At 56.6% G+C, this 52,758-nt stretch overlaps 1 protein-coding gene across 1 annotated transcript; it reads left to right on the forward strand.

Moving 5' to 3' along the window:
• Window positions 1-4,009: 4,009 nt before the first annotated feature.
• TAB1 (TGF-beta activated kinase 1 (MAP3K7) binding protein 1) lies at window positions 4,010-27,705 on the forward strand. Its single transcript, XM_008144606.3, has 11 exons — window positions 4,010-4,042; window positions 15,139-15,275; window positions 15,628-15,781; window positions 16,787-16,873; window positions 17,356-17,494; window positions 18,721-18,834; window positions 19,425-19,536; window positions 21,093-21,237; window positions 22,987-23,209; window positions 24,272-24,434; window positions 25,978-27,705. Exons 1-11 carry the CDS (start codon window positions 4,010-4,012, stop codon window positions 26,183-26,185), a joined length of 1,515 nt encoding a protein of 504 aa, XP_008142828.1. The 3' UTR covers window positions 26,186-27,705.
• The last annotated feature ends 25,053 nt before the right edge of the window (window positions 27,706-52,758 follow it).

A 52,758-nucleotide genomic window follows, 5' to 3' on the forward strand; every position in this document is an offset into this window, starting at 1 on the left:
AAGACTATGTTTAGCTCCTTAAGAAACTAGCAACAGTCTTCCAAACTGGCTGTACCATTTGGCATTCCCACCAGCAATGGACATACTACCACTGCTCCACATCCTCGCCAGCACTTGGTGGTGTCAGTACTTGGGATTTTAGCCATTCCTATAGGTATGTAGTGGTGTCTCATTTTTGTTAAATTTCAATTCCCTAATGACATAGGATGTGGAGCATCTTTTCATGTGCTTACGTACCATTTCTGCTCCAGGTTTAACTGTAAGCTTCTGTCGGCAGACCTCCCCCCTCATGGAATCAGACAGCCTCTGTGTGTAGCATCCTATTCCAAAACTCAGCAGCTTAGAACAATGGTCACGCACCTGTGGGTGACGTGGGGTTCAGCCGAGTGCGGCTGGGTGCTCCAGGCCATGGGGCTGCTCTGCTCTATGTACCTCACACCTTCTTAGGGCCACGGCAGCCCAACTTAGATATATGTTTTGACAAACGTGTTTCAATGTAATTGGTCTCCTTTGTAATCTTATGGATATTATTTTATGCATTTAACCCCATCCCAGCACCTGTCGCACTGCTCTGTGTCCCCACTGGACTGTGAGCTCCCTGAGGGCAGGGGCTGTGTTCACATTTCTATTTTAATTTTTTATTATGAAAAACTTCAAACATATACATAAAGAGAGAGAGCGGCATCATGAAACCCCATACACCTGCCACCTCCCTCCCCAACCTCCCATTACAGATTTTGTCTCATTGGTTCCATCTCTCCCCTTTTTATTTTTTTCTTTGCTAAAGCATTGGAAAGCAAGTCATTTCCCCCCTATGTATCTCATCGTGTTTCGCTAAGAAATTCAGTAAGTAGTTTTTAAACCCATGAATCACTGTGTGTTCAGAGCTATTTATAAAAGCCCCAGCTGGAAACAAGCTTGTTAGCTAACATGTGAGAATGAGGATGTACCCAGCCAAAGGACAATGACACACCCATTAAGAGAATCAACGCGAAGACCACACAGCCGCATGGCAAAATGCTTGTGGCCAAGAAAAAGCACAGAGAGGCAAAGAGCCGGTCCACGGTGTTCTCTGCGCTCTCATTGGTTACCACAGTCCTGCCTGGCTTTCTGGCCAGAGGGGAGAAAGCAAAAAAGGAAGGCGAGGGTAAGGATGGTGGGTGACGGGCGAATGTGTTCTTCTCCCTTCAGAATATTCTTCCGTCATCTTTCCAAGCTGTTAGTAGCTAACCAGAGTTGCTGCAGCGGCTGTGAGGCCGAACAAAGGCCTGAAGGAATGTGCTGGCTCCATGGGGGAGCTGGCTGGAGGCACAGAAAGCCTGGCTGCAGGCCTTCGCAGCTCCCGGAAGGTGGCTGTAGATTCTTCTGGGGCCTGGGGTTTGGAAAGGCCGCGGTGCAATGGCAGGGAGTTATCTGATGTTCCCAGCTTTGTGTGCACCTCACACATCTGGGCGCCTGTGATAGGCCCGGAGCTCACTCAGGCTCTACGTGGTTTTCAAGGTCAATGGTTGTGGTATCTTCGTCCCCCTGGCAGAAGCTGGTCTTGGATTGATTACAAACCCATGTGACCCAGGGGCTAGTCCTGGGAAAACAGGATCCACTTCCCAGCTTGTTTCCCAGGCACCTATTCCTAGAGGAGAAGGGGGCCTGTCCACAGCAGTTCCCTGTATGCGCCCCCATCTCCTGGGAGCTCAGTGCCCTGCAAACAGGAGGCGCCAACTTAGTGCTTGTTCTCCCAAGTGCCAGGCTGAGCCCAGTGTCTTCTTACTACCTTGAAAATGAGACCTGAGTCCTAGCCAGTTTGGCCTAGTGGATAGAGTGTCGGCCTGCAGACTGAGGGTCCCGGGTTCAATTCCAGTCAAGGGCACATACCTTGGTTGCAGGCTCCATCCCTGGCCCTGGTTGGGACGTGGGGAAAACAACCAATTGATGTGTCTCGTTGGTATTTCTCTCTGTCTCTCTCCCGCTCCCTTCCTCTCTCTAAAAATCAATGGAAAGATATCCTCAGATGAGGATTAACAAACAAAAAAAAAAAACAAAAAGAAGAAAGGAAACAAAAATGAGACCTGAGAAATTTTGGAAGGAGGACCGGCCATAGTGCACTGTTTAGGGAATCAGTTATGGGGAGAGGGGTGGGGGTGTCTGGAAGCCCCAAGGTGAAGTCCCAGCTCCCCTCTTAAGTCACTTGGGGACCTTGCAACTGACCTCATCTACCAACATGTCCATTCGCCTCCGCCTGACTCTCAACCAATCTGATGCCACACACATTCGCTGAGCAGCTTCGCTGGGCCTGTGAGGACCAGAGCTGACTGCCACAGTTCCTGCCCTTGGGGAGGACACTGCTCATAACTATGGCTTCACATGATCAAAAATGACTGAGGGAGTAATTCTTGGGGTGGGAATCAAGAGGAATTTCTGGGAAGGGTTTTCATCTGCTAAGAGCCTTGGAGATGGAGTAGAAATTCACCAGGTAGTCAAGTGTGGGAACAACAGGTACAACGACAGAGGCAGGAAACCGTGGCTGTCTGGGAAACCCGAGGCTGAGGGGTGAAGTGCCTGGAGGGTCGGCTTCCCTCCCAGGGTTGCCAGGAAAGGCCTGGGAGTTTTCAGCTAAGGGGCTGTTACCTACAAGGCAGAAAACCCTTCTGATACCAAGCGTGTGGGTTCTCACAGCAAGCAATCCTCCAGGTCTCTGCAGACACCTACTGGTGCCCTGTAATTTAAATCATTTTAACACTAACTCCCAAGAGTGAGTACAGACCCCACAGGTTAAGGGCGGATGCCCCTCTCTTCAGACACCAGTCACAAGTAGTGGATCCCCAGGTTACCCACACTGTTCAATTTGGCTACAAATCAGGGGTTCCCACAACCTCCTCCTCAGATTCCATAATCTATAATAATAAAAGGGTAATATGCTAATTAGACAGGACGTCATTCCTGATGAAGCCGGGGCCGGAGGAGGGAAGCCTGGGTTCCGGGTGCTGGAAGGAAGCTGGTGCCGGCAGCAGGGGGAAGGAAGGCCTACTCTTGCACGAATTTTCATGCATCGGGCCTCTAGTATGCTATAATAGTTCACAGAACTCAGTAAAGGACACAAACAGTCAGATGAAGAGGTAATAGGGTACAATCTGGTAGGGTCCATAGAGTACGAAAGCTTCTGTCCCTGAAGAGTTTGGGGTGTGCCACCCTCCAGGCATGTGGATGCATTCAAAACCCCTTCATTGGGTTTTCTTAGAGGTTCCATTACGTAGACAGGATTGATTAAATCACTGGCCACCAGTGATTAACTCCATTCCCAGCTCCTCTCTTCTCCCAGAAGTGGGAGTTGGGGGGTTGAAAGTTCCAACCCTCTAATCACAGGGTTGGTTCCTCTGACAAACAGCCCCTCCCCCCACCCTGAAGTCATCTGGGGGCTTCCAGCCACCAGTCATCTCATTAGCATACAGAGCAGGATGGTGGAAGATGCTTCTGGAACGCGCACGTCCCTACTCGCTGTCCCTTCCACTGGGCCTGGCCTTTCCTTACCTGTCACACCGCACTCCCATGCCACGTCCATGAACTCCTCTTCCTAGCATTTAGCACCACCTGAAAGACTTACGTATGCAAATACTGTCCTCCCCAGTTAAAATGTCAGTTTTTTGAGGCCCCGTCTTGCTTGCTGCTTCACCCCTAAAGGGCCAGGCATGGTCACCCAATGACTTCTTACTGAGTGAATGAATAGTTCACCCTCTGCCACCCCCATCGCGTTCATAAAGAACCTTAATCCGGCGCTTTGGGGCCCCACCTGAAAAACATACTGGGGAAAGGGCGCAAAGCGGTCCCAGAACAAAGTCTGTACCTTCCAGGTGGAAGAGCGCGCCTGCGCACACGCCCCGTATGGCCTGTCCCGCTTCGGCCAGCGGGTGGCACTGTGCGCATGCTCCCTGGCAGCGCGGTCCTCCGGGCCGCTCTAGCCACCCTTCTCGCCTGCTCTGGCGGGAGGCGGGCGCGCCCGCGGGGTCCCTCCAAGATGGCGGCGCAGAGGAGGAGCCTGTTGCAGAGTGTGAGGAACCGACCCGCTCTCCGGGCCGGGGGTTGGGAATCGGGGGGAGATTGGGGGAGCTGTCTGGTGCAGGCGCGGCTCTCTCCTCGCTTCAGGCCGCCTACCTCTCCCTGGCGGAGGGCGACCGCCGCCTTCCCCTGTCCCGGGCCGGCCCGCCCCATTTCCCGGACGGGGGCGCGTGCGCACTGCGGGCCTGGCCGTCCGGGGCTTGGATTCCCGGTCTTGGACTGTCCGAGCGTGGAGGGCACGTTGACGGGGGCAGTTCTAGAGCAGGAAGGGAATGTGGCGCCCGGCAGCGGAGAGAGCAGGGGTGCCGAGCCTGGCACTGAGCTGTCGTGGGATGACAACAACCATAGCAGCCGTAGCCACTTGTGTACCACTTACTACATCCCAGGCGCTGTGCCAGTTGCTTCACGTTTGTAAGTTTAATTTTCATGACAGCCCCATGAGATAGGTTCTGTGATTATTCATGTTTTACAGATGAGGAAACAGGCACAGAGAGGCATCGTTTGCTCAAGGCCACACAGCTGGGGAGTGGCAGAGGCAGAGTTAAAATCAGGCAGCCGTTGCTCTTCACCTCTCACCTGTGCTAAAGGAATGACTGCAGTTGGGAGCCGGGGTTCTGCTCCTGGTTGTAACTCCCTCTGCCTCAGTCGGCCTCGGTTTCCCTATCTGTAACGTGAGAGCAGGCAGTGGGAGGATTTTCTTGAGACTCATCTCTACCTGCAGTCCGGACCCTCATGGGTTTGTCGCTGGTGTCTTCCAGCCCCTGCATCCTCCTGACACATGTGCATGTAGGTGCACACACATGTTGGCACCTTGGGCTTATTCTTAACCTGCCAGCAGGTTGCCTTTCCCTTGGGTCCTCCCCAGACGTAGCAGCCTGTTGTAATTGCCTGTGGACTTGTCTGCCTCCTGTGTGGGAAAGGGAACTCATGGAAGACGCACTTGTGCTTTGCAATGAATAGTGTCACTAGTACCTACCACCACTAGGTGCCAGGCATTTAATAAATATTTGTAAAATAATGAGTAGAGCATTTGTAGCCAGATCCAGTGCTCAACATTGGCCCTCCTACCCTTGAGGGTCTTGAAGCATCAGAATTGGAGTGTGTGTGTATGTGTGAGTGAGAGAGAGAGAGAGAGAGAGAGAGAGAGAGAGACCGAGACCTTTACTGCTGCATTTTTTAAAAAATATATTTTATTGATTTTTTACAGAGAGGAAGGGAGAGGGATAGAGAGTCAGAAACATTGATGGGAGAGAAACATCGGTCAGCTGCCTCTTGCACACCCCCTACTGGGGATGTGCCCGCAACCAAGGTACATGCCTTTGACTGGAATCGAACCTGGGACCCTTCAGTCCGCAGGCTGACGCTCTATCCACTGAGCCAAACCGGTCAGGGCTACTGCTGCATATTAATGACAGGCTTTGTGTAGACTCTGAAATTCCTCTTCCAGGACAGCAACTCCCAATGGGGGAAAGGAGGAGTGTAGACCTCTTCCTCTCCACACCTTTGGCTCCACCCCCTCCCCCTTTTTTTTCACTACTAGGCAGTGTTGTGGGGTCGAACCCTGGAGTCAAAAATAAGACCACCGGAGGCTGCTGATTGATTAAAAAAAAGCAGGCAAGGATTTATCGAAACTGGCCAGGACGGCCGCGAGGGCACCACACGCAGGTGGCCACCCTGCCGTCCCAGGTGCAGGCAGTCCTTTTAAAGGTCTAAACCACAAGAATTTTCCTTTGTTCTAAATTCTAGACATTGGAATGCGGACTTATCTCGCGAAAGCAGATTGTACAAAAAGCAGAACTGAGCAGGGTTAATAATCTCTAAAGGTAGTCAACTCCTGGAGCCACTGAGTCAGTGGGAATCCATCTCCTGTGGTTCTGGTCCACGGGCACAGGAAAATGACCTTTGTGATGGGGTGTGGATTAATGTGAGTTTCCAGGTCTCAATCTGGGGGCTGAGGTAACTACCCTATTGTTTAAGCAAGGAAGTGCGTGCAGACGCCAAAAGAGCAGGGTTAAAATTTAAACAGCAGTTTTTACCTGAGATGAATGTATGAATGTCCTTAGAGCCTTATTTCATTCCCTACTGGTCTTTTGGGAATGAATCTAAACCTTAGATTCATTACTCAGTTTTTACCTAAGTATGGTTGCTGCCATACTTCAGGCAGGTCAGCCTTGTCGTTGAGTTAGGCAGACCTGGCTGGCCCTCTGCTTTGTAAGCTCCCAGAGGGTGGTGTAAATGTCCCCGTTGTGATACACGTTTCAGAAACACTGGCTGGAGAGGGGCAAACGCTGGAAGTGGTCATCGCTGTAGGCTGACGTGGCTGGCAGAGGAGACTGGCTGCCCGCTCCCTTCCCTCTGGGTGTGCTGGAGCCCACGGGACTCAGGTTAGAGGGAAGGTGAGCTTTACTAGCTCCAGAATGTGTTCCTGGGTGGTGGCAGAATCTTTGCAAGATTGGCTAGTTAGCTTTAAGCACATCGCATCTCAATGAAAGGCAAAGGGATGCCTGATATGTTTACACACGTCCCCTCCCACCCTAATAACGATCAAGACACTTCTGCTCACAAGGTGTCTTGAGTGTGCGGGTGGTGTGCAGGGCTTGCTGTCCTGCCCTCCGCTGTCCTGAGTCTGGTGAGAGGAGCTCAAACACCATCATTCGGCAGATGGCTGGGAGGTCTGCTAGGCTGGGCCTGGGGATACAAAGATAAAGACATCTGCGCACCCTCACTGCATTTTTGAGTGAGGAGGAGGAGCTGTATACCACTAATCAGTGTGCCCGTTACTCCCGTGTCAGTGTGTGGAGAGGCTGTGGATGGCCTCATCTGGCCGGGCCAGCGGAGGCCTGCGGGAGGGCTGGGGACTGCGGACGCGGAGGGTGTGCTGGGCCAGGTGGCACAGTGCTTGGTGGAATGACTTCCCAAGGAGTCTCCCTTGCTTCCCCAGGCAGTCTGGGGCCTTCAGAGGTCTTCTGAAGAAAAGAAGAGCTTTTGAAGACAGCTTGATGTGTTCAAAAGAACCTAGCCTCCTGATAAAACAGTCTGAGTCTTGTATGGCCTTGGGCAAGTCACTTAACATTCCTGAACCTTGGTTTCCCCAACGAAGAGGACTTTCTTCCAGAAGTTGTGTTAGTAGTAAAGGAATTGCCATGTTTACACTCCTAGCCTGGCATGGTCACTGCGACGGGAAGTTCCACCTTCAGTTCTGCCACGAGTGAGTGCCCACGGTTCATTCCCTCGGATGTCACCGTGTGGCAGGCACCGTGTAGGTGCGGGGGACACTGCCTTCATGAAACTTACGTTCTCTTCTAGAAGGGAGACATTAAACAGTGGACAAGTACAGGTTACGTATGATACAGTAATATCTGTAACAGGACATCAGGGGGTGCTGTGAGGAAGAATAGTCTGGATTCACACACAGAATGGTGGAGGGGCCATTTCCCACCAAGTGGCAGGGGAGGACCTCTCAGTATTTGATGAGGTGAAGTGGGGACATGGGAAGGAGTGTTCCCGCCCGAGGGAACAAAGATGCTCCTTGGGGAGCAGCAAGGAGGCCGGTGTGGCTGGAGTGGAGCGTGCTGGGGAAGGGAGTAGCCGACGTTCCAGGGAGCCTTGTGGACCCTCAGGTGGACTGTGGACTCTTTTCTAAGTGTGATGTGAAACTCTCGTGTGGTTTCAGGGCATGATGTGACCTGATTTGTGATTTGAGAAGCCCTTGAGTGGCAAAAGTAGAAGCCTGGGACCTGCTAAGTGGTACTCAGTTGTCCAGATGTGAGATGACAGAGGCTTGGCCAGAGCGATGGCAGAGGAGTGGTGAGAAGTATTGGGTTCTGGCTGTATTTTGGAGGAAGGGCTGATATAATTTGCTGGCAGATCGGATGTGGGGTGCATGGCAAAGGAAGACGAGTTAAGAAGGGCTACAGGGTTTCAGTTGGAACAACAGCGGTGCCCTTTACTGAGGTGGGGAATGCAGGAGTCCATTGGGGTCAGGGAGAAGCAGGTGTGTGATTTTGCCTATACTATTAGGTATTTATTATTTTAAAAATCAACTTGAAACCAAATTTTTTAACGTAGATATGTCTTGAGCTATCTATACAATCACAGGGGCTAGCTATATATTTTTCTAATGTACATGGAAATAAATATGTATCCATTAAAATAAAAACATCTGTTAGGCCTTCACCTACCGCCATCTCAGATGCTGGCAGAATTCGGTGCAGCTGCTCTAGCACAGTAAGTGCTCCACCATTATTAGTGGCCCCTTTAAGAGTGTATTAGGACTATATTTGTGATGAAAACATAGAGAACCTTTGATGAAAACCCTGGTGAGAGAGGTGGAGGCGCTAGAATGGAGTTGGTCCCAGAGGAGCAGGGAAGCAAAAGGGGGTCATTCAGAAAGATGGAGATGGCATCGGGTGTTTTAAGCTTTCTGGAGAGAAAGCACTGCTGCCCCCACCCTGAGCCATCTTCCTGGGGGCATTATTCTCCCTTTCTGAGCTTCCTTTTTGCCTCTAAGGAATTCGGGTGCTTTCACCACAAAAACACTCGGCCTTTTCATACTATAATTTGATATTCAAGCTGTGGCCTGAACTTGGAACTGTGCTTTATCCACTAATGCTGCCTAGGAGTTTGAGATGTCTCTATGAGGATTGAAATGGATTTTTTAAATTTAATTTTTTATTTATTGATTTGAGAGAGAGAGAGAAAATTTGATTTGTTGTTCCACCAATTTTTGCATCCATTTGGTTGGTTGATTATTGCCTGTGTCCTGACCAGGGATCGAACCCACAACCTTGGCATATCAGGATGACACTAACCAACTGAGCTACCTGGCCAGGGCTGTAATGGACTATTTTTATGTCTATTACATATGTTATGAGGAACTAATTTATACATATATTTATACAAGGCCTTTATAATGCCCTTAATACGTTATCTACAATTGGATCACTGTAGAGCCTTTTCATACCAAAATATGGATATTGGAAACTCCTGTTTACACAATCAAATTAGAATTAGGATGTTTGAAACAGCATTCTTTCTTACTATACTCTCTGTTACATTTCTTGTGGGAAACTAATTTGTAAACCATCGAAGAGTTAAAGTGGTCCATGCTCGCTGTTGCATTTGCTTGGCACTGTGACGAGGCTGTGTGAGCGTGAGATGCCCCCTTCTCAGCTTCCCAGCGACTCACGACTCCCATGCCGGGTGTAGAAGCGCCACTTGCTGTGGGTGCTGGCAGGCCTGGCATTTGGGCGTGGGAGAAAGTATGCATCAGTGTGTGTTGGGGTGGAGAGGTGGGTGGTTTGTGTGAATAGAAAATCATGACCTTTCCGAAAATTGTTCAGAAATATGGAGAAGGGAAGCAAGAGACTTGGGAGTCTGGTGTGTGGTGGCAGAATCAGCCATGGCTGCTCGGTGTGGAAAATCCCCGTGGAGGCGGACAGACGTGGGAGAACGTGATCACAGCCCCCACGGCCACAGCAGCGATGTCCGGGCCACCGCTGAACTCAGGGAGGACACATGCTCTCCCACCCCTACATGGGTAGAACCTGTGATTCTCTGGCCAGTTGTTACGGAATATTTGGGGTGCTGGGGAGACTGCATTCTATGAAAGGAGTGCTTGTAAGTATCTGAGAAGTTGCCCATATGTCATTGGATCTAAGATGTCATTAATTGTGAGGACACATCATTATTTTACATACTACCTAGAAAGAAAACACAGTGCTGAATAACTAACACACCAACTTCAGAGATTAATATTAAATGTTGAAAATATATGTATTTGACCCAGCCAGTGTGACTGAGTGGTTGAGCATCCACCTATGAACCACCAGGACACGGTTCGATTCCCAGTCAGGGCACATGCCTGGGTTGCGGGCTCAATCCCCAGTGTGGGGCATGCAGGAGGCAGCCAATCAATGATTCTCTCTTATCATTGATGTTTCTATCTCTCCCCCTCTCCCTTCCTCTCTGAAATCAATAAAAAAATATTTTTAAAAAACTTTATATATAAAAAAAAAGAAAACATATGTATTTGCATTAGTGAAATAAAGTAGCTAATCAGCAGTACCAGGCTAGAGCATGAGAGTTGCCACAACGCCAAATGGTTACGTGGGGTGCCCGAAATGCATGATGAGGCCACAGGGATGGATTTCTCAGGAAAGGGGCCCCGTGGCCTTAGTATTTTCCCAGAGTCTGGGACACATACATTGAGGTGGTTTGGTGTTTGCCAGTGTAAAACTCATCGTTGCATATTGAGGAGTTATTTGCTTTTCAGTTCTCTTTAAACTCTCTGATGATACCAAGAGAAAGACTTGATTTGCTCTTAGTATGTCCTTACACCTTTCTGATTCTTGGTAACCTCTCTTCTTTGTTAACACAGAGAACAGGGTCCGGCTAGAAGCTGCAGCAGGCAATAGGTTCAACTAGAGTTTAATAACCTTGTTTTGTTTTCATTTTTTATTATTTTCAAGATACGGCAAGTAATACTGGTTTGCCACTTAAAATACTGAAAAAGTTTACATTCTAAATGAAGTCTTAGAGTAAAAGAAAAAATATGAAGTGGATAATTTGTTGAAGATGGTTGAAGTTTGGGAAATGGGCCTCTGGATTCGAGCGGGGCCTTTGTGGGTGGATAGGGCTTGGGAAGACAGAAAAGCGGAGGGAGGCCTTGCCTCACCATGGATACTTCTTAGTGTGCTCTTTGGGTAATTTTTTCTTATTTCTTTTCTTTAATATGTTTTTTATTGACTTCAGAGAGGAAGGGAGAGGGATAGCGCGATAGAAACATCAATTGGCTGCCTTCTGCATGCCTCCGCACCGGGGATCGGGCCTGCACCCCAGCCATGTGCCCTGACCTAGGTCAGTGGTTGCTAGAGGTCTGGGGAGGGCATGGCTGGCTGCAAACGGGCAGGACCAGGGAGTGTTTGGGGTCATGGGGCTGTTCTGTATCTCACTGTGGTGGCGGTTACAGAAATCTCTGCGCATGTTAAATTCACAGACCTGTGCACCCAAAAAGGTCCATCTTATTGTATGTCAGTTTAAAAATAAAAACAAACTCCCACACTCTATAGAAGTAGCTCCAGGGGGCAAAGCACAGAATTGAAGCGCTAGAATAAATGCAGCATTAGAGCAATTAAAATGGAATAGAAAGCGTGAAAGCCATAAAGTCACTTCCTGTCAATATGTAAATAGACAGAAGATGAAACTTGCCACAAAAGCTAACCACAGGCTTTTTATACGTTTGATTGCCAAAGCCTGTTGAAGTGGCTTTCACATCCTTTTTTGAAGATTTACTGTTCGTTTGTAAGAAGTTGTGCACACCTAGGCCCGGGTGAGCCCAAGTGGCCCTGGGTCGGGGAGAGGCCAAACGTCCCTGGGTCCGGGTGAGACCATGTGTCCCAGGATCTGGGTGAGGCCTCATGCACCTAGGCCCGGGTGAGCCCAAGTGGCCCTGGGTCGGGGAGAGGCCAAGCATCCCTGGGTCCGGGTGAGACCATGTGTCCCAGGATCCGGGTGAGCCCTCGTGCACCTAGGCCCGGGTGAGCCCAAGTGGCCCTGGGTCTGGGAGAGGCCAAGCGTCCCTGGGTCCGGGTGAGACCATGTGTCCCTGGATCCGGGTGAGGCCTTGTGCACCTAGGCCCGGGTGAGCCCAAGTGGCCCTGGGTCTGGGAGAGGCCAAGCGTCCCTGGGTCCGGGTGAGACCATGTGTCCCTGGATCCGGGTGAGGCCTCGTGCACCTAGGCCCGGGTGAGCCCAAGTGGCCCTGGGTCTGGGAGAGGCCAAGCGTCCCTGGGTCCGGGTGAGACCATGTGTCCCAGGATCCGGGTGAGGCCTCGTGCACCTAGGCCCGGGTGAGCCCAAGTGGCCCTGGGTCTGGGAGAGGCCAAGCGTACCTGGGTCCGGGTGAGACCATGTGTCCCTGGATCCGGATGAGGCCTCGTGCACCTAGGCCCGGGTGAGCCCAAGAGGCCCTGGGTCTGGGAGAGGCCAAGCGTCCCTGGGTCCGGGTGAGACCATGTGTCCCTGGATCCGGATGAGGCCTCGTGCACCTAGGCCCGGGTGAGCCCAAGTGGCCCTGGGTCTGGGAGAGGCCAAGCGTCCCTGGGTCCGGGTGAGACCATGTGTCCCTGGATCCGGGTGAGGCCTCGTGCACCTAGGCCCGGGTGAGCCCAAGTGGCCCTGGGTCTGGGAGAGGCCAAGCGTCCCTGGGTCCGGGTGAGACCATGTGTCCCTGGATCCGGGTGAGGCCTCGTGCACCTAGGCCCGGGTGAGCCCAAGTGGCCCTGGGTCTGGGAGAGGCCAAGCATCCCTGGGTCCGGGTGAGACCATGTGTCCCTGGATCCGGGTGAGGCCTCGTGCACCTAGGCCCGGGTGAGCCCAAGTGGCCCTGGGTCTGGGAGAGGCCAAGCGTCCCTGGGTCCGGGTGAGACCATGCATCCCTGGATCCGGATGAGGCCTCGTGCACCTAGGCCCGGGTGAGCCCAAGAGGCCCTGGGTCTGGGAGAGGCCAAGCGTCCCTGGGTCCGGGTGAGACCATGTGTCCCTGGATCCGGATGAGGCCTCGTGCACCTAGGCCCGGATGAGCCCAAGTGGCCCTGGGTCTGGGAGTGGCCAAACGTTCCTGGGTCTGGGTGTGACCATGTGTCCCTGGATCCGAGTGAGGCCTCGTGAACCTAGGCCCGGGTGAGGCCACGTGCCCCTGGGTCTGGGAGAGGCCAAGCGTCCCTGGGTCCGGGTGAGACCATGCGTCCCTGGATCCGGATGAGGCCTCGTGCACCTAGGCCCGGGTGAGCCCAAGTGGCCCTGGGTCTGGGAGAGGCCAAGCCTCCCTGGGTCCGGGAGAGACCATGTGTCCCTGGATCCAGGTGAGGCCTTGTGCAACTAAGCCCGGGTGAGGCCACGTGCCCCTGGGTCTGGGAGAGGCCAAGTGTCCTTGGGTACGGGTGAAGCCAGATCCTGGGTCCGGGTGAGGCCGTGCGCCCCTGGATCCATCCGGGTGAGGCTGGGTCCCAGGCCCGGGTGAGACCACGCGCCCCTTGGGTATGGGTGAGGCCACGTGCCCCTTAGTCCAGGTGACGCCGTGCCCCTGGGATCGGCCGAGACCAAACCAGAGGGAGTCAGACCTCCATTACCACCATTTGTCCACCATCCAGAGCTGAGGGGTCAGTGCTGACATGTACACATAAGGAACTACTGGACATCGGAATTGGGTCTCAAAAGAACTGTTGGTCCAGGGGGAAGCTCGCTACAGATTGATTCATTTGCCTGTCAGCATAACTATTATTGCTCGTCTCACATTCAGTTCTTATTAGTATATATCTAGTGACATTTGATCTCGTACATCTAGAGGAAATGATGAACAACATAGACTGAGGAACAAGAACAGAACCAGAAGCAAGGAGGCATCGATCGGACTATCGGGCCTCAGAGGGAGGATACGGGAGGGTAAGGGGAGGGTGGGGGGAGGGGGAGAGTTCAACCAAAGGACCTCTGTAGGCATGCATACAAGCCTATCCAACGGTTAAGTTCAACAGGGGATGGGGGCATGCGTGGGGAGAGGGGTGGGATGGGAATGGGGGGATGAGGACAAATATGTGACACCTTAATCAATAAAGAAATTAAAAAAATAAAAAATAAAAAATAAAAAATAAAATGCAAGTTGTAAAAAAAAAAAAAAAAAAAAAAAAAAAAAAGAAGTTGTGCACAGTGCCTGTGCTTATTTAAAATTTCAGTAAAGCTTCAATCCCACTTTAAAATACATATATTTCTTATTGATTTCAGAGAGGAAGGGAGAGAGAACTAGAAACGTCAGTGATGAGAGAGAATCATTGATTGGCTGTCTCCTGCACGCCCCACATTGGGGAATCGAGCCTGTAACCCAGGCATATGCCCTGACTGGAAATCTAACCGTGACCTCCTGGTTCTTAGGGCAATGTCAACCACTGAGCCACACTGGCCGGGCTCAGTCCCACTTTTATTCTCCTTGCAATTGAACTTGGATTCTCCCACTTGTTTTTGTTAGCTCCAGTTCAGCACAGTGGTCCTGGGAATGCCCTTGGGAAGCAGGCACAGTTCTCAGGTGGGGGTCGAGTGGGGGCCCATGCTGGGGCCTTGCATGATCCACTACCTCAGTGAAAGCCTCCCGACGTGGGAGTCATTTCTGGGGCTTAAAAAAAATGTAGGTGCTCAGAGTGCCCCCTGAGGAGATTTAGGAAATTCAGAATCTGTGTTTGGGCTGGGGCTTGGATGTGTGTGTGTGTGTGTGTGTGTAAAGCAGCCTGGTTTGAGATCAGACGCAGGCAGGCAGGAGCGAGGGAGACAGGTGGTAGGAATACAAAAGAGGGCTGTCAGTCAAGCCTGGGAGGGTCTTTATGGAGGAAGACTTCCTGGAAGTGGTGATTCCTGTGTCCGAGTCCCAAAGGATGAGGAGAGTTGCTCGGCAAGGACAAGGAGGGTGTTCCACGTGGAGGGAAAGTGGGTATGTATGGACAGGGCACTGCGAGCATTTGGCACAGGTGGAGAAGGTGTGGCAGGGAGCAGGCGGGAGAGGAGTGGGGACCAGGGAGTGGAGGCCCCAATGCCAGGGTAGGGGCTGTGACTAAGACTAGCGTGTACGTCAGTTTCGCAGTCGCCTGGGAGGAGCTGCCTATGTGCGGGTGCTCTGGGCCCACCAGGAGGAGACAGTCTGGGTTTGGGGCCTGGGGTGTGCAGTTTTAACCAGTGCCCAGGGCATTGGAGTCAGAGCCACTGCAGTGACAGGTGAGGAGCCACCGAAGTATTTTCTACCAAGAGTTCGCTTCATTGTGTGTCTCATTCGTGTTTCGTAACGTAGCTCACACCTGCAGCCCACTGCTGCGCCTTGCCTTTGGGAACGCTGTTCTCTTTCAGGGAATGGGTTTGGGGCTGGCCAGAAAAAATGCCAACCCTCTGCAGGTGTCTGTTCACCCGGGTCGTTATTTTCCAGAAGGAAGCAGAGGCCTCTCGGGGGGTGGGGTTCGGGCCTGCGGGGCTTTTGTTGGGGAAGAAAAAGGTGAGGTGGGGTCTGCCCTGGAGAAGGTAACACTTCATAACTTCCTGGTGTCCTTCCAGGAGCAGCAGCCAAGCTGGACAGACGACCTGCCGCTCTGCCACCTCTCAGGGGTGGGCTCAGCCTCCAACCGAAGCTATTCGGCTGATGGCAAGGGCACTGAGAGCCACCCGCCCGAGGACAACTGGCTCAAGTTCAGGTGAGTGCGGGGTGCTCCTGGGCATTGCAAACCCGCTGCAGGTGTCTGTTTGCAACTGCCTTGCACGGGCCTTGCCAGTGAGATGGGGCCCATGGAGGTGGCGTGGGCTGCCGTCCCTTCCACATCTGGACCTTAGACCAGCCTAGGCTTGCGACAGTGGGGTGGGGAGCATCCCTGAAGGTCATGGCCTGAGTAACATGATGGTCAGAGTGGGGGACCTAAGTGGGCACCTGAAGCCACAGCTGCTGTATCTTTGGTCTCCCCCAGTTTTTGCCCCTCCTCCCCCTCCACGCTGGAACTGGCGTTCTTCTGTGAGCCCTGGTTTCCACCGCCTCTTACCTCTCTGTTCCAGAAGTGAGAACAACTGCTTCCTGTATGGGGTCTTCAACGGCTATGATGGCAACCGGGTGACCAACTTCGTGGCCCAGCGACTGTCCGCAGAGCTCCTGCTGGGCCAGCTCAACGCCGAGCACACGGAGGCCGATGTGCGCCGTGTGCTGCTACAGGTATGTGCTCGGCAGCTGACCGCAGCCGCTGGACATGTCCCCCAGGAGCGTGGCCCTGCGGCTGTAAAGTGTGGGTTCTCCGGGGCTGGTCTGAAGACCCTGCCACTCCTCCTGCGGGGGGCCCGCTCTGGGAGCCTCTCCCAGCGGCAGGGGCTCCCTATTTCGGGGAGTCCAGGAGCAGGCAGCCATCACGGTCCTTGCCCACAGCTGGCAGGGTTGGCTCTGGAGGAGATCATCTTGGGGAACGGGAAGTAGGGATGGGACCTTGGGCGAAGGGGGTGCAGTGGGGGGCGTGATTCAGGAAGGTTCCTTTCCTTCCGGCGTGGCTCAGGTGCTCAGCCTCCAGTCACCGCCAGCAGCCTGGGCCTCGCCTCCTCACTTCCGGCTGCTTGGGGCTCCCCTGCCCACTCTGCATTGCTTCCGGCTGCTGTTTGGGAGATTTCTTCCCGGCACCTCCTTTTGGAAGCACATCTGGAGGCACTTAGTGTGGATGAGGAGGATGGATTCCTGTTCCTCGGAAACAGCATTCCCAGCCCTTTCCCTGCCTCTGCACCTGAGGCCCAGAGCACCCTCCGGCCTCGGGGCCCTGTGCCGGTGACTAGCTGCCCCCCAGGAGGGGCAGCAGCGTGGCCAGAGTTCAGGGCCAGCAGGATGTGGTCATGACACCGGCTGTCATTGATCTAGACTTGCTCTGAGCCAGGTACCGAGTGCTCAGTCACTCAGAACAACACTTACTCTGTCGAGATGAGGGGACCGAGGCTGCCAGCTGGCAAGCGGCAGAGCTGGAGTTCACTCCCAGGTGGCCTGACCCCAAGCCCGTGCCCTAACCTCCATCTTTAGCCTCAGCCTCTGTCGCTCTGCAGTGCACGTGCGGAGCCCCACCCCGTGATGGCCTGCACTTAGTACAGTTCGTCACTATAGTCGGGCGTGGCAGCATCAGGTGGCAGTGGTGTTTTGAACCGGCCGTTGCCCTGACACCTGTCCCTGTCCTCTCTGTGCCTCTAGGCCTTCGACGTGGTGGAGAGGAGCTTCCTGGAGTCCATCGACGATGCTCTGGCTGAGAAGGCGAGCCTGCAGTCCCAGCTGCCAGAGGTACTTCCCTAGCCTCCCCCGCGAAGGGGCCCGCCAGGCTGGCTTTGCTAGGAGCACTGATTCGTCTGCCACATCACGCCCAAGCCATTGACAGCACTGGGCCAGAGCAGCACGAGTCAGGGACAGTTCCTGTCGGGGGGACATGGGGGTCGATGGGTGGGCCCTCCAAGGGCCTCCTTGGTTGCTGTGGGCAGCTTTACTCAAGCGGAGCATGGGGCGGGCAGTGAGGGTGTGAGGAAAGGCCCTTTCAGGTCAGTCCTCGCCTGGAGTCTGCCCACAGCCTTGTCACCTCCCACTCCTATCAGCCACCAGCACTTCCAGAGCCGGCAGCACACGTGAGCTCCCCTCTGGCTTTCCTAGAGAAGCCCGCCGGGAAGCGCAGCTTCTGTCCTGGCCGGGCCTCCAGCCCCTGCTCTCTAGGGGGGAGGGGGAAACGGTCTCTGAGGACCCGGCCTGCTCTCACCCCTAATGGTGGCTTGCAGGGTGTCCCCCAGCACCAGCTGCCTCCTCAGTATCAGAAGATCCTTGAAAGACTCAAGGTGTTGGAGAGGGAGATTTCAGGAGGAGCCATGGCTGTGGTGGCGGTCCTTCTCAACAACAAGCTCTACGTCGCCAATGTCGGTGAGCCGCCTGTCTGCCCCGGGAGGGCTGGGAGAGAAGGCCGGCTTGGGGGGCTGTGCGTCCTTCGGGCAGCTGCTTTCTGGATATGTGGGATCTCAGCCCGTCTGTCGAGGCCATTGGGTGGGTTTCCCTGTTCCTCTTTGGAGTGTTTCATCCTGCCCGGCCGGTGTGGCTCAGTGGTTGAGTGTCAGCCCATGAACCAAGAGGTCACTGGTTCGATTCCCAGTCAGGGCACATGCCCGGGTTGTGGATTTGATCCGCAGTTGGGGGTGTGCAGGAGGCAACCGATCGGTGTTTCTCTCTCATTGATGTTTCTCTCTTATCAATGTTTCTAACTCTCCCTCTCCCTTTCTCTTTCTAAAATCAATAAAAACATTAAAAAAAAATTGATTTGAGTTATCTTCCAAAAAAGAAGAAGAGTGTCTCAGTCCAGTGAGTAGAGTTGGAAGCAGCAGCGGGAAGCGGGCGGCCCAGCTTTCGTCCCCATGCTGTCCCTAACTTGTGGCCTTGGGGAGTTGAGTCCCTGTCTGGTCACCTCAGTGGCTTTCTCTTCTGGAGGGTGGCGAGGTGGGCTGGGTGTGGGCTGGAGATTGAGGGGTTACAGGGACGTTCTGTAGGATTTGTGGGCAAAGAGAGGCCATCTGGGACACTGAGAAGGCCATACCCCAGGGTGCCAATTACTGTGGGGGCGCTAGAGAGACCCCACTGATAATGTCCCTCTTCTCTTCCTCCTTTCCTTAAGATTTCATGATAGAACAAAACTTAGAAATGTAAAAAAATAGAGTGGCTAGCATTTAATGAGCCCTCTGTGCCTATCCCCAGCCCCGGAGTCCTCTCCTCACGGCCAGTCTCATTTCGTCTGCAGCCCTGGGTCCCTGCATTGTTGTGAAGCAGACACCAGACATCGTGGCCTGGTATCTGTAAATATGTCAGTGTATCTCCCTAGACAAAAGCTCTCTTATTAAAATCATAATCATAATCATGCTAGGATGGAAAAGTTTAACCTAATTCCTTAATATCGTCAGCTCTTATGACTGCTGGCTCACCCAGGGGTCTGAGCCTATTTTCTTCGCTTGTTTCAAGGATTTCCATTCTCCCCCCTCCTCTCCCTCTCTCTCTCTCTCTCTCTCTCTCTCTCTCTCTCTCTCTCTCTCATCTTTCTCTCTCTCTAACATGGCCTTTCCTCCCTATGCTCAGTCTGTTCAGCTGCTCAAATTCTGCTGCAGGTACGAACCGTGCACTTCTATGCAAATCCACGGTGGACGGGCTGCAGGTGACACAGCTGAACGTGGACCACACCACGGAGAACGAGGATGAGCTCTTCCGCCTCTCACAGCTGGGTGCGTGGGGCCGCGGGCCGCGGGTCAGTGTTGGGAGGGCAGCCTCGTGGCTCACCCTTGCCCTCTTCGGTGGTCATGTGGCGAGTGTGAAGTAGATGGGCTGTGAGCAGCCTGCCCGGGGTTGAAGCCCAGCTCTGTTGCTTACTAGTTGGTGATGGTTGGAACTTACTCGTTTTCTGTGCCTCAGTTTTCCCATCTGTGTAATGAGATGATAGTAACACCTGACTCGGGGTGTGGTGGGATTAAGAGTTAACGCATGTAAAATGCTTCCAAGCGTACCTGGCATACGTTCACTGTTATTGGTGGAGACTGAGGCCAAAGAAGTCCTGAGGTTTCAGCCACTGCCACAGCCTCCCCGCTTCCCAGGCAGCTATGATGGGCGGTGCTGGATGTGATGGGCTGTGGAGGAAGCGTTCCCAGTGAGAGGGTATTCTGATGGAGATGGGGATTGGGGACACTGGGGGCTATTGGATTAGCCGCTCTCCAGGGCACCTGGTGTGACTATTTCCTGTCCCCTGGATGTGTCTGTCCCCTTCTTTTTGTTCATCATTATGAACAAAGTCTGGCTTGTGGTGTTCTCCCCCTGGTAGGTTTGGACGCAGGAAAGATCAAGCAAGTGGGGATCATCTGTGGGCAGGAGAGCACCAGGCGCATTGGAGATTACAAGGTCAAATATGGCTACACTGACATCGACCTGCTCAGGTAGGTGGCCAGCCAGCTGTGCTCCCCCCACCCCGATAGGCTCTAGGAACAGAGATGCAGTTGCAGTAGCTCAGAGCCCAAGGAGACCCTTCCTTCCTCCCAGAGGTTGGTGTGAGGTCAGGGGTCAGAATCATATAGAGCTAGGCTGGCAAAGGGTCAAAGCCAAGGGCTAGTGCCATAGGGCTAGCAGGAGAGGCCAAGGTTAGCCTGAGCTGCCTGGGGTGGGTAGGGACAGACAAATGGCCTTGTTGGTCAGTGCTATTTATGGCTAGGGCCAGGGCAGACGTGTGAGATGAGTTGTGCATTTCCCTCCAAGGATATTTCCCTTCCGGCTGCCACCCAGTGATCATAGCAGCAAATGGGCACAGCTCTGTACATACATTCTCTTATTCAGTCCGCCCTCGGGCCCTAGGAGGTAGGTACTGTTGTTACCCAAAGGCATTTTCATATGAGGAAGCTGACATGGGGACAGTAGGTAGCTTCTCTGGTCATGGGGCTAGCCATGGGCAGAGGCAGGACTTGAACCCAGGCAGCCTGCATTCTGAGCACATTGATTGGAAAAATGGGTATGTGTATGGTCATGGCATTTAATGTCACAATCGGAGCCCTGGAGGAATCATGCAAAGACCCATCATCAGAAGCAAGAGTTAGAACTCCTTCCTCCCACAGGATTTAGGCAGTTGAGTTTGGAACCTTTTTTCTCTAATTTGTGTGGTTTCTGTTCCTTTGTTGGAAAGTACAGATGTGGTTTCAAACAGTTCAAACAGCGCCGAAGATACACTGTGCAAAGTGCGTTTTTCTCCTTCTCCCCGGAAGCTGCTGGTTTCCTGTGTGCCCTGCCCAGAGTTCCTGCGTGCGTGCGTGCGTGCGTGTGTGTGTGTGTGTGTGTGTGTGTGTGTGTGTGTGGTGGGAGCGGGCAGGGGTAAGCATCCTTTTCAAAACATGCACTAAATGCTAGCACACCCTTTCCAGCATCCTGTAGCTCACTTTCCGTTAGGTGTCCATTCCTCCATTCTACACACTTAGCATTGAGGCTTGTCCATTCCTCCATTCTGCACACTTAGCATTGAGGCTGGTGTGTTCTGGGTAATAGCTGCTGGAACTCAGTGTGCGCTGTGTCAGCACTCGCTACTGGCCCCTATGGAAGGACTCTCGGGGTGTTTGCAGACTCCGCTCTTCCAGATCCTGTTGCCAGAACATCACCTAGTTGCTTGTGTGCGTGTACTGGGCTTTCAAAAGAGAACCCCACCTTCTCACTGCCCACCCTGCCCCTGGCACTGCCCAGGCTCTGTGGGCAGGAGCTGCAGAGTGGGGCCGGGATTGGGCGTTGGACCTTTGCCGCCCTGAGCCCAGCCGCCTCCAGCTTTCTGGCCCTCAGAACTTGATTTTAGTAGCTGTGCTCAGAGACAGGTCTGTTTTTCTGGTTTTCCTTTTTTCTCTTCTTGCCAGATGTGTGTTTTATTTTACATTCTGGGGTAGATTCTTCCCCTTAGCAAAATAAATGCCCCTAGGGGGCCACTCCAAGTACAGCTGTCCCCTCTCCTCTCTCCCCCCAGCGCTGCCAAGTCCAAGCCGATCATCGCGGAGCCTGAAATCCACGGCGCACAGCCCCTGGACGGGGTGACTGGCTTCCTGGTGCTGATGTCCGAGGGGCTGTACAAGGCCCTGGAGGCAGCCCATGGGCCTGGGCAGGCCAACCAGGTGAGCTGGGCCTACGCAGAGCACAGCTGGCCAGCCTGCAGGAGGCATGCTCCCCTGGGGACCTGGCCGCCCTCCTGCTCCCACCAGAGTGCTCAGGGCCCAGAGCTCTGATTCTCGGGTGCCAGTGCCGGGTCTCTTCTCTGGGCCCAGAGCTGGGGAAGAAAAAGCCCAAGCTCCAAGAACACCCATCCCTCCCAAGCCTCCCTCGATCTGGGCTCCACGCAGCCCAGAGCCTTGAGCAAAGCCTGAAGGGAAGTGGGCGAGATGGACGCGAATTGCCGTGGGCTCGGGCTGCTTTGGAGATGGTCCGGGAAAGGTCCTGGGCCGAGGAGGAGAGCAGAAGTGCGGCCTTGTGCACAGCGCACTGTGCCAGCCATGTCCAAGTCCGCGCCACCCTCCCCTTCCTCTCTGAGCTGCGGGTCATTTACAGTTTGTTCTCATGTCTAAGATGGGGTGACGGCACCCACCTTTGTGGGGTTGTGGTAAAGCAGCCGCTTCAGGGATGGTTTTGAAGGGAAGCTGCCTCTACCTGACCTTGGATGGCTGGGTTGGTCAGATAAGTGCAGGTCGTGTTTCTCCTTCCATCTGTGAGTCTCGTAGGAAGGTAACTTTTCTGCTTTTTTCCTCTTCTTTATTATTATTTTTAGAAAAGCAAGAATTTATTGACTGCAGCAAAAATATATACTTAGGCGGGACTGCTCTGGCTCACTGGGAAGTCAGAGAAAAGGGGGCCTTGGAGACAGGTTCAGGGGGTGAGCCCGGGATGAGCTGCCACTGCTTCCTGGTTGCAAGTCTCCTGGGGTCCCTTAGAGGTTAGGGGATGCGTGCCTGTGGGGGACGGAGAGCGGGAAGGGAATGGCATGGGCATGTTCCCTGGAGGGAGACCGCCTGCTTTGTCCTTTCTAATTAAAAATTATGAGGGCAAGTCTTATATGCCGCCCTCTCTCCTGATGCCTGTGTTCAAGGTTTTTCATCTTTTTATCTTACTCCTTCTAGTAGCCCTGTAACGGGCAGCAGCTCACCATCACTTCCACTTAGGGAGCCTGGGGTGCAGAGTTCAGGGTCTCGCCTGAGGTGAGCTAGGTGGTCAGGTCATTTCCTGTTGCCTGCCTCTGCCCCCCCCACCTCCACGAGACTGGCCAGCCCGCATGTAGAGGATTTTGTGTTTTTGATCTTATCATCAATGTGATTTTTTTTTTCTTTTCTTTGGTCTTTAAGATAGAATTATCCAGTGGCCTCTTACTGGGTTCTAGGATACACTGGTCAGTGGACTTCTCTGCCTTCATTCTGTGTCCCCATTTTCCGACAAAATTGGCATATCATGGCCTATAATGAGTTTGTTCCAGGAAAAAAAAAGCGTAATAATCACAATTGCTCCTCTGGCTGCAAGTCTCCTGGGCCCCTCAGAGGTTAGGGGATCCGTGCCCGGTGTGGGGGGCACCTGTTTACGCAGGGCTCTCTGGCAGTTCCCACGGTGCCCTCACATCCACTATGTTACTTCCTCCTCGTAGTAACCAGTGAGGTGGATGTTCTCCCTGAGGGATCACAAGGCCACACCTTTTCTAATGAGAAAGTCCCAGAAGGATTATCCTGAATCCCTTGAAAAGCTCGGATTGCAGGTGTGGCTGGTGGGGACTTCCTTCGCCTGCTTAACCAGTGACCCCTGAGCGTCCTGGTGAGGCTCTGGAGTCAGGGCCCACAGCCCCTGGGCCCCCCGTTCCTCACCAGATCTCTGCCCCTCCTTCCCAGGAAATCGCTGCTATGATCGACACTGAGTTCGCCAAGCAGACTTCCCTGGACGCGGTGGCCCAGGCCGTGGTAGACCGGGTGAAGCGGATCCACGGGGACACCTTTGCTAGTGGCGGCGAGCGTGCCAAGTTCTGCCCAAGGCACGAGGACATGACTCTGCTGGTGAGGAACTTTGGCTACCCGCTGGGCGAGATGAGCCAGCCCACAGCATCCCCAGCTCCAGGTGAGTGCAGTGCGGTCAGGGACAGGAAGCCACCTGACGAGGCCGTGGGCCGGGGTGGGCTGCAGAGTGGCTGAGGCGACGCCTTGCTCCTGGAGCACAGCAGGTAGAGGGGGAGGCCTGGCTGTGAGCAGTTTCAGTCTGGGGCTCCGAGCTGCCTTTGAGTGGTTTTCCTGTTTGTCTGTGAAATGAAGAAATACCATCTGCCCTGGTTGACCTCCTAATGACCCGAGAGCAGAGAGCTTCAGAGACACCAGGTCACGTGATAGGGACGATGGCTCCCCAACTGAAGGCCTACTCTGTGCACTTGATCTGAATGTTTCCTGTAGTCCTCATTGACAGCCCTCAAGGAGATAGTACCCCCTTTTACAGAAAGGGAAACTGAGGCTCTGGGAGGAAGAGACTTAGGGGAGGCGAGGCATGTGGACAGAAGGTCCCCGAAGCCTGGCTCTGTTCCTGGGCCATGTTGGGGTGAGAGTAATGTGCTTAACTTTCTGCTTTTTGAGTCTTGGAGTCAAGTTGCTCAGGAGGCCAGGCAATCGTTCTTTCTGCACCTCCTCCCGCGCTGCTCAGTGTGCAGGCTGTTGGCTCCTGGGCTGCACTTTTTCTTCTTTTGTCAAACAAGCCTTAGCGCTCAGGCTGCCCAGATGGGTTTGTTCTCCAGCGGACACCAGGGTTACTGGAGTTTCTCTAGCTTGCTGTTATTGCAACCATATTTTTGTTGGGCCAGCCTCAACTAGGAGCACGCTTATCCCCTCGGATTAGAGCATCGTTGCGGGAAGCCAGGCAGTAACCCTTTCATCAAGCAGCTCAGCACTTGATCCTCCTCCTGCTTTGAGCACAGGAGCTGCTGAGCGCCAGCCCCTGCCTGGCCGGCAGTCTTTGCCCCTGGACTCCCCTTCTCTGTCCCAAGGGGCAGAGGGCCAAGCTGCAGCTCAGGAAGCCAGGCCAGGTCACCACCTTCTCCTCTCAGCCCTCAGACCCCACTCCCGTCAGGTCCTGGAGTGGCCCTGTTCCCACCACGCCAGCCGCTCCCTGGGGCCCACCTCTCTCTTCCTTCCAAAGCCGCAGGAGGACGTGTATACCCCGTATCCGTGCCTTACTCCAGCGCCCAGAGCACCAGCAAGACCAGCGTGACCCTCTCCCTCGTCATGCCCTCACAGGGCCAGCTGGTCAACGGGGCCCACAGCGCTTCCACCCTGGACGAAGCCACTCCCACCCTCACCAAGTAAGCCCTCACCATCTCCACTCTCAGGCCTGCTTCCTGGGGACGGCCCTGGGTCTCTGAGCAGGAATGCCAGGGGCCAGGTCCTGTAGCTAAGTGATCCTGGCTGAGATGCCCTGGGGTCTTGCACTTCTCACATGCCCACCTCCCTGCCTGGGAGGTCGGAAGAGGCAGCGCCGCAGGCTCCAGCAGCTCATTGAAGTGGGACCTGGGAGGGGGCAGGTTCCCTGGGCAGAGTGGCTGAGGCTGCGGGACGGGACAGGCAACTGAAGTTGACAGCCTGCTGGTCACATTTCCTGTGGGTCCGTGTATGAGTTTTCACTGAATGGGAAGGTCCTCTTGTCCTCTCTTCTCGGTCCTGAAGGGTGGGAGGTAGGGTGGCCTCCCAGCGGCATCGTGCTTGGGGCCCTGCCGGCCTGCACTGGCTTGTCAGAGCCAGTGCTCTCCGACTGAAACGTCTGAGGAGCTTTGAAGTGAGTTCTCTAGCTGAGCGGGGGAGGGGCAGAGGCAGCAGGAGGTCTGGAGCCTGAGGAGGGTGGGCAGGCCACTTCCTTACTGCGGACCTGCCTATAGGTCCGGTGTCCACCCCACCCCCTCACTTCTGTGGAATGTATCCCCCTACCCCTCCCGCCCACCGGGAGACCGGGTCTGGTTTCCACATTCCGGCCGGCACAGAATAATAGGGCTGCCACACCCAGCCCTCTCAGAGGAAGTGGCCAATTGGAAGGGCCATCAGGAAGGGAGTGGCGCTGCTTCCCTCTGCCTAGAGGGGGCCTTCCCTCTCCCTGCCCCCATGCTGCCGCCACAGAGGCTAGAGGGGCCTGGCAGGCCGCTGAGTGATGGGCATCCCTAGTGCAGTTGGGGTGGCCTCCCTTCCCCGTGCTGCCGAGAGGAAGCCACTAGCTGTGTCCACCAAGGCAGAGAATATCAGCAGAGGTCCCAGGCCAGGCAGGAGAACCAGCTGTCCTTCTGCACCCTAACTTCCTGGGGGCCCCTAAACAGCCTCTTCCTTCCCTTTTGCATCTGAGCATTAGTTTGGCTCCACCCTGGGCCGGCCTGGTGCTGGGTGCTGGGCAGTGCTAAGGGTTTGCAAGATGGGGGGCCAGCAGGTGACTTCCAGCTGTTACATGCTCTGTGACAGAGGGTGGGTGCCAGGGAGCTCTGAGGACATGGGGGGACCCGTCTCCCAGCTGGTGAAGGGGATGACAGGGAGGGAGGAAGGAGGGCTTTCTGGGAGGAAAGTCCTTGCTGGCCTGCGATCTGTGGGGTTTGGGTCAGGGTGGATCCAGAGAGATTGGAGTGCATGACCTGTAGCTCATTGCTGTGTACAATGGTCACAGCCATGCGTGGTCACTGAGCACTGGAATGGGGCCACCCATTTAGTTCTAGTTCATTCAAAAAGCCCATTTCACTTTGCATCTCCCAAAGACCACGTGGTCGGGCTGACTCTTGGGTCACCTTTGTTAGAGGCCTGTGGCCTGAGGCAGGACCTCTCTGTCCCCGGCCTGGAAGCCAAGGCTGCTGACTGACTCTGTTGTCCCTGTAGCCAGAGCCCGACCCTGACCCTGCAGTCCACCAACACGCACACCCAGAGCAGCAGCTCCAGCTCGGACGGGGGGCTCTTCCGCTCCCGGCCCGCCCACTCGCTCCCGCCTGGCGAGGATGGCCGTGTCGAGCCCTACGTGGACTTCGCTGAGTTTTACCGCCTCTGGAGCGTGGACCATGGCGAACAGAGTGTGATGACGGCGCCGTAGCCTCGGCTGCGGAGTGCAGTCTGAGCAGGACCTTCGTGAGGACCAGGGGCCACGGCTGGGGCAGGATGGGCTTTTCCCCACCAGCTGCCTGTGCCGTGGGGGCCAGTGGGAGCCCAGTCCTCAGCCTGACCGTCCTCTCCCCCAGCTCGGTGCTGTGGAGAAGGCCCTCAGAGCGCCAGTGCCGACGGACCCCTCGGATGTGCCATGTCACTGCACGGGGCTGGAGGCCACTCCCCCAGGCAGCCTCAGCCAGGACCGTCGCCGTTCTCAGAACAAGAGGTGCTAGTACGGGAGCCTGGCTGGCTGTGAGCCCCCGGGGGGCAGGACGTGCAGAGGTTCTGTGACCCCGCACGTCACAGGCCCGGCAGCCACTGCTTTCTCAAGGCCACCCTTCCCGCCACCACCTCCCCCTGAAGAGCCTGTGGCCGGTGATGGCGTCCCCTCACCAGTGGCTGCTGGTTCGCCCCTTTCTTCTCCGGCCTCCACAGTGAATCCCGGTTGACGTCTGCATCCTCGGAGCCTGCGCCGTCCCTGGGCCCCTTCCCTGGACCAGCCGGGCTGTGTTCAGTGGTGAACGTTCAGGAAGACCAGGGAGGTGTTGGGGCCTGGGATGGCTGCAGCGGGGCAGGTCAGCGGGAAAGGAACCGGAGGTAACTGTCCAAGAGGAGCACTGGCCCGGGAGTCCTCCAAAGGGTAGGCGGGGCTGGTGGGCGTCCCCAGAGATGGGGTGCAGGGGAGCAGAAGTGCCCGGACCGAGCGAGGACTGCGGCCTCTTGTCAGGCCCCTCCAGGAGGGGAGGCCCCAAATCAGGGTGAGCGACTCCACTTGGCTCTTCCCTTCCTGGAGCGGGAAGGCCCTGGTTGAGGAGCCATGAAGACCAGCGATCTGGACCGCTGACCACGGTCCCCGCGCCCCGCAGTAGTGAACAGACGCACGCGAGAGGGAGCGTGGGAAACGGCTCTGAAAGGGAGGCGGGTCTGCCCCCTGCTGCTCTGTGGGGGGCCCAGGTGCGCACTGCTTTCACAGGGCGGCGGGCGGGCTCAGGCCCGAGAGGGACCACCTCCGTGCTCGCTGCCCTCTGGGGAGGGGACTGCACTCCTGTTTCCACAGGAGAAGCAAGCCCAGGGGACCCACAGCGTGCCCGTCAGTCACATGGTCTGCGGTGGAGCAGAAATCGGACCTGCCAGTCCCCGAGGCCCGTGGATTCCGCCCCTCCCCAGCTCAGTAGCGCCTGGCACTGTGTGTGGCCTCCACGTACTTGGACACAGAAAAGTCAAAGGCCGACTCGAGGCCCTGCTCGGTCTGTGGTCCCGGAACGTGGTTCCCGAGGGAAGCAGAGGAAGTGCCTCTGGGCAGAGCGCCCACCCCCCACCACGAAGCCACCTGCTCTCAGGTGGACAGGTTTAAAGTTGGTCCCAAAGGCTGGGAACAAAGGGAATTCTCTTCCAAGAACCTCTCAGTGATGCTGTTTGGTCTCTAGAAATAGAATCCCTTTTTGCCAGTGAGGAAGTAATAAATGGTGGTGTTCTACGTGTGCTTCACTCTTGTCTCCGGTAATTCGGGGGCCAGCGTGGTGGGAGCCTCCTGTCCTCCAGCTCCCGGGCTGGTGGCGGAGCGGGGCTGTGAACCGGGGTGGCAGGGAGAGGGTGGCGGCTCTCCCTCCGTCAGTGGCTACTGTGGGCACTCGTCCTACCGGTGGTGGAGGGGGCGCTGGTGGTGTGGCCGTCGGAGCTTCAGGCACCAGGACAGGCTGCTAGTGGATGCTCAGGAGTTCTTTGCTTTATTTTGGTCTTGTTTGGGTGGAGGATAGTCTATAAATACCAGTCCATAAAGTGCCTCTTCCTGTTTTGGGAGACTTAAGAACTCAGCTACGCACAACAGCGTCTGCAGCTAAAACTGAAACACTGCGTGGCTGGGGGACAAAGCCAAGCTCGGCGTTTGGGTGATGGGCGCCCAGACACTTCCCGCCCTCCCTCTGCTGGGGGGGGGGGGAGGTGCTGGCAGAACTGCCTTTCATGACCTGTCCCCTTGGCCTTAGCTGTCCCCAGTGGGTCCTGACCACCTGAGTCAATGTCAGCCTAGCACCCTGAGAGGGAGGTGGTGGGCGGGCCATGTCCCAGATGGGTGACTCTAGCGCAGACATATGGGCACAGTCCCAGCACAAATGGCCCTGTCTAGTCCAGTGGGCCAAAGGACCTCTCCCACCTGCTTTGCCCCAGGCATGCGGGGGTGGAGCCCTGCCCTGCTGGCTGTCCCCTGTCCCCTAAGCCTGCCTCCTGAGTGAGGGCGAGAGGGGCGCTGTGTCAGCCTCTGGGTTCCCTTTGGTGGAGTAAGAGGAGGAGCTTTGTTCTAAGATTTAAGAAGTGGCAAGGGTCAGGACAAGAAGAACCAAGGCAGCCAGGCGAAGCGACCCTCCCGTGGGCTAGTCCCGCCCCCCTCTGACACTGACACCGAGCCGGGAGCCAGCGGGGCCTCTCCAGCCTGTGACCCCTCCCACGGCCAGGTCAGGTGGACCAGGGAGCCCCCCCCCCCCCGCCCCACTGCTGCCTGTGCCCACTTATCCCTTGAGGACATCTGGCTCCCTCCCAGGACAGGACTCCATCTCAGGCTTGATGGAGGCCCCGGCCTGGATCCGACCAGGTGGGGCCAGGCCTTTGGGAGCCACTGCTTGTCCGGGACCGCCGGCCGCGCCAGGAGCTCCGTGGATGCCGGGGGCCATCTTCACCAGGGTTTGTGCTGGTGTCTCGGTCCTTGTCTGGTCCTCTGATTCTCACAACCCAGCCCTTGGGCTTGGTGGCGTGTCCCCACCGCTGGTGCGGTGGCCGCGAGACCCGTCAGGAGCCACTTGGCCGCTGTGACATTGACCTCCAGGGAAAGGCGACCGATGTGCCCTTTCTGCGACTGGTTCCTTCCTGTCACTCAGGCCTCAGCACAAAGCCGCCTCCTCAGAGAGACCTGCCCTGTCCCACCCCAGCCTCACCGGCCCCATCTCCCTGTTTAATCTGTTTCACAGAAACTCGCTCATTTTTCTGTTTGTCTCTTAACTCACTAAAATGTTCGCTCACTCATGAGAGGGGTCTTTGTCTACTTAATCGATTGGGTCCTGGCTCCCAGGTCCATGTGGTGTCAGCTGTGTAGCAGCCCTTTAATAGGTGTTGAATGAATGAATGAGGGGATAGCTGTGTGAGCTGCTTGACCATGCTGAGTCTAGGTTTCCTCATCTATAAAATGAGGATCTGACCCACTTCTTAATAAGAAGGCCTGACATGTCTGAGCCGCCTAGAGGTAAGAATGGCCCTGACCCGCAGATGTGCGAGAGGAGGACTGGGACGCTGCTAGAGCTGAGATTTCCGCCACCGCCACCGTCACCGTCACCGCCAGCCCCGGTGCGCACTGTCAAGTCCCGTGTGGTGAAGGCTCCCCCTGGGCCTTGAATGAAGCAGGTGCCCTTGCAGCTTCCCGTGGAGCCAGACGTTGAAGAGTGGCTGTGGCTCTTGCCTCTTGGAAGCCCCAAGGGAGGCTCTCCGATGGGCCCCCAAACATGTTTTCCAACAAGGACATCTTTCATGCTTCTTCGTTCCAGGCCCCTGTTTTGAAACCAAACAAGGACACATCACTGCCATTCCAGCGGCTCAGCATGAGCCCGCGCTTTGTTCCCGCTTTGTTCCCACGCAGAGGCATGTCAGCCCGGAGCAAAGTCAGGCACTTGACATTTCCCGGAGCCTGGGCGGCCTCCTCCGGGCCAGACAGTGTCTGGCCGCTGGCCTTAGGGAGACTGACACCAGGTCACAAACTCCATTCCTGCCTGAGACCCGGAGGGGTCAGAGGGCCCCAGGCCGTGTGGACCAGTGGCCTCGTGCAGCCCCTTGCCCTTGTTCTCCCAGTTAGAGGGGGTGGGGGTGGGGTGGGTTTCAGAGCCCACCCATTGCCTCAAGGCCAGAGCCCCTCGGCTGTTTGCACGTCCTCCACGATCAAGCTCCCACACTGGTCACTTCAGCAAAGCCGTCCTGTGGTCCTGACAGTGCTGAGCTCAGCGACCTGCCTGGTGCCAGCCTCCTGCCTCCCGGAGTCATCGGTGTCCATTGCTCTCCCCCAGCCCTGGGAACGCCCCCGCCACAGGTGGGGACTTGCAAGGCATTCAACTCCTAAGGGAGGCCTCCTGGTGGCCGCCAGGCAGGGACTTTGAAGGTCCACTGGGTCCCATTGCTGGCCCCTGCTTCAGAGAGGAGGAAGCACAGCACAGATGGGCTAAGCAGTTTAGGCAGAGTGATCAGGAGACAGATTTCTGCTCAGAATCAGCCAGAGCTTTCGAGTGGCTCACGAGTTGTTGAGCGTGGCGGGGGCTGCCTGTGGGAGGTGGGAGTACGGTCATCACGGGGTGTGAGCAGAGGCTGGTGCACCGGCCTGGCGCCTGATGGGGTGGGCGAGGGTTGAGCTGCGGCCCAGCCTAGCTTGCGAGGCCCCCCACACTGCTGGGACGGGCTCAGCCTTGTGCATCTGTGTCTTTGCTGATGCTCTCCCTGCTGCCTGGAGGCCTTTTCACAGGGTGAGAACTGTCCAGCCTCAGGCCCCAGCTAATAGCCCCTGCAGGAACCCCTCCCCTGCTCAACCCTCCCCCAGGCTCCTTGGCCGCTGTGGGCACAGGGCATGGCTGCCGTGAACCTGGGGCTCCTGGTGAGGACCCCCAGTGCCCAGCACAGCCGGGCTGTGGCCGTGAACTGAGCTGGGCCCAGATGTTCTGAGGGAAGGAATAGGACCCCTCTCAGACCCTGGGGAGGGGCAAGGACACATAGTGACATTCGTGGCCTCTTCTTCCACACAAATGTATTAAAAATGATGTTTTAGCCCTGCCTGGTTTGGCTCAGTGGATAGAGCGTCGGCCTGCGGACTGAAAGGTCCCAGGTTCAATTCCGGTCAAGGGCACATGCCTGGGTTACGGGTTTGATCCCCAGTGTGGGGCGTGCAGGAGGCAGCTGATCAATGATTCTCTCTCATCATTGGTGTTTCTATCTCTCCCTTTCTCTCTGAAATCAATAATAAAAAAAAAATCTCTACATCAATTTTAAAAAATGATACTTTACCACTGCATTTGGTATAAAGACAAATATATTTATCATTAAAACATTTTGAACTAAAAGTTAATTTTTTTTATTTAAGAGAAAGTAAACAGTGTCTGTGGGCCCATAAAAGTACGGTGAGCCCGAGGCTCCGTGGCTGAACCAGCAGGGCCTCAGTCTGTTCCCTTAGGGCAGTGGTCGGCAAACTCATTCGTCATCAGAGCCACATATCAACAGTACAACGATTGAGATTTCTCTTGAGAGCCAAATTTTTTAAACTTAAACTTCTTCGAACGCCACTTCTTCAAAATAGACTCGCCCAGGCCGTGGTATTTTGTGGAAGAGCCACACTCAAGGGGCCAAAGAGCTGCATGTGGCTCACGAGCCGCAGTTTGCCGACCACGGGTCTATGGGATGGTCTGCAGCTGAGGTCCCAGACCCAGCTTTCCTGCACTCAGGGCCCTGGGGGTCCCAGACACAGGACGAAGATCCGAGAAGGGTTCGAGAGCAGGTAAAGAACACCCGGAGAGGAAGGATGCTCCTCGCCCAGGCTGTATCTCCTTCCCGCTGCCCTTCCCTCCCTCCTCTGCCTAGCAACAAAGCAGGCTGAGCACCGCGTGTGCAGCCCAAGCCGGGACTGTGGTTAGGAGGACAAAGAGGAGGGAGTCATCCATGAGTCATTAACATCCTGCCCTGGAGGGGCTCCTGTCTCCCAGGAGATAAACCAGCACCTGGAACTCCAGACAGAATGGGCCCTGAGACGCAGGCCAAGGGAGGCTCTCCCCCTGACGGTTCTGGGAAGCCTCCCAGAGTGGGGGGCTTGGCGCCGGGCCCTGGAATATTTCTGGAGGGTAGAGGCACCCTGCGACTGCCAGCCTAGTCTTCACCTGAAAGCTTGGCTAAAGATGCAGATTACACCCGTGCACCCAATGTCTCCCCCTCGAAACCCCGTGCAGACGACAGAGGGGATTTCTTCTGTTCTCTTTCAGGTAGAAGCCCACAAGGACGGGCAAGCAGGACAGGAGACCAAACCTGCACCGTTTCTTTTTCTTCCTTATTTTTCTCGGTGGTGGTGGTGGTGATGTGGTGCAAATCGGCATCATTTTTGAAGCCAGAAAGTAGATGGAGGATGGCAACTGACTTAGGGATTCCGAAAAGCCACCTCCAGATGCACAGGGCTCCGCACCAGCGTGACTTACCCCACAGAATTGCCAAGGGTTCGGCCCCAGCTGGAACCTAAGGCGGGGGTAGTGGGTGGAGGCAAAATATCAATTAGTCAGACCCTCAGATCCCTCCCAGATCTGCAGTCACCCCGGAACCATCAGAAGACTGGTTGTTCTCTGGTGATGGTGAGCCAGGGGTCCCTGGCCTAGGGAGAGGGCAGTCACACCAAAAACAGCCCAGAACCTGGGGCTTCTGAGTGCTGGAGCCCCTGCCTGGGCCCCTGCCCTGCTCCCGGGGGCAGTGAGGTCTTTAAACCCCCCTCCCCTAACCCTCACTGCCCAGGCAGGACACTGAAGCATCCTCCCTGGAGAATCTGGTCCTCCAAGAACAAATTCCTAAAAACACTGACATGGAGGGGTGGGGTCCCAAACCAGCACCCCCAGATCTCCCTTCAGTGGAGTACAAGGGTCTATCCCAACACACCCCGAGGAACAAGTCGACTCTGACCGTGTATATCTTGAACTTGGATAAGTAAGTAAGTAAGGTGAAAGTTAAAAAAGACAAACAGTACCAGCCATCACCTTATGACCCAGCAATTCCACTCCCAGGAAATGAAGAGATATGTCCACACAGAAATTATACACCGATGTTTACAGCAGCATTGCTCTGAACAGCTAAGAGACAGAGACAACCCAAATGCCCAGCATCGGGTGAATGGATGAACTTCTGTGAGCCATGCGATGGAATATTACTGGGCCGTGAAAAGGGACGGAGTGCTGACTCTTGCTACAAGGAGGATGACCCTTGAGGACATTCTTCTCAGTGAAAGAAGCCAGACCCCCAAAGGTCACGTACTGTGTTGTTCCTTTTAGGCGAAATGCCTGGAATAGGCAAATCCACCGAGACAAAAAGCAGGTAGGTTAGCGGTCGTCAGGGCCAGAGGAAGGGAGGACGGGGCGTGAGTACCTAAGGGTACCGGTGTCTTTCTGGGGTGATGAGGAAGGGTGAAACGAGAGAGGAGTGGTGGTCCTACGACACTGTGAATGTCCTAAATGCCGCTCAGGATTGCACGCTTCAGAATGGCTAATTGTATGTTACACGAACTTCAGCTCCAATAAAAGGAAGTCGCAGGAGCACCAGGCGCAGAGCCCAGGTTTCAGGTGACTCCGCTTGATGCAGAGAACACCTGGGTTAACCACGAGGCTCTGCTCCAAGACAGGTCATTGGAGCCACAGACTCCATGTTCTCTCCAGTGGTCACACGGCATCTTATGGGGTTTTATTGGGTGTTTTTTTGTTTGTTTGTTTTTTTGTTTGTGTGTTGTTGTTTTTTAATTTGTAGTGATTTTTATATATTCGGTGCATAAATTTACATTATTTTTTCTTTTTTTTAAATTACTTTATTGATTAAGGTATCACATATTTGTCCTACGGAATCTTATGTTTTATTATCATTACTTCTAATCCTTACTCCAGGACGTGCTCACTGATTTTTTTTTAGGGGGGGAGGGAAGGAGAGAGAGAGAGAGAGAGAGAAACATCAATGTGAGGGAGAAACATCCATCGATTGCCTCCCGACCAGGGATGGAACCCACAGTCTAGGTGTGTGCCCTCACCAGGAATCGAACCCACAAGTTTCAGTGCCTGGGGTGACACTCCAGCCAGAGCGCCAGTGGTTACTTTTTACGAAGGAAAAAGAAACAAGTGCAATTAATTTTGATGCGATAGTTTCTTCGACTCAATATAGCCAAAATATTGTCATTTCAACATAGCAACATTATTAATTACTAATCAACATATAAAAATTACTAATGAGATCTCTCCTTCATATAAGTCTTTGAAATAAGGGTGAACACCTCCACCTGGGCTGGCCATGTTCCCGGCTTCAGAGCCAGCTCCCCTCCCCCCACCTAGATACGGCTCTGCGGGCCCTCAAACTGGAGTCTCAGGACCTCACCTGCAGTGGATGAGGGTGTTAAACTTTAGTGGGTTTGGAGTCCATGAATTAAAAACAAATTGGCTGTAATTGTGTTTAGGATTATCGAACAATCGCTTTAACAATAAGTCCTACTGCCGGTTGCCAGAGGGAAGGTGGGTTGAGGCACTGGGTGAAAAAAGTGAGGGGATTAAGAAATACAAACTGGTGGTTACAAAATACGGGGATTAGTCAATAATGGGGTACTGATGGGTACTGGGAATATCGGGGAGCACTTTGTGAAGTGTCTGATTATCTGACCACTGTGCTGTACACCTGAAACTAATACAAAATAGTATTGAATGTAAACTGTGATTAAAAAAAATAAAGATAGAAAATAAGTCCTAAATTAAATGTAGAATCGTCATAGGACCCACCTCTGAGCGTGTACCCCAAAACACTGAAACCAAGGGCTCGAGCAGATATTTACGCACCAATGTCATAGCGGCGTTAGTCACAGCAGCGGAAAGGCGAAAACCAGCCGCTGGTGGGTGAAATGCCCGTCGAGGATGAATGGATAAACAAAATGTGGTCCGTCCATACAATGGGATGTTATTCATGAAAAGAAAGGAAATTCGGACATGCGCTGCAGCAGGTGAACCTGGAGGACGTGGCACTAAGCGACATAAGCCAATCACAAAGGACAAGCACTGCGTGATCCACGCGTGTGCCGCCCCTAGAGGCGTCAAAGCAGACAGAGTGGAGCCGTGGCTGCTGGGCTGAGGGAGGGGAGTGGGTGATGAATGGGGACAGTTTCGATGTGGGAAGACGGGAAGGTTCTGGAGATGGATGGAGGTGACGGCTGCACACGATGCCCATGTCCTCAATGCCACTGAGCTGCACACGTTAAAATGGTTAAGATGGTAAATAAAATGTTACGTGTGTTTTACCGAAATCAAATACCAAGTCCTGCCGCCAGCATGTTTGGATTTGTGTGGCCTGGGGTCACTGGTGGCTGATGAGAGCCGATGGGGGAGACGTACGTGCCGTCCAGGTTCCCACCCGGCCAGGGCCTCGCAGGTGCGTGGAGGGTGAACGGAGAAGGAAGGAGGAAGGCCCCGCACTGCGGCCAAGGGCACCCGGCCCCAGAGAACCAGCCCCTTAGAGCAAATCTTATTGGTTCTGCTAATCTTTCTTCCCTTGTTCTGTTTTCATGTTGGAGGCGCGCACAGGAGGGTTACAGCGGCTCAGTGCAGTCAGGAAACACTGCAATAAAAATGACTGCAGACAACGCCGGGGGCCACGGGAAACGCTCTGAAAGAGCCTGCGTGCATGGCTGGTTTTGACTAATGTGTGGTCTGGCTTCTGGGTCTGTCTGCCCGGAGGCAGGGTCATCTCGGTGTCCCCACGGGCTTGGCACTAGGGCCAGTCTCAGGGCTGTTTCCTGAGTGTGTGAGTGAGGAGTGCATGAATGCAAGGGGAGAGTGTTAACGTAAAAACAAAACAAAACATTGAAACCTGTAAAGAATTGTTGTGAGTTTATTTGAGCCAAACTGTCGACATATGCCGGGAAGCAGAACCTCAACGAATGGAGATAATGCTCCGGAGATTGGCGGGTTACATCTGTATTTATACATTGCAATCAGAGGAGGGACATAGGTGGGTTACATGAAATCCACTGGTGATAGATTAGGGAGGTGGGATAAAGCAAAGAAGGGGGAAACCCCTGGGATTGGATAAAAAGTGAAATGATGGACACATACTTAGGTAGGTGCAGGAACAATTAACATGATAATGAAGGAATTTGTGGTATCTGTCCTGGCGCCCACCACATTAGGTTGTGCCCCAAGGGGTCCAGAAAAAGGGAAGTTACAAGTTACCCAGACATTTCAAAGGTATGTTATCCTAGATGCAAAAAGACAGATAGGCTCAGCTAAGGTAAAGGTTGACCTTGTCAGTGAAGATAGCGGCCTAGGACGTAACTGCCCACCATCACTGCTTTTAGTTAAAGTTTCATTTCAGACCATCCTGTGTGGTGACTTTAGGTCTCTGAGTTTGCAAGACAGCCATGCAGGCCTCCCCTGAGCTGTCAGGTCAGCACATGGCCCCTTTCGTCCATAAGAGGAAGGGGGAGTTCATTGTGGGACTGGGTGTGGAGGGGGGAGCAGGGGAGGCTTGGTGGGAGGGTGTGCATCCTGGCCTGCAAGAGGAAGTTTGAGGAGATTGGGTGTCGGTGGGCCTCTTAGGGCGAGGCTGACCAAGCTCGGCTCTGCCCTGCGATGGCACAACCCGGACCCAACTGGAGCCCCCACACCTCAGGGTGGGGAGCCTCGGGGTGCTGCCCGCGCTGGGGCAGGGGCCCAGGTCTCTGACCCCACTTGGCCATCACATTACATGGCATGGCTGTGTGATCGTGGGCAGGTCACCGTCCAGGTCTGAACTTGAACTTCAGCTTCTGTCCCCGAGGATGGGCTCAGGGTTGGGGCAGGAACACAGCAGGAACCAGCAGGGCCTAGACTCTCCCGTGGAGCCCCAGGGGGCAGCTCAGGGCCGCGGAGTGACCGTCGTCCGGCCCTGACTTCGAAGCGGCCCCTCTCCTGGCTCCAGGGCCGGAGACGGCAGAAGCTCAGTGTCGTTTGCAAACATAAATGCAGAGGCCTGGCCGGTGCGCCCCGGTGGCAGATGCCCCTCCTGCAGCCCCAGGGTCTGCCATGTGATCAGCAGTGCCTCTTCCTGCCCTCAGGGCCTAGGTGCCAGCAGCCCTGGGACCGTGGGTGAAGGGGGCAGGCGGGGCAAACTCCCTGGCGCTGGAGGACACGGCATCGGAAAGCAGGAGCTCTGAAGCTCCCGGCCGGCCTGGGTTCAGGCTGGTGCCACACTTGCGAGCCCTGGGACTTCCAAGCCTCTCCCGGCCTCAGTTTCCACATCTGTAAAGTGGAGATGGTCCCTCCTGCGTGGAGAAGGCCCCTCCTGACCTGGAGCAGCAGGCGGAGGTAAGGCAGCTGGCCCTCTGCTAAAGTGAGGGGTTTTAAGTTGGCGATCATCTTGGTGGTCCCTGGAAGGGGTGGGCTGGCTGGGGCCACCTCACCTCCTCCCTTCAGTCCTAGGGAAGCTGTTTCCTGTGAGCTGCTGAGACGTGATCAGGAAGCTGAGAAAAGGGGGGGGTCAGTTTCAGGCTCAGCTCAGCCGCCCGCTGTGTGGTACGAGCAGGTCACTCCCCCTCTCTGGGCCTCTGCTTCCTCTTTGGGGTCTGGTCTTGAAAACAGTTCAGGAACTGGCACCCCAGGAACCAGCTGCTTTGAACCACCCCTCCCTGGGGCCAGAGTGTGGGGACAGGGCTTTTGGGGGGCGGTGTGCCCGGGCCACAGGAAAGGGGTGAAGGGCGGGGAGGGCAAGCTGGGCACGTGGGTCAGTGTGGACAGACACCTGTGGACAGCAGTCCTGGCAGCAGCAGGGTGGTCTTCAGGGGGTCTTGGTAACCCCCAAGCTCCCCCAGCCCCGAGAAGGTGCACCATTTAGGTTTTAAAAGGGGCACGCTTGCTGTCAAGAGCAGCTCCTGACACCTTTCTTAACATCTCTTCTTGCACAAGCCCCTCCTGCAGAGAAACTTGGTCCCACAGTTCCTCTGTGGGGGGTGAGCGCCCCTGTTTCAGGGGGTTCTCCAACAGGGGACCGGCAGTGAGCTGGGGGAGAAGGGGCAGGCATGCAGCGGAGGGACGGCGTGTGGGCGGGTGGCCGCCTCCTGCTGAGCGGCCTGGGCGGCTGGCTCCCCTGGTCCTGGGACTCAGCGCTCTCCCGGGGCCTCTCAGCCGAGCCCTTCCCACCTTCTCCGCGTGCCGACCTCCCGGCTCAGGGTGCTGAACGGTGGGTGCTGCCCCTCAAATTGGCTGGTGGCCACTGACTCGTCTCTATCTTTCTCAGAACAGGCAAGGACCAGCTGGGTGGAAGGGCAGGTGAGAAGCCACCCTTCCCGGTTGAGTCACAAGTACCGTGACCCTGAGGAAGCCTCTGTCTGTCACACTGCAGACCCACAACGGGGGGAGGCTCAGGTGTCATTCCTGTGCAGGCGGGGCGCCCAGTAGGTCCCTCGATAGGATCCTGGTGTCACCCAAGGACCCAGTCCAGGTCCCTGGAGACGGGTCAGCTGGGAGGCGCCCACCTGACTCAGTCCTGGAGGACTTTTTAGCTCAAAAGACCCAAATTCCAGGAGCCTGATGACTCCCCTGAGGTGGACTCGGAGAATGGCCCTCTCTGCCCCCGACTCCACCCACCTCAGCAGGTGGGTGGAAGCAGCAGTGCCAGCCGGGTACTGTCTGTCTGTCAGGAAGAGAGAAGCCATCGTCCTGCGGGGCAGGGCTGTGGCCCAGGGAGCCGGAGCAGCTGGGCCTCCACGCCTCGCTCCCATTTCTCAAGCGCAACCTCTGGGCCAGTCGGTGCTCCGCTCCCACCCTCACTCACTCACCTCCGGCCACGTCGTGCTGTTGTCATCCCTGTTTGGGGGAAACCAAGTCCAGAGAGGGGGTGTGACTTGCCCAGGCCACCAGAGGAAGCGCTGACTGTCATGTGCTGTGAGCCTGAGATTTCAGGACCTTGAGATGTCAGGACTCGAAGTGTATCGGTTAGCTATTGCTGAGTAACAAGCATCCCCCGGTGTGGATTTGCTCACAGTTCTGCACTGCGGACAGAGCTGGGCAGGACCGCTGGACCGCTCGTCTCTGCTGTGGGCTGTGTAGGCCGGGGTGGACGACTGGCCTCCCACAGTCCGGGTCTCTAGCAGGGGTGGTTTGCCAGCAAGAGGCTGTCTTCTCCCTTCATGATCTCTCGGCTTCTGCGCCCTGTGGCCCCCCTCTAGCAGGCTAATCTGATTTCCTCGTGTGGCCCCTGGCTTCCAAGCTGGAGATGAGGGATGCTGCAGGCCTGGATTCTCTCGGTCACGTCCACCTCATCCTCCTGGTCAAAGCACGTCCGACACAGGCCACCCAGACTCCTGGGGAGGGGAGACAGTGGGCCGTGGGGCGGGAGGTACCAGTTGTGAGGAATTGTTAGCCGTCTTGGCAGACATTCTTCCACCCAAGGATCCCGCCTTAGAGCAGACGGTTGCCTGTGTGTCCGGGGTGGAGAGTGGATGGTGACCCAGACTACGGAGGAGGGAGGCCAGGACGCCGGGGCCCAGCTGCAGTGGGGCCAGGATAGGCTGGCCCTGGCCAGGCCCAGGGACCAGAGGCCTCGGAGCCTCTCTCCTCAGGCCGGTCTTACCCCTCAGCCCATCCCTTTGAGGGAGAGGCGGCCGAGCCCCAGTGGGGAATGAGGCCGGGCCTGCTCCTCCTGCTGGGGACAGCATTCTATGGCCCTGCCTTGGCTTTGCCGGGGGTGCTGCTGGCGGGGAGCAGGCTATGGCTGGACCTTGCCCTCCACCTGTACCTCCTGCACCTCCCGGTACTGAGAAACTTCCTCCCAACAGCTCCACCCCAGCCTCTCAGGTTCTGAGAAAATGGTGTCCCCAGATAATGATGTTCATGGCGGGGGGCGGGGGAGGGGAGAAACAACACAAATCCTTCCCCCACCTCTACCCGCCCCCCCAAGACCCGGGAACTGCACAGTGACCCCCAGCACGGGCCCTGGGGTGCAGGCCCCCTGCCCCTCATCAGGTCTGCAGATCCAGGGCCCTGACCTGCACAGCCCCCCACCTGGCTGGGGCAGGGGCCAAGCATCCTGAAGGCGCAGTGCGGGGCCCCGGGGAGGGGTCTGGCCTCGGCACTCCCATGGCTTGAAGGCCATGGCTACGGGGTCTTGTCCCAGCAGCTTCCCCAGGCTCTGGGCACCCCCATTCTGCGCACGATTCCCTCACAGATGTAGTGGAGGTAGGCGGGGGCTGGGGGGGACTTAGCAGCCTTCAAAGTCCCTCGCAACTAGAAGAGTCCATGACCCTAACCTTCCAGAAGGGGGAGGAGTCGCCGAGAGGGACTGAGCAGAGGGATCCTGGGCAGCGACCACCAGCTGTGACAGGCATGGCGCCCTCACTGTGTCTAAGCTCTTGACAGGCACACACCGACTCAATCCTGGCGGCAGCACCGGGCAGCGGGGAAACTGAGGCGCAGAAAGTTAAATGAGCAGCTCACAGCCTCAACGATGGCGGGACCCAGCCCTGCCTCCTGGGTCCAGGTCCTCGTCCAGGTCCTACGCCAGCATGAGGCTGAGGCGTCCTGAACAGCCCTTCCTTTGAGCTCCTGAGCCTTTCCAAGTGCTAGGTCCCCGCCTTCCTGCAGCAGCTCGCAGGACGCGGACAAGAACGGCCCAGACCTCAGGGCAAAAGCAGGCCCAGGCGGAGCTGAGGGCCCTCTGCGGGGCGCCGGCCGGGCCGTGCCTGGGGGAGGGCGGTGGCACATGGGACAGGCACTGGGTGGCAAGGTCTGGAAACCCCGTCCTAGCAGGAGCCAGTAAAGAGCCTGGGGGAGAGATGGTGGAGGGACTGTCACCACATTTCTGAAGGACCTTAGCGCCCAGGCGGACACTGACGCGCTCTGACCGTTCCCGGCTCGGGGCCTGGATTTCTAGCATCCAAAGCTGTCCCAGGACAAGGGCTGTCGTGGGAGAGCGTGAGTGTCACCTCAGGAGAGGCGTGTGATCAGAGCTGCATTGGGGCGGGAGGTGCGGGGGGGAGATGACTTTGAGGTCCCTCTCCCACTTTGCGGGTTGGAGGGTCAATGGAGCCACATTTGGGCGGTCCCGTCCGCCTCAGGGTGTGCTGCCAGCCCAGCCAGGCCGAGAGCCAGCCCTTCCCTGGTGCCTACCCCACTGTCGTGGGTGACTGTCTCTCTCCTTCCAGTTTCACCCATCAGCCTGGCTCCAGCCCAACAGCTGGCCCCCCTGACCAGGGCTCCCCGAGGCAGCGGGTCATTACATTTCTGGTCATCAAAAGGACCAGAGGCCCTGCCGACCCAACGGACCTCGGAGACACCCCCCCCCCCCCCGGGCCCGTGGCCTTCAGGCTCAGACCAGGGAAACAGGCCGGATGTTCCAAAGACGGCCGTCCAGGCCTGGAGATGTGGCGGGGGCCGCGGGCACGGACTTGGCAGCTGTGAGGATGGAAGCTCGCTGACGGGCCCCAGGGCCTGAAGCTGCTGTCGATGGACAGGCTGTGAGCTGGCATCGCTGGGCTGTGCCCCACCTCCGTGGGTGGCACCTTTGCCAGAGCAGGTGCTGGTGTGGGATGAGAGCAGGGGCAGGAGTCGGGAGAGGGGTCTCTGGGTGGCCGTGCCCAGCCCTGCCCTCCCCGTGGTGGCCTGTGGAATGTTGCCATGTGAGCTCGTGGGGAGGGCCCAGCCGGGCTTTGTGGGTGCGGGGAGGTGTGCCCTATGTGTGTGCACATGGGTGTGCCTGTGCGTCAGTGTGTACAAGGCTTGGTGTGTATGTGTGAGGGTGTGCGTGAGTGTGTGTGCGTGACACTAGGGTGAGGAGTCTCCCAGTGGGTGCACCTGCCGGCAGGTAGGGGGCTCGCTCACCAGGTGCACCAGGCATGCGCACGCAGGTCTGGGTGTTTGTTCTTCTCCGCGGGCTTGACTCCTGGTGTGGTCCAGCCCGGTCCCCTAGGCCAGTGGTCGGCAAACTCATTAGTCAACAGAGCCAAATATCAACAGTACAACGATTGAAATTTCTTTTGAGAGCCCAATTTTTTAAACTTAAACTTCTTCGAACGCCACTTCTTCAAAATAGACTCGCCCAGGCCGTGGTATTTTGTGGAAGAGCCACACTCAAGGGGCCAAAGAGCCGCATGTGGCTCGCGAGTCGCAGTTTGCTAACCACGGCCCTAGGGGATCCAGTCCCCAAGCCTCACTCGCTCCTGCAGGCCAGGGTGCTGGGCTGGCCGGGGCCGCAGCGGGTGTCGCTGGCTTAGCCTCCACCTGGTGACTCAGGCTCACGCTCAGCATCTGTGGCATCCTTGGAACTCGTGGGGTCCTCGGGGTGAATGAGTCCCTCCGTGCGGGCCAGTCTCTTCGTGCTGTGCCTCAGTTTCCTCACCTGGGGGTGGGGTGTGTGAGGCTGTGGGGGCTGCCCGGGAAGGCAGAGGGTGGAGAGAGCAGGCTCCGAGTTTCTAGGGGCGGTTGCCAGGGCCCAGCCAAGGGTGCAGCTCCCGGTATAAAAGGCCATTTGCGTCCTGGCTCACATCCATCTGCAACCACAGCAGCCCTGGCCCAATGGGAGGACTTTCCTCGTCCAGCGGTCTTCCCTGCCGGGAAGGCTGGTACTTTCCTCTCCGGGCTCCTGCCAGCCCCCCCCCCCCCCCCACAGGAGAACTTACAGACGAGGGGTGTCCCCCCAAACACACTCACAGAGGCCAACACAGGGGGTTCTCCAGGCTCCCTTTCTGGGGAACAGCGTTTACTGCGCGGCTCTGTGCCAGGCTGTGAAGGGGCTGGGGAGCCCACAGCAAAGTCGGGCAAAGACCCTGCCCTGCTGGTGGTTTTGTTCTTCAGGGAGACAAGCGAAGGAACAGCAACAGGGACATCGCCTAGAACTAGAAGATGAAGAGTGCTGGGAAGAAAGGGGGAGACACGAGGGAACAGGACGGGGCGGGTGGGGAGGTGAGGCATTTGTGCTAAGACTGGGGGAAGAGCGGTTCAGACTGGGAACAGCCATCCAGACAGGGAACAGCCAGTGCAAAGGAGGTGGATGAGCAGGGAGTGTGGAGGGAGGGGACGGGGGAGGCACCAGGCCAGGCTGGGAGGGCCCTGTAGCCCCTGAAGGACCTGGCCCTACTGTGGGTAAGAATGGGGCCACAGCAGGGTCTGAGCAGAGGAGGGAGGTGACCCGCATTCCAGGATCCTCCTGGCTGCTCTGTGGGGCAGGAACTCAGGAGAGAGCCATAGAGGGGTGAGAGTGCCATGCTGGAGCCCCCAGGATTCCCTGCTGTGGGGGGAGCAAGGAGGAGTGGGCGAGGGGACTCTGAAAGGGGGGAGAGCCAGGAGCCCCTCACCTGGGTCCTGAACACTTTGAGAATCCAAAAATGGCCATGGACCCTCTCCCAGGAAAACGCACACACGTGTGTGCACACATCCACACACACAGACAGGCACACACACTTAGTACACACGCATGCACACACACTCACACGAGTATACTCACACCCATGTTTACGCATGGGCGTGCACATTCACATGCTCACAAACACACCTTGCTACCCCTAGGTAACGAACCCCGTAGAATCACCCCCTACTTTCAGGCTTGCTGAAAGGGACTTGTCCAGGGTCCCCCAGACAGAGGGTCTAACCAGCACCCAACCTGTTGCGTCAGGAGACGGCTGCCTTAGGGCCTCATCCCTTAGCACTGAGCTAGGTGCCAGGGGGAACCCCTCCCATCCTTGTGCCCAAAGAGCTCACAGGGAGGCTGGGAGACCAGACAGGAAGTGCTCAGGGCCCTAAGAGGGTCCAGACACTGCGGTGGCTCAGGAAGGTGAAATTCAGGAAGAGGAAGTCAGGGGAGACTGAGATGCGGCATTTGAGCCGCACCCCGCACCCCGGTGGAATGAATACTTAGAGGTGGGCTGGGGAAGCCTTCGCAGGCAGAGGCCTTGAGGTGGGAACTCTCCAAATGGGGCATGAGCAAGGCCTCTGGGAACAGAAGTCAGAGCAGCCTCCAAGGGGAGGGAACACTTGGATTGGGTCTTGAAGGATGAGTAGGAGTTTTTCCAGAAAGGCTCTCTGAACAGAAGGACTAATACATGCGGGGGGGGGGGGGGGGGGGGGATGGGGCGGGGCAGAGAAAAGCTGAAGAAACTGCAAGCATTTCAGAGGGCTGCTTGCTGTGTGCTTTAGGGAGGGGCTCGGCAATGCATGAATGAGTGAGTGAGTGAGTGAGTGAGTGAACGAATGAATGAGGGGGAGGGTAGGAGAGGATGCCAAGTCCAGTGACTTCACCCAGGTGATGAGGAAGGAAGGGGACCGACATTAGTTGAATACCACTATGCCAGTTGTCATGCCCGTTCTGCAGGCGAAGAGCCGAAGCCGTGGGCCAGCTCACTCTGCCCTGCCCGAAGCACAGGGCCGGGGACTCCTCACCTGGAGAGCAGGGCCCTGCGGGCTTGAGGTGACGCAGGGAGCGTGGAATGTGAATGTATTCCCTGCGGGCCAGGCAGCAGTTCCGGAAAGAGATAACAGACCTAGCAATTGTTCCCAGAGCCAAATGGGTCCAGGTGAAAGGGGACAGCAGAGCTGTAAGGTGACACCACCTTGGGCCGGCTAATCTTGTATCTGCTCTCAGTTCCCGGCTCCAGCAGCCTCCTTGCCAGGCAGCCTGGCCCCAGAGAAGGGGTGGGAGGGAGGACCTCCTGCAGAGCCCAGGCCTTCCCCACACCCCCTTGAAGGGCTGGAATAGGATGGGGAGGGAGGGAGAGGATGGCGAGGTCCGATTCCACCGATGGCCCTGTCTTGTCCGGGCAGTGATTATCCCATTTCCAGATGAAAAAACGGAAGCTTAGGGCCCAGAAATGACTGGAACATGCAGTGGAGCTGAATTCGAACCTAGGTCTTTAAAAAAAAATTATTATTGAGTTTGAGAGAGAGAGAGAGAGAGAGAGAGAGAGAGAGAAACATTGTATTTATGTACTCATTGGTTGTTTCTTGTATGTGCCCTGACCGGAGATGGAACGTGTAACTTTGATATATCAGAACGATGCTCTAACCAACTGAGCTGTCCGGCCAGGGCCTCAAACCCAGGTCTTAATCACAATGATTTTAGCTTCTCCACCTGTCAATGCCTCTGTGTGCCTGACCTGTAGAAATGCTGGGGCGGGGGAAGCTGAGAGGGAAGCCTGTGGGAGCTGTCCCCACTGCCGCCAGCTCTTTCAGAGGTGGGTCCTGGGGCTGCAGGCCTGGGCGGGAGAGGGAAGGTGGCCGGGTGTGCCGGGCTCCACCAGGGCAGCTTGTGTGTGACTGAGCACGTCACTTGTCATCTCTGTCGGGCTGGGAGGGCAAGCATGTGTCACACACAGCTCCCTGGACACTGCGAGAGCGCCCTGGGCAGACAGAGGCTGACTGGGACATGGCCCCAACCACGGGCCGACTCTCCTGAGGCCTCCCAAGAAGCTTGGGAATCTGCAAAGGTCAGAACAAAGGCCAGAGGAGGGGGAGGATGGAGCCCCGGGAGCGGGCCCACAGGAACTTCCTGACCCGGCAGCTCTGGGCAGGGCAGGGCTCCGCCACTCTTGCTCCTCCACACAACTGCCCTGGGGTGGGGGAGGGGAGGCTGCCTTTGGGTCCCCGCTCCCCTGCATGGACCTAATTCCACCCACATGTGTGTGTGTGGGGGTGCTCTGGTGAGGGATGCAGGGTGCAGCCCTCTGAAGCAGGGCTTTGGGGCTTTGGGGCCACAGCTTTCCCAAAGTGGCCATTTTTAGGCAGATCGAAATGTTTTGCTAATGACAGGTAGTATGCATGTGGCTGGCATTAATTTACTCATTTAAAAAATATATATTTTTATTGATTTTTAGAGAGAGAGGAAAGAAGAGGGAGAGATAGAAACATCAATGATAAGAGAGAATCATTGATTAGCTGCCTCCTGCACACCCCCTACTGGGGATCGAGCCCGCAACCGGGCATATGCCCTTGACTGGAATGGAACCCTGGACCCTTTAGTCCGCAGGCCGACGCTCTATCCACTGAGCCAAACCAGCTAGGGCAATTTACTCATTTATTAACCAAATATTTATGGAGTGTGTCCTGTACTCTGGACTCAAGAGACAGTGGCCCTGCAGTCGTGGTGCCGCTAAGACAGACTGGAGGACAGGCCCAGGGCGGGCACCGCTGGCATATGGACCCATTCCACCTTCCCAGCAGCCTTGTGAGGGAACCCTCCCTCTTCCCATTTCACAGACAAGGAAACTGAGAGTTAAGCAACGTGTGCAAAACCCTAGACTGAAACCAGTTACCACCGTACAAGTCCTTACCTCTCACTCTGCCCCATGGGCAGGGCCTGGGGGCTAAGGACAGGTGAGCATGTCTGTTATGTGCATCAGTTGAAAAAACCAAAAGGGAGTCAGCTATCCGTGTAATGGATTGGATTTTAGGTCACAACAAAGTGGCTTCACATCAAACAGGCTGCGTCCAAAAATGTCACGAGGGTAAAATCCTTACTTAGAGGGAAACTGGGTGGCCATGGCCGTGGCCGTGGTCGGGAAGTCTACATTCTTACACTCTGGTGTTACTGGACACCCTTCAATAATTTTCCATTTACATTATGTGTGGCTATTAACTATTCACCCAAATCAATGAACTATTTTCAAAAGACAAAAAGGCATATTTTCAAAGGACAAAAAGCCAAGGTGGGGGACGAATGGCTTACGTTCTTACTGTCTGGACTTACTGGACACCCTTCAATAATTTCACATTTGCTTTGTGTACGGCTATTAACTATTCACCCAAATCAATTAACTATTTTCAGAGGACAAAAAGGCATATTTTCAAAGGACAAAAAGCCAGGGCGGGGGCTGGATGCTTACTTTCTGATCTTACTGGACATCCTTCAATGATTTTCAAATTTGTACTGCGTGGCTATTATCTTTTCACCCAAATCAATGGGCTATTTTCAAAGGACAGAAAGGCATATTTGTGGTTCAGGCCTTGATGCAGACCTGCAGGGCTCCTAGTTTTGGGGGGAGCAGAGCTGGTCCTGGGGCAGAAAGAGCACACACAGGGTGACAGACAAATGGTACAGACCACCCTGGCACCCTGGCAAAGGGTGAAAAAGAGAAAGCCCCACAAACCTGGGTTTGAGGCCCGGTTCCAGGACCCCCCAGTCTCGTTACTTTGGGCGTCACTTCACCTTCTCTGCTTTGCTGGGAGCTGTGAAAATGAAGGGATATGACCGTTTAAACCTGGCTTAGTGCTTGGAGGTGCAGGGGAGGAAAACATTTCGTTCTACTCTTTCAGGTTCTCTTGCTGGTCAAATTAACATAGGAGAGATCCACGGGAGAAAAACAAACTTAGTTATGCACATACGGGGGCCCCATAAGAATATGAACCCCAAGGAGAAGGGTAGTTACAGGATGAGAAGAGCAGATGTTCGAGATTTAGACATTTGTCCTGTCGTACAGAAAGATCATCCAAATAAAAAGCCATCTCTCTTCCTAGGCCAGGCCCTCATCTATATATTTTTAGGTAATTAAGGAAGAGGTAAACGTTTTTCTTGAGTCTGCCGGGTCTTGATTGCTCAAAATCATCCACATGCCAAAGTGGCACATTTTGGGGAGGCTTATTCTAAACTGGGGGAGCTAGACCTGACATGGCCCTTCTCTCATAGTCCCCGGGCTTCCCCAGGCTGCAGGAGGCTGGGGAGGGACAGCAGATTGTCCTGGGGAGTCAGGAGCGGAATTGGAGGAGAGCTTGCATGAGCGGTAGTGAGGGTTCCGTGGGAGACGGAAAGAGAAGGACAGAGAGTGGGCTGGAGGAGTGTGTGTGTGTGGGGTAGAATGGATGGGATTTGGGGGGTGTCTGAGTATCTGAAGTAGGTGAGTCGTGAGGATGGTACAAAGAGTCCAGGGATGTGCTCAGAGCAGTGCCAGCTGGGAATGGTTTTTACATTTTCAAACGGTTGGGGGAAAGCAAAAGAATAATGTTTTGTGACATGTGAAAATGAAGTGGAATTCACATTTTAGTGTTCATAAATAAAGTTTTATTGGAACACAGCCATGACCATTCCCTTTACATATTGTCTTGATTTTATACTACGGTGGCAGAGTTTAGTAATTGAGACAGAGACCCTATGGGCAGCAAAGCCTAAAATATTCACAGTCTGGTCCTTACAGACGATAGTTTGCCCACCCTCGGCGTAGAGGGAGCCTGGGGAGAGGGGAGCAGTGAGGCTGGAGAAGAGGATACGGCCCGGTGGCCAGGGCCGCCCTCTGCCCCGCCCATGTGCAGAGCTTAATTAAGGAAGTGGGAGCCATCGGGTTCAGGGAGAATGCCCTGTTCGATGCATGTGGCCGAAGGGTCACTGTGGCTGCTTGGTAAGGGTGGACGAGGTAGGCAATGGGCACCTGGAGCCGGGAGACCAGCCCCAGCCAAGGCCCAGACTGCCCTTGAGGACGTTTGCTGACAGAGACCTAGCCTCGAGGTCTCCCTGCCCGGCCCCATGCACCTGCGCCCCCGGCCCGCGGCGGTGCTGGGCGCATACCCAGAGTGCCTTGCACACTTGGGCGGAAGTCACTGCTGGAAGTCACACTTGAGCGGAAGTCACGGAGCCTCCAGAGCGGAAGGAACCGCGGGAAGGGCGGGAAGCGGGAGGAGGCCGCCTTGGCGCGCCCAGCGAGAGCATCATGGGCCCGCGTGTGAAATGGTGGGCGCTGGGAGAGCAGCCCGTGGCCCAGAGGCGGGAGACGAGGCTCAAGAGGTGAGCGGGGCCGGCGGGCCGCCCACTCCGGCCGAGGGGCGCGGGGTGGGAAGATTGGCGCCGGGGAGGCCGCGAGGCCTGGCGGAGAGCGAGCACACGGGGCCTTGGGACGCGTGCGCGATGGAGGGGTCGGAAGGACGCAGCCAGGCCGAGGCCGCTGGGCCGCAGGCGGCGTGCGGCCGTCACCCCCAAGGGCACACAGACCCGTGTAGACACGGTAACAGGCCTGGCGCTAGGCACGCAACACGGTACAAGTCCAGGCCTCTGCACGACGTCACCGATGCGCGTACACCCCATCCCAGCCGCCCAGGGCCAGGCACGCACACAATACCACACCAGAGGCCTCTGCACACGGCCACCAATGTGTGCACACCATCACGGTCCGCGTACAAGCTGGTGTGCACAGCCATGCACACAGGAGCCGCCCGGGGACACTGTAGGTCCCACAGACCCATGCACTGCAAACCACACACGCACACATCCACGCAGACACCGACCCGCTCACAGACCCGTGCACACGCCAGACGCGCACACTCTGACCCGCCCCGCCTCCATCGCACACACCGCCCCACAGGACGCACCGGGCGGGGGGCCGGCGCACGCACGGCCACAGGCAGGGGCGCGCTCCCACTCACACATTTAACCGCACACGCGGGAGGCGCGGAGCGGCGGCGGCCCCAGACTGCGGCCCGAGAGACGCCCCGGCCCGGCCCGGCTCGCAGCCCGACAGGCGGCGGAGGGGAGGGGGCTCAGTGGGGGCGGGGCGGGGGCCGGAGCCGCCCGAGCCGGCGGGAGCGGGCACCTCTGTGCGCCGCGCTCGGCCTCGCCTCCGCACCCCCAGCGCGCCTCCCGCGGGGCCCTCCCCGCGCCTTCCGCTCGCCGGGTCCCCGCCGCGCCCCCGGGGTGCAGCTAGGCGGCCGCGCCGGGCCCGCGAGACGGGGTGGAGGTGGGGGCAAGGGGCGGGGATCGGGGCCGGGCCGGGGCCGCGCCGCCTGCGATGCCGGGCGCCCGCCGCAGCCGCCGCCGCCGGAACCCGGGATGGGGCGAGAGGCTGCGGCGGATGCCAGCATCTCCCCGCCGGGGGCCCCGGGGGCCGCGGAGCCGCCGCCACCGCTGCTGAGACCCGGCAGGCGATGGGTGAGTTGACCCTGCTGTCCTGGGGCCCCGCGCCGCAGCCCCTCCATCCCGCACCCCGGCCCTCCGCCTCCGTCTCCGCGCCGCCTCCTCTGCGCTCGCGATCCCCCACCCCTGTCGCGGCTTCCCACCGCCCCCTCCCCGAGCGTGACCTCTGGGGCCGGGCGGGAACCTCAGGCTGGGGGACTGGGGCGGGGGGTGGCCGGGATGGGGGTGGGATGCGGAGGCTCTGGCGCCCCCTCTCCCAGCCGGCTGCTCAGTGGAGCTTTCCCTGGCCCCCGAGGGCAGAGCCTCATCCCTCCGACCCCTCCTTCCCCGCTCCTGGCGCGGGGCGTCCCCGAGGCACTGGGCTTGAGCTGTGCTTTGTGCCCTGCGACCCCCACAAACCTCCGGCGAGGCGCGGGGCGGGGAGTGGGAGGCCTTAGCGCCCGCCTCCCCGCGTCTCCCCCCCTCAACCTGGGTCTGCGGCAGCGGAGGTGGAGGCCCAGGCGCAGTCGGGGTGCTGGGCGGGGGCGGGACTGTGGGGACCTAGTAGAGGGGAATGGGAAGAGAACCCCAACCGTTGAGGGTGGGCTCCCGCATTTTCCACTGCACTGCCCAGGGCTGGGAAGGGAACCTGGCCGGGGGAGGGCGCTATAAATATCTGCACACAGTGAGTTCTGGAACCTGGGGTGGGGAGGGGAGCGAGTCTGGGTGTATGGGGGGTGGGGAGTGCCTGAGCTGGGGTGCCAGGAGAAGCCGAGGTGGGTCTCAGCCGGCCTTGGTGGCCCGAGGTCGGGTGACTCTCCTAGCTCTGGCCAGAAGGGGTGCGGGCAGGATCACTACCCCAGTGGGACCCCTCCATGGTCCCCCAGAACTGGCTCTCCGCGTCCCCACAGCACTCTCCCTCACTCCTGGGACACCAGTCAGGATCTGCCTTGATGGGGGAGTTGTGGGCTCTGGTGTGTCACCTCCAGGGGCAGTTACTAAAGATCCGGGCATGGGGCCAAGCTGAGGATGGAGGGAAGAGCAAGACGGCTCCTCCCCCACCCCCAGCTGGCGATTCTGTGGAGTCATCAATGCTTCCCAGTGCTGGGGACAGAGCGCGGGGTCCTGGGAAAGTTTGAAAGGGGCTGCCAGCCCCAGGGGGAGAGCGAACTTGCTGGAAGAGATGATCTTAGGAAGCTGGAGGAGGGGTTCACTGGATGGAGAACGTGGGAAGGGCATTCTGGTGGAGGGAATGGCATGAGCAAAGGCTTAGGGATGTGAGTGCCTGGTGTGTGTGGAGAGATGGAGGTGGGGGAGGGTCAAGCTCTGCCAGTGGCCAAAAGGAGCCCAGGCGGGGAAGGAGGGCCAGGTGGAGAGAGGTGGTGGGTCATAGCTGGGCTGGAACTCTGTCCTGAGGGCTGGGAGTGATGCTGGCTGGCTCCGCCGCCCCCCGTCTGAGGGTCTGCCCTGATGCGGTCAGGGCTGCGTGACCCTCACTGGTGACCCCTTTTCTGTGGTAGTGAGTCTCATTTCCCACGTCTGTCAAATGGGGAGAACCTTCCACGCGGTTGGGGAGAGGACTGCATGCGGTGATGTGCTGGCACCTGAGAAGGAACTCGGGAAGTGACTGGCTGCTGCGTTGGTATTTTTACCTGTAAAACGAGGACATCGATGCCAGCTGGCAGGGCAGGCGCACTTCACCGGGTGGCGGGGAGGATCATGTGAGGGCGGATGTGACTGGGAGGGAGCCAGAGGTTGGGGGGACTGAGTGCCCACGGCCTCCTTCTAGGAGGAGAGGAGAGAGCAGCGAGGAGCGGCTGGGGGCAGGGGAGCCCTCACAGACAGCCTCTTCTTGCCCCTCTGGGCCGGCACCACCTTCTGGCCCCCAGCCATGGCATTCAGGGACCCTGCTGTGCTCTCCAAGGCCAAAGCCTCTTTGTTCCCCTTTCTGCACGGTGCACCCCTCCCAGCCAGCTCTAGTCCACCACGTGGGGACCAGGGCTCCTTTCCAGAAGTTTCTTCAGACATTCAGGTCAACAAACACGATGTCCTCCTGTGAGGGGCATGGTGCCAGGCGGCCAGGTGGAGAGGATGCAGGCTGTGCCCTCAGGAGATTAGAATCCATTTGGGCAGCAGACATCACTGGGCACCCACAGTCTACCCAGCCCCGCGCTGTCTGCCGAGGGGCAGAGAGAGTCGCAGTCATTGCGCCATGGGGCAGTCAAATGCGGAAGATGAAAAAGGCTTCCGGATCCAATGGCCCAGCTTCAAATCCTGGGCCTCCCACTTACTGTTCTGTGACTGAGGACGAGTAACCCTGCCTCTTCTTGTCTGTTTCCTTGTCTATAAAATGGGGACGGGACGGGACGGTACACACTATTGCTATTTGAACAGCTTGGTTCAGTTTCTGATGGGTGTTCACTACTCTCCTTCTAGAATGCATCTCCCTATTCCTACCCCTCCCTCCTCAGAGACTACCCAGCCTGCCCCAGTGCATGTGTAGTCCACATCCCTGTTGTCTCCTTCTGTCTGAGTCCCCTTAGGCAGGGCCTGCCCTTCTGTGTCCGTGGCTTGGGCAGGGGGCGGGGTACGCTGGCAGCTGGCTCTCTGATGAGCAGTGCTGGCCCATTTCTGTGGTGTAAATCTTCCCGGCAGGGTCCATTTCAAGCTGCCAACAGCTTAACGATCTCATAATGGAATCAGGGACACGCTAGCTTCAGCACCCAGGCATTTAGTAGGTGCTTAATAAATGATGGTTGAACAAGAAGGAAAGGCCTCAGGCGCCGTCGGTCAGATGGATTTGGGGAGCTGCCAGGCCATGCTGTGCTGGAGAAGAGCTTTCAGGGGTTGGCATTAGACAGGTGGAGGGTGGGGCCAGGGACCACCCCGAATAAGTACCCGAAGTAGGACTGAGAGCAGAGGCAATGGAAGGCTGGTGTCTTCCTTTCCTGGGGC

This window comes from Eptesicus fuscus, chromosome 7 (genome assembly GCF_027574615.1).
Source record: "Eptesicus fuscus isolate TK198812 chromosome 7, DD_ASM_mEF_20220401, whole genome shotgun sequence".
Lineage (NCBI taxonomy): Eukaryota > Metazoa > Chordata > Mammalia > Chiroptera > Vespertilionidae > Eptesicus > Eptesicus fuscus.

Excerpts from the sequence above, each read along its gene's own strand:
- TAB1 (XM_008144606.3), top strand. The coding sequence starts at position 4,010 with ATGGCGGCGCAGAGGAGGAGCCTGTTGCAGAGT. Across the intron at positions 17,495-18,720 it reads GCTCTACGTCGCCAATGTCG|GTACGAACCGTGCACTTCTA; the intron begins GTGAGCCGCCTG and ends ATTCTGCTGCAG. Across the intron at positions 18,835-19,424 it reads CTTCCGCCTCTCACAGCTGG|GTTTGGACGCAGGAAAGATC; the intron begins GTGCGTGGGGCC and ends TCCCCCTGGTAG.